This window comes from Myxocyprinus asiaticus, chromosome 37, assembly GCF_019703515.2.
Source record: "Myxocyprinus asiaticus isolate MX2 ecotype Aquarium Trade chromosome 37, UBuf_Myxa_2, whole genome shotgun sequence".
Classification (NCBI taxonomy): Eukaryota; Metazoa; Chordata; class Actinopteri; order Cypriniformes; family Catostomidae; genus Myxocyprinus; species Myxocyprinus asiaticus.
The window spans coordinates 39,008,540-39,080,628 of NC_059380.1; the positions used below are offsets into that span (position 1 = coordinate 39,008,540).

The 72,089-nt window shown below is 40.4% G+C and overlaps 1 protein-coding gene across 1 annotated transcript; it reads right to left on the bottom strand.

Annotated features, from left to right (window-relative positions):
* Window positions 1–1,259: 1,259 nt before the first annotated feature.
* On the bottom strand, window positions 1,260–7,696 carry LOC127427911 (sulfotransferase 6B1-like). Its single transcript, XM_051675845.1, has 7 exons — window positions 7,348–7,696; window positions 5,947–6,062; window positions 5,767–5,856; window positions 4,770–4,896; window positions 4,586–4,680; window positions 3,234–3,390; window positions 1,260–2,309 (listed from the first exon to the last, which is right to left on the bottom strand). Exons 1-7 carry the CDS (start codon window positions 7,541–7,543, stop codon window positions 2,182–2,184), a joined length of 909 nt encoding a protein of 302 aa, XP_051531805.1. The 5' UTR covers window positions 7,544–7,696; the 3' UTR covers window positions 1,260–2,181.
* Window positions 7,697–72,089: the final 64,393 nt, after the last annotated feature.

Genomic DNA, 72,089 nt, shown 5'->3' on the forward strand with positions numbered 1-72,089 from the left:
ATTACAGTCATTACATTGCTTAATTGAATTTGAGAAAGATTTTACAAGCAATTTAATTTCATTCATTCAGATTGTCAGTTTCATTGAGTCAACATAATTTAGTTAAATTAGTTCAAATTAATGTACTAATAGTAGTTTTAACTTAATTAGGTTTGTCAAACTCAATTTAATAATGTTTAATTTAATTAATTTTGGTTCAACTTAATAGCATTAGTATATATGCCAGGTGAGCAAGTGCAAGGACAGTGAAAATGTTGCACTGTTAATTGGATCTTATGGAGCTAAACAACCCTCAAATCAAACATCACTTGAACGTAAAAGTCCATCCTCAGCCTAAGCACAAGCACCAATTTTCAGCACAATAGCTATGTTTCCATCCAAGTTGCGAATTTAATTTATGCGAAAAACCACATTATTGCAAAAAATATGTGCAAATAAAGCCGCGTTTCCATCCAAGGGTGTTCAAAAGGATGAAATCGTCACTTCTGGGGAATTGTAGCCACTGTGAGTGTTTTTAAATAAAATATTTGCGGTTTAGAGCACGCAGACAAAACACTCTGAAGAACTCTTCTGGGAGCGCTATATACTGTATATGCATTCATCCATCCTTATGACTACACTGTGCAGATCTATAAGATATTTTTCATAAGTGTCAATAAACCTTCTCTTCCATACAGTTCAAGTATGTTTTCGACTTATTTGCTCTGCAAACTCTTTGTAGGCTTTGGATTTTCTAGATACCGTTATTTCAGGATGACCAGAGCAACATTTCAGATGCTGTGATTGGTCCGCTGGTTAGTCCAGTAATGAACGAGTTTTTCAGTAACGTTAACTTTTTGATGAGCAACTTTTATTCCTAACAAATTCAATGAGTTTATTCGGTAAATGTGTTTCCATCATAGTTTATGCGCATTTCTTCTTATCAAATAAAAAATGTATCCACCTCAAATGAGCATATACATTTTTTGCGTATTTTGGAGATTTATTCGCATCTTGGTGTTTCCATCCAGCAGTTTTTATGCGATATCCCAAAATGCACATTAAAAAACATTGATGGAAACATAAAATAACACTTAATTTCAACATTTGTTCACCCCATCCAGTCCCATGCAAAGCATGCTGGGAAATGGAAATGCTCTGCCCAGTTTCATCAATGCTACAAAAGGTTTTCACGTAGTCCCAACTCAAATGGATTAAGTAAACTTATATTTTACAAATTTAATTGGATAGAATGGAATGAAATCAAGAATTGTGCAAAATTTTGTTTTTGTAATTTTTATTTTTGACTGGTAATATTGTTTAAACAACAACATAAGCAAATAATATACAGTATGAGGTATTTTTGATATGAGCCTAGAGTCAGTTTAGTTGTTTACACTACATTTAAAACATTCAATAAGATTGCATAGCCCTATATGAGTCTTGTATCAGACTCTGCCTCTTTTGGTCTTGGTCTTGACTTGGATGAGCTTGTCACAACTACAGCTAAAGTCTCTTAAAGTAATGTTCACCACAGACCTTATTTTACTCATAAATCGAAAACCGCCATTCTAAAAACTCAATGGCAAATTAGCCTTTCGTGTTGACCTACTAATTGATGTTTTGAAGGAACACGGGGTTCCCTTGGTCATGGAAAACCTGGAATTATCAGGGAATTTTAAAATTGTGTTTTCCAGACCTGGAAAATGTATATGAATGAACAAAATCTTAAAAGTTATTGGAATTTCTATAGTGAATATACATTTTTCTGGTCATGCTTTCTAAAATATTTCATTGGCAAAATATTGCTCTTGTGTAGTGAACTTTTTTTAGTCACATTTTTTCCAATTAATTAATAAAAATTATTTACAAATCAGTCTGAATGATTCATTACCGTATCGGTCTGAATCAAAATGGTTTGTTTGTATGAAAAACTCACAAAATCACAAACATAAATGAACTTTTTTATATATAAATATTAGCAAACACACATAACAGTAGCTTTAATGATAAAGTGAGTTTTTTTCTTTTTGTTTTTTTTTTTTAAACATGCTGATTATTATAAAATTGTAATGTAGTAATGGAATGTACTGTTCAACAATAAATCAAAACTATATAAAAAAAAAAAATGGACATCAATCTGTGTGATATAAAAAACATTCATCAGTTAGTTCTTCTGCAACTTCTGTTGTATCTTCACATTTATTGACAGTAAAGGTCATACTTCAGCCTGGCTCCTAGTTTTGTTCCAGCTAGTTTATTTTTGAACAGCTCATCCATTTGTTTACTCTGATCCTTGGTAAAATGATTCTTCCAGTCGCCCACCTCACCTGTTTAGAAGAAGAAAAATACATACAAAAGAAAAATCACAGATCAAATCTCTTTAATATCTGAATTGTTGCTCCTAGATTGCAATGGAGATTAAGTTGTTCTGTTGTTCCTGTGAAAAAGACCTCAGGTAATCTCATATGTGTCTCCTTTACATTTTTAGAAGAGATCTCAACAATGTCTATATATATATATATATATATATATATATATATATATATATATTATTTTTTTTTTTTTTTTTTTTTTTTTTTCACATTTTAGAATAATGCTGAAGTCATTAAAACTATGGAATAACAAATGGAACTATGGGAATTATGTTGTGACTAAACAAAATCCAAAATAAATCAAAACTGTGTTATATTTTAGCATCTTCAAAGTAGTCACCCTTTACCTAGAATTTGCAGACATGTACTCTTGACATTTTCTCAACCAACTTCTTGAGGTATCACCCTGGGATGCTTTTTAAACAGTATTGAAGGAGTTCCCATCTATGTTGGGCACTTATTGGCTGCTTTTCTTTATTATTTGGTCCAAGTCATCAATTTCAAAAACTTTTTTTTTAATTAAATGTTAGATTTATAATGAAATAAATTAATGTGGTGGCACAATTATATTTTTGTCTACAAAACATTTAAGCATACGCCTTCAGATCAAAAGATTTTTAAGATCATGAGAAACATTTCAGGCAAGTGTTTCAAAACTTTTGACCGGTAGTGTATGTCAACAATTTTTGACTATTTCCGTTGCTTAAAGGAATATGAAATGGCAACCTTCGAACAATGACATTTTAGTCTGGAAATTCCTAGAAGTTTCCAAAAGGCACCTGTCCTTCAACAGAACAATATTCTAGTGAAATATGGCAGCATGGTTGTTTGATTTTTAAATCTGTCAGTCTTTTTTCTGGAACATGAGTGGTTCTGTACCTTTACGGAAGAAGACTTGTCCAAAACCTCCATGAGACTTCTGCGAGTTCTCCAGCATGACACTGAATGTGCTCTCTCCAGCGATGCTTCTGATCTGTTCCTCTGACAATGGGAAGTTGAAGAACTCAGCAACTTTCTTCACACCTTCTGATAGGTTCTGCACAAATTGTCACCGCACCAGAAAATCCAAAGTCAAATGTTGCAACACTTTCAAAGTCGACCCATACCTTACGTCCACCCAGAATGTCCCGATTGCATGCACACCAGTATGCTGACAACTCCCAAAATCAACTAACATAAAAGACCCAACAAAGCAAGAAAACCGTGTTTACATGTGTTTTGAAGTAATTGAGTTATTCTGTGCTTTTAACATCAAACCTTGAAGAGACATGCGCACAACACTAGCGAACGACGGTAAAGGTATTTACGCGCAATGCGAAATCGGGGTAATGACAAAAATCTATCCGTGTGGATCGGCTCATTTTTAAGCCATTTATGACTTCACACCGATAAAGGAAAACCATTTAATGTGTTTACATGACCACACATGTTGCTGGCTTATTAAGCTTTATGAGTGTAAGAACATGCATGTAAACACGCTCACTAAGTGTGTTTACCTATACACCAATTTGCTGATAACTACCAAAAATCATCTTATTAAAAGAACCGACAAAGAAAGATAACCGCAGTTACAAGATTTTTGTAATAATCCTTTTATTCTCGGCTTTTGATGTCAAAACATTTACACGCATGCACACAACATCAGTGAATGTGTTTACATGCATCATAAAAATTGGGAAAATGGGCAAAATCTATTTCAACCATCAGTTTATTCTAAAACTGTTTATGACCTTACCCCGATAAAAGAAAACCATTTAAGGGGTTCACAGGACCTCATGTGTTAGGCGTAATCAGTGTTAGATTGTGCATGTACTTTTAATGCACTCAATATTGGGGAACTGCCGTGATTTGATGTGTTTGATCAATGACCAAAGGGGGGAATATTCGGGAAAAACAATGTTTATTCAATTTTATGGCGCTAGTGGCACTAATTATACACTTCAGCTGTAAGTTATTAACATACATTTTCCTTTGAGCAAATGTATAGGTGTCCTAGTAGCATCTTATTTTCTCAAGCGCCTCTAGAGCCCTTTTAAAACTTTTTCATTGTATGAACCAATATTATACAGTTGTACATTCTGTCAGAAGCAAAAATCGAAAAAGGTAACAGTAGCAGTATCAATTTTGGGAAGTTCTTTGTACCACAAGTGGTGTTTAGAGGGCAAATGTCAAAGTGAGAATGAGACATTGAAATTCCGAATCGCAAGCATTGTACAAATGGACAGTCTCACCTGTTTCAGGTCCTCGTATGTCACAATCATCACGTTAGGGTCATCTAGTCGTTTCTCCCAAGCAAGAGCGTGATCAAAATAAGACCCCCAGGGAACTGAAGAGAAGACACAAATAACTCTGCTCAGCTATCTGGTGTTCTTTCTTTATCGTTAAAGGTCCTTTACTGTTCAATCTCTTACTTACCTTCACCAGCCATGAACTCAGAGAAGAACTTGTCCCATGGCTCAGCACTGGGCAGAACTGGGTTTTTGTTCATGAAATGGAAGTATGAGACAAGGGTGTCTTTTGGGTTTCTAAATACCACTAGAATCTGTAAACAGAAGATGCAAAACTAAATACTCCATCTTGACATGGTTACCAAGAGCCTGAATTATTCTTTATCTTTAGCCCCAATAAGTTGTGTCTGTGTTTTTAGATACTCTTAGATTAATTACTTCTGTGAAAATTATCATATTTGGCCCTGTGAGGTATCATTAGCCAAGCTTTGTGTAGGCACCTATTGAATCTTGGGTTTCTTCTTATTCTGGCTGGGAGTCTATGGCAGCCTATAGAACCATATGGTAAAAAGTTGTGAAATTTGGCAAACTGATTGGGGAGGGTCTGAACATTCATACAGGCAATTTTGGGGTTGGTCTTTCAAAATCTCTAGCACCACCTACAGCTCAAATTTGAATTTACATGCCTGCTTTTAACTATTTTGAAAGAGTTTGCATACTTTTTTCTCGCTACTCCTCCTACAAAGTTTGTCGAATTCCAATCAAAATTTGGCTCATATCATTTTCAATCAAATACTTTTAAAAGCAAACAATTACATTTTTGGTGAATTTAAAAAATAAATTCCAAAAAAACTTTTTAGCAAAGTTGCTGCTGAAGACACCAAAGACGCCCTCTTGGCTTTCTTGGCTTTTGCATATTGACATGAAATTCTTTTCCCCCACAGTACCCTTAGAATCTCTTAAATATGGTTGCATACAATGCCATCAACTGGTTAAGTTTTTTTCACTTTCTGCACTTTTCCAATCAAAACTATAGTACTGGGTAAATGTTACATCACCTAATGAATATGTAGGCCAAAAGGTGTAATGCATTGCACTGGTATACATTGGTATTATAATTGCTCTGGTATTGAGTGTTAGGTGACCTCTGTTGTGCATTACAATGTGCATGCAATGTTACTGACCTTTGGTTTCTTTGTAAAAAAAGAGGCAGGCATGTTGTCAGGATGCAAATGAGTTCCCAGAAGTCTTTGTGAAGGCGCTTCGGCCAGTTTCTGCAAGACAAACAGTGTAAAACACTGAACACTGCAACCACAGTATTACACATGCTGTTTTTTAAAGTGATTGTTTGTGCTGTGACTGACCTGTTGAGCATCCGGAGGTAAAAACTCAACCAGAGGGGACCTCTCGGGTGGTGCCTCGTTTTTGCCAGTAGAAGCATTCATGATTTTGCGTAAGACTGCCACCATCCAATTGAAGCCTGTTCCAGGGATAAAACAGAATGGTCAAACAGGACAGATTTAGGATGGTGCCAAAAACAAAAAAACATCCAGTGAGCGGCAGTTCTGTGGATGAAAACACTTTGTTGATGAGAGAGATCAACAGAGAATGGCCAGACTGGTTCGAACTGTCAAAGTCTACGATAACTCAGATTACCGCTCTGTACAATTGTGGTGAGAAGAATTGCATCTCAGAATGTTATAAGGCACAAGGGGGAGCTACACAATATTAGGCAGGTGGTTAGGCAGTTTATATACTGTATATTTCACCATATGAGAATTTTTTTTAATATTTTTGTTATTCACAATATATTTGAAGTTGGAGACACAATGTATGTGCTGACAGGGCACATTTCAATTTAGTCACATTTTTCTCTTCATGCACTCACTTCAATTTAGAACACTTGATTCATCAAATTAAAAAATAACCTAATTTGCATTGAAGTGAGGATAAAAATATTGATGAATGTTGTCACAAATAATAGTTTTTATTTCAGTAAAACTGTAGAATCCTCCAGAGTCAGCCACAGAGGAACACGGAGGAATAAAAAATAAAAATAAAACTAGCAGCACCGATTAATTGATAAAACAGATATATCAGTTTATCTCTAGTCTTATGAACAATTTACACAAACATTTAATCTGATGGTGTACGCAAGAAACCATTCTTACTTAAATTATTACATTCAATTCAATGGCATTTTACATAAGAGTGGTTTTTTGTTCTGCTCATGTATGTAGTTTAACTCAATGTGACAATTAATGTAAGAATGCTTTACAAACAATGTACACAAAAATTAGTTCAGCTTGTTTTTTTATGAATGAGGCCCAATGTGTGTATGGTCTTGTGTGATTTACACAGTTGCTTCATTTTGTCTCAACCACTATTGCTTAAACAACTCACAGATTATTATGTAAGGATTACAAAACACATCTGTACAATGCATTACAAACCATCAGGTTATGAATCTGTTTGTTAATGTAGTGAAATATCAGGGTTTGTATTAGACACAATTGTATTGCTTCAAAATTAGGTTACAGCTGTCAAGAAAGAGAATTTAAGAATGCAGTGCCCTCGAGCAATCGGCGTAAAACTTGACAGGAGTCAGTGCTGTTATGCAACTAGGAAGTAACCTGACTTCTCCAGCTCCAGTTTCCCCAGAACTGCACTAGTTTTAGGGGGTAAAAAACAAACTTTGCACGTACAGTACACATCACACTCTTGCAAATCAAGAAAAAACACTAAATTCCTCTTTTATCACTCACCACATTTAGGGTATGCCACCAGAAGAAGGTCGTCCTCTCTGACTTGCAGGTCTTTTAACTTATCCAGGGTCTCTGGGGGACTCAGGATAGTGGAGTAGAGAACCCCATCTCGCTTGTAAAGTTTGTCTTCATCTTTCATTTTTGACGCTTCCTCCATTCTGGATTTCATTGCACTCATAGGTGCTGTTTGAGTCATTTTGGCAGCAAACCTCTCCTGGTGCTCACTGTAAAGTTGTGACTCTCAGATGGACAGACACAGAGAGTATATATGCTGTATTGCAGGAAGGAGAATCTTAGTGCCATGAAAACCCACCCACATATGCGGAAATTGCGTGCGAAAGATCCATTTCCACCTCACAAGTGGCTGTGATACAACACAAGGGTCAGTGTGAATGATTAATTCCTGTGTGTGTGTGTGTGTGTGTGTGTGTGTGTGTGTGTGTGAGTGTGTGAGTGTGTGACTGACTATGACTATGCCGGATAGTTTTCTTGAAAAGCTGGTTTTGGCAGGGGTGAAAGGTAATGTTAATTCTGTAGTCAGTTTATGTAGCAGAGCTGCTGAAAGGCATGTTGCAATCCCTGAACCATCAAGACGTGTGAATAATAAATAATAAGGTGCACATGTATGTATGTATGTATATATATATATATATATATATATATCGTAAATAGATATATATATATATCGTAAATAGATTTGGATTAGTGCATTTCTTCTAAAATGACGAAAATAGCTTTTATAATCACTAACATATTGTTAGAGACATGTCCCAGTCATATATGCCTTAAAGGAATATTCTGGGTTCAATGCAAGTTAAGCTTAATCGACAGCATTTGTGGCATAATGTTGATTACCACAAAAATAAATTTTGACTCGTCCCTCCTTTCTTTAAAAAAAAAGCAAAAATCTGGGTTACAGTGAGGCACTTACAATGGAAGTGAATGGGGGCTGATTTTTCAACATTAAAATACTGTTTAAAAAATATAGCCACGAGACATAAACAATATGCATGTTAACATGATTTTAGTCTGATAAAATTGCTAACCTTTTCTGTGTAAATTTATAGCCAGTTTTACAACTTCATTGCCATGATGATGTAATGTCAACAAACCCTAAAATGACTGTAAAAATGATGATTTAAAAACTTTACAGCTCAAATAATACATGAGATTTAACACAACAATTAATGTAAGTGCTTTTATAAAATTGTAAGCTTAAAATGTGTGCCTTTAAACACTCCAAAAACTGGCCACATTCACTTTCATTGTAAGTGCCTCACTGTCACAGATTGTTTTTTTTTTTGTTTGTTTGTTTTTGTTTTTTGAGAAAAGGAGAGACGAGTTTAAATGTATTTGTGTGGTAATCAACATTATGCCACAAATGCTGTCGATTGAGCTTAACTTCTATTGAACCTGGAATAGTCCTTTAATGGATCAAATGTTAAACTCACAGTTTTTAAATATAGAATGCAATAGTTACATTTATTTTACAATAGTATACCAATTAAAGGGATAGTTCACCCAAAAATGATAATTCTCTCCTGGTTTACTCACCCTCCTGGTATCCCAGATGTGTATGACTTTCATTCTTCTGCAGAACACAAATTAAGATTTAAAAAAAAAAAAAAATTCAGCTCTGTTGATCCATACAATGAAAGTGAATGGGAGCCAAAATGTTAAAGCTCAAAAATCCTCATAAAGGCAGCATAAAAGTAATCCATATGACTCCAGTAGTTAAATCCATGTGTTCAGACATGATATGATAGGTGTGGGTGAGAAACAAATCAATATTTAAGTCATTTTTATAATAAATTCTTCTCTCTGCCCAGTAGGGGGTGATATGCATTAAGACCATGAATCACCAAAAACAGAAGAACTATAGGAAAGTGAAACTGAAGTGGAGACTGACTGAGCAGGGAGGAGAATATATATATTTTAAAAAAAAAAGGAATTTATTATAAAAATGACTTAAATATTGACCTGTTTCTCACCCACACCTATCATATCGCTTCTCAAGACATGGATTAAACCACCAGAGTCGTCTGGAGTACTTTTATGTTGCCCTGAGATATTCTTCGTTTGTGTTCAGCAGTAGACAGAATGTCATACACATCTGGGACGGCATGAGGGTGAGTAAATTGTGAGAGACTTTTCATTTTTGGCTGAACTATCCCTTTAATTGATTTTTTTTTATAATTATTGCTATGTCCTCAGGTAGCCAATTCCCTGATGATATCATCCTCCAGGAAGTGACACCATTCTGGTGGGGAAATGACAGCATGAACATCAGTCAGTGCTAGCAGTGGATTTGGTGAATTCAATGATGTTTTGTGGCGTTATTTGGTTTGGCTCAATCTAAAACATTCCATCCTGATAGATAAAATTACAAAAATCAATATGACAATATCAAAGATGGTTACTCAATAACAAATGAACTTGAAGTTGACACCCACAAGTAAGCTAACTCTCAGTTCCTCACAGAATTGACACACTTGGAGAAATACTAAACTAGCAAATTCATTATTCGAGTTAAAAAGTTGCTGCATAACAGGACTGACCCATGTATATTTTTCATTGTCAGTGCTGTGTTGTTATGTACTGTAGTTTATGTCTGCTACATCACTACAGAATTGTGCTATTAATTATCTTCCTTGTCTGGTGTTCACAGTGTAAGCGTAACCTCAGCAGTTTTAGTATGTACTTAGGTCATGTCTGCATTTGTGTGGGATGTAGTGATCCTCAGATAGTGTACTTGCTATGAGCCAAAGATAAACTAGATAATACACCTTTTCTTTGATGGTCGTTATACAACAGAAATGGGCCGAGTAACAGTATACAGCTGAATGAATCAATGATGGCATTCCAAACACCAGCAGTGAGGCTGAGTTCAGAGTTATGGCAAACTAAATACGACTCTTACTATTTCTACTGTATAAGGGTGTTTCTGGCACTTTTAGCACTGTGGATTTCTAGAAAGCAGGTTTAAGTAGTTTATGAGGACTTTTCTAGTGTCCCCATAATTCAAATTGCTTAGAAAACATACTAAACAATGTTTTATTGAAAATGTAAAAATGCAGAAAGTTTTTTGTGAGGGTTAGGTTTAGGGGTAGGGTTAGGGTTAGGGGAGAGAATCTATAGTTTGTACAGTATAATAATCATTATGTCTGTGGAGAGTCCTCATAATGATAGCTGCACCAACGTGTGCGTGCGTGTGTGTGTGTGTGTGTGTGTGTGTGTGTGTGTGTGTGTTCTGCATTGTGGATGTGTTATGGTCTCACCCATTCATTTCTCTGTGTGTGCTCTGCATTGTGGCTGCTGTTTTTTTATTACTAAAATTATCATTTTTATGTGTGGGTGTGTATCATTTGCAGTCTTGATGTTTTATAGTCTCATCCTTTCATTTCTATGTTTTTTCTGCATTGTGGGAGATTTATAGATTGTATTTGACCAATAAAAAAATGCCCTGTATTTTAGTGTTTCCCATTCATTTCCTATGGGGGTGTCAATTTTGTCCTGAAAAGTTTTATTTGTATTTTTATTCTATATTTTATTTTTATTTTATATATATATATATATATATATATATATATATATATATATATATATATATATATATACACATACATATATATATATACATACATATATATATATATACATACATTATATAAATATATATATATATATAAATATATATATATATATATATATATATATATATATATATATATATATATATATATATATATATATATATGTAGAAAAAACTTTTCTTAAGTTTTTCAATACATATATATGTATGTATATGCACACACACAGACACAATAGCAATCTATGGCCTGTCCTCATATAGACAAACTTGTGAACGTTTGTGTGCATAGAGGCAGTGGCCACTAGATGGCAGTATTGTGAAGGGCAGATGTTGCAATATTTTGGTCTCTGTTGGGATGTTGGGAATTCCGTCCGGGATCACCATCCCCAAAAACATGGTCCAGACTAATGAATTAAAAAGAAAGACAGACACAAAAGCAATGCGTCTTTGTCCAGTTCACAGTGCGTTTGGACACACACAAAAAATGCATGTATATGCTGTATTAATTCACACAGTCAATTGCATAATGCAAAGTTTGCAATTTACACACTGAGGTAAACTTTAGAAAGATTGAAATGAAATAATGTTTTTGTCTCCAAAACGACTTGATTAGCTAAACTTTCGCTCTGCTACAATTGCAGGCAAGGTAAAGTGAAGCAAAGTGTCCTGTATGATCCTAACTCTGTTGAGGTTTACTTCCGAGTCACCCTGACATTAACACATCACATGAGCATCCGCTAGCATTTATCCAGGCATGCGGAAGGATGCGTTGAGCTTAATCCCCTCTTTGGGAATTATCAGGGCATTTTCCATTTGCTGAAGCTGGGAGGAGCTGCTCGTGTGTGGAGCCCGTCAACAGTGGACCACCACTCCAGATAAGCAGCTTTCAGAAGAAGGAGGGGACCAAATCGAACCATCCATCTGCTGGACCAATGCGTGACCCGCTTCTAGTTTTTATCATAGCATATACACAGATTATTCAGAGAGTATGAATGAATGCAGTTTACTGATGTAATCGAGTTAACTGCAGTGATAACATCAAGGTACATGATGGTAGCAGTCGATTTTAATCTTATTTAAGTTTTACTGATATACTGATCTTGTGCATAGGGCCTAAAACTGGAATACTCCAATTATACAGGTTGACCAGGTGCAGTGATTAAAATTATCTGGCAATAGTAATGACACTTGATTTTCACTTTGTTTTAAAATATGCAGTAACCAATAATGACAGCTGTGCCATTTTAATCCCCTTATTTATCAAAAAGACCCTCTACATTTTCCAGAACAATGTAGTCAAAGTGAAATTAAACGAATGAATTCATAAAAGAGTAAGTTAAGTAGTATGTCAGTAGTGTTTGTGCTAGAGCCATGAATGATACCACAGCAACCTGGTAGAATCAAGTTACTGTACAGTACCTACATTTTTGCAAATTATTTTTCCCACTATTTCAAGACACAAATTTTCAGGACATTTTATGTGCCACAGGGTTGTAATATTTAAGCAAAATCACATAGGAGGTCAATCAAATTGTGGTTATTGAAGGGTTATTATATGTAGGAGGTTGAAATTTATTAAACTGTCGAATACAGTATATATATATATATATTCTGTATTGGACAGTTTAATTACATTTCAACCTCCTACATATTCATGTACACACAGAAAGAGCTTTAAAGTCCCATTAAGCGTTTGTGCCTTATGAACCTGTGTGGCCTTTGTTCTTATTGGCTTTAGCGTAGTGACAGACCACATTAGATCCATTTCCCCATCTGACCTGCCCCCCCCCCATGCCCCATGCCCCATCCCCCATCCCTTGTAAATTCTCCTCACATACATGCGTAATGCTCACCGAGCATTATAATGTGTTCCCGAGGCGACACACAAGTGTGTATGTGTGTGTGTGTGTTATTTTTAGTCAAAAGTGATTACAGTACTCTCATGCATTACATGTTTTCAAACAGTAAATGGAACACCGCTCAGATTAAATAGCGCACAGTGGAAGGGGCTGTCACGATTATTACATAATATTTCAAAGACTTGTGAGAAACTACTGTAACATTGGGTTCTTGAATATTATTTTAGGGCAAATCTAAAGTTGGTTCTATGTTTGTGATCTACAATCTAGTGGTTCTCAAATGGTGGATGGCGACCCAAAAATGGGTCAACAAACGAAATGCTAAATGCAAATAAATGCAAAGGAAGGAGAAAATGTTTCCCCGAACTTTATGGTATTTTATGCACAATTCAACTGTCACTTGTTAGAAGCCAGTCAAATTAGACAGATGCCAACATGGGCAGGTTGTTTGACATCATGCTCTTATCCTCAAAAATAATTCACAAAACTATCCAAGGTAAAAGAAAATACGACAGAGGATCCATTAAATTTAGTTTACTTGCACAGACCACAACGTCTTTTGTGCTGTAAATTATTGGCTGCAGAGAGCACAAACCATTGAAATTCATGAGATATTTAAGAACCAAACACTCAAAATGATGAGAATCCTGTTGAGTTTTTCTTAAGTTTTTCAAGGTAAAATTTACGGGGTCAGGTCATAAACTGTTTAACCATAAACCTATCAGCACACATAGAAAAATTCGCCCATTACCCGGATTTCGCATTGCATGTAAATACCTTTACCAGCATTCTTACCGGCTTATACAATGTTGCACATGTGTTGAGCGCATGCCTGTTTATGTTTTGATGCAAATGTTTTCCTAAAAATTGGTGTCCACATACGTGGACAGCGGGACTAAGTTATGAACTTTTAAATAATACCAAGCTATAGAAAGTCAGATTTTTTTTCATCAAATTGTTTATTATGTTTCCAGTACTTTTGGTTATTCATGTTTTTGAGACGTTAAAGACATTACAGCAGATTTTCTGTAAATCTGAATAAATAATTCTGATTAAAAGTAATGTCCAGCATCATCCAATCACTGCCAACCATGTTAAAATAAAATGTAGCATTATAAATTCTGAATCTATGTACTGATTATCATTGTCCCATGTCTGTCAAACATGTTGAGTGATTCAAACATCATCTATAGGATGTCGCCTTGCTTCCTATTTAGTGAATGACTTAACCTCCAGTGTGCTGTCTGTCTGCACTGGTCTCAGAACAGTTAAAAATGCACCATATTTTCATCCTAACTACATATAAAGCCTCTGAAAGCAAAATTTGTCATCTTTTATGAACCTATTGATTCTCAGTGTAAAATGTACAGTAAATATATAAGAATGCATTTACTGATGTTAATGAATAGAACTGTATTGTACAGTGATAACAAAATAAAAGATAACAAAATGTTATATTAAAATGTAAAAATTAAAATGACCCACAGATATGTGGAAAGTTCTTCAAAATAATTAACATGTTTTTTCAAATTTTGAGGGAATAATATCACAAAATCCACATATGTGGACATCATGTTTATCAGTGCGCTGATGTACAGAAAACTAATACGTTTTTTTAAAGCGGAAATATCAAACAGATCTAGAGACACTACTCTTTACAACCAATCAGGTTTCAATGAAAAAACGTAGAGGTTTTTACCAGAGGCACTTTTGTTGGCTCTGCGCCCATAGAAGAACTTCATGGAAATGGATGCAATCTGTTGTTTCATGTTACTTGGTGCACCAGAAGTTGTGAGTGAGTGAGTGTTGCGAACAATATTCAGTCAGTTTAAATTTATTTCAATTATGCATGCATATAGTGAAGCCAAAATACAACGTCCACGCATTTGGATGCGGGTTCGCACAATGATAAAGCTTCTAAATCCCATCTGATTTTCCTCAACTCATGGTGTCTGGAGTTTTCTGTCTACTGAATGATCTTGGAAAGATATTTTTTCAATGTTTTGTCTGCAGGAAAATGCAAAAACACTTTAAACTGTAGTACAGCCCATTGTAGAGACTGGACGTCAATCTCTCTCAGCCTCGTTGTCATTCCCATCAAAAATCAAGGATGGCTTTGCTGTGAATACGGTCTATTAAAAACCAAAAGCACTATTTAGTTATTCTGTATGGGCAATAAATGTCTGCAGCCCGACCCGAACTTCATGGGACCTGACAAACAGTCAGGATTCAGGCCGTGTTTGGGTCAGTTTTTCAAGTATTAGGCGAATTAGGGACTGTTCACACTTTGCATGCATCTGCGCTGTTTTTCAAATGTTTTTCTAGACAAACACTCTGGACGAACGTTTTTGACTTGCACCGCATATAAATTGTTTTTGCTTCTTAATTTTTTTGCATCTCAATTGTTTTTCAGGGTCTCGCACAGGACCACTGCATTTTTTATGCCCACCTCTTCAGACACTACTACACCACTGCGTCGAGTGCTCACGTAATATCTTCCTCTGAAGATATAGGATCTTCAGCCAAAATCAAAAACTTCAGGATCAGGATCAAAAGTTCCTCTGATACACAAATCATGACAGTCAGTCTGTGACAATCCAAGCAGGCAATCCAGGCCATTTAAATTGTCAGGAGATTGCTGCTTGCGCTGGATCCGCACGAGCACGTGAGTGCAACTTCAAAGTAAAGCGCTTCACGTGGGCTATAAGTAGCAATTTTATGTTTATTTACTATATTAAATTGTGTGATATATATCGGCATTGTATCGGCCTATCAGCCACCCTGCTCTCTGGATATCGGTATCGGCCATTAAAAAAACCCATATCAGTCGATCTCTAATCTTTGCTGGGTTTTTTTTCTTTCAACATTTCTTTCCACATTGCTTCTTTCTGCATTTCAGCATTTCTTTTTTATTTCTGTATTTCTTTCTTTCTACATTACTATCTGTATTTCTTTGCATATTTTTTTCTTTCTACATTAATTTCCGCAGTAAATGGAAAGCCGATTCAGGTTTAAACGTAATTATGAAGAAGAATTCTTTTTTTCTGCATTTTTTCTTTCTGCATTTCTTTCTACATTTTCTTTCTGCATTGCCTTTTGCATTGCTTCTATCTGCATTTATTTCTTTCCAAATTTCAGCATTACTTTCCACATTTCATTCCTGCATTTCTCAGTTGTTTTCTGCATTTCTGCATATCTTTCTTTCTTTCTGCATTTTTCTGCATTTCTTATTCTTTCATTTGATATTTTTCTTTCTGCATTTATTTTTGAATTTCATTCTTTCTGTTTTTTTCTTTCTGCATTTCTTTTTGCATTTTTCTTTCTGCATTTCCTAATTTTTTTATGCATATCATCTTTTTGCATTTCTTCTTTCTGCATTTCTTTCTTTGCTTATTTCTTTGTTTTGCATTTCATTCCATGTTTTCGTCATGCATTTCTTTCCACATTGCTTCTATCGGCATTTCTTTCCACATTTCTGCACTGCTTTCTTTCTGCATTTCTTTCTTTTTGCATTTTATCTTTATGCATTTCTTTCCCCATTTCATTCTGCATTTTTTCTTTCTTTCTTTCTGCACATCTTTCCACTTTCCTTTCTCTCTGCATTTTCACACATTTCTTTCTTTCCACATTTCTACTTTTCTTTCAGCATTACTGCATTTCTTATCTATTTCTGCATTCCTTTCTTTCTGCATTTCTGCATCCGTCCAGTTACTCAGTAATGTCGAACTGTCTCCATCATTGTAACCACGCAGCTCGACTCATCTCTGGCTTATCACTTTATTTTGGTGCTGATGCTGGTAACAACATGAGTGATGTTTGACTCTATCGCCCAGTGTTCACCAGTGTCCACCATCACTGGAGAAGTCTTTTGTCAGCCTATGGATCTCAATTCAAGTCCATCATCTTTTCTCATCTCTTTCTCTCCCTCGTTTAGTTTGAGTGTTAAATGTACATAGTAGGGTTAAAGCGCAAGCACCACAGGATGCTGTTAGACTGTGACGTAAGCAGCTGGCGGTACACAGTGTTCCGAGAGTGTGGCCTATATACGCCAGCGAGAGTGAGAACATGATGTCTGCTGCCGCCAGACATGGTGCTGCTCCGTTTCACGCGCTTACAATCCACGCCGCCCAGTGTTTCGAAAACACACAGAACTTAAAATAAAAGGGGTCTCCTTTGCATGCAAACTCTCCATGCCAATTCTGGAACGCCCACTAATTATTGAGGTTCAGGAGGGTGTCCACCTCAGGGGAGAGAGTCCTTCTGTGAACTCTGGCCCAGACAGGTGTTACATAATGTCTGGTTGGCCTGTCTTAAGAGCCGCCAATGGATTGGGGGGGGTTTGGGTTGAGTGATATGTTTGGGCAGGGCAGCTTTTAGCCCTTCGTGACAAGAGCGTGTGAAAATATAAAAACACAGCACAGCTTAATGTGTGATATTACCCATAATTTAACAAATTTGGGCTTCTCAAACTCTCACTGTAAAAGCAAAGTCCACAGAATTTGTACACCATGAAGACGGAGATATTTGAGTGAAACAGAAGACATCACAAATGAGATCGCAGCAATGAGAGTAAATTAGATTTTTCTCTGGGAGTAAAGACTCCAGTAACCTAACATGTGTGTTAGAGTTTCAGAAGAGATCTCAACATTACATTTTGATGAAGAATTACAAAGACAATCTTTTTTTTCTATGCAGTAACATGCACTGATGAATCATACACAATAAGACCAGGAATGTGTATAAGGTAAGAAAAGAAATAATTATAAAAATGAAATAAATATGGTTTCATGTCATTCCAAACCCACATTACTTCCTATCTTCTGCGGGATGCAAAAGATGTTTTAAAATGTCTTTTCAATACAATAACATTGGATAGTGATTAATGTTAAGCTTAAATAAAGACCAAAACATTTTATAAATCTATTTCATGTGGTGCGTGCATCATATTCTAAAACTTCTAAAGGCATACCCAAGGTTTTGTAAAAAAAATTTAAAAAAAATTTAAAAGGGATAGTTCACCCAAAAATGAAAATTCTCTCATCATTTACTCACCCTCATGCCCAGCTGTATGACTTCCATTCTTTTGCAGAACACAAAGGAAGATTTTTAGAAAAATACTTCACCTCTGTTGGTCCATACAATGCAAGTGAATGGTGAACAAAACTTTGAAGCTCCAAAAAGTACATAAAGGCAGGATTAAAGTGATCCATACGACTCCAGTGTTTTAATCCATATCTTCTGAAGCGATATGATTGGTGTGAGTGAGAAACAGATCAATATTTAAGTCCTTTTGTACTATAAATCTCCATTTTCACTTTCACATTCTTTTTCTTTAGTTTTTTGTTGATCGCCCCCTACTGGGTGGGGCTGGTCGAAGGTGAAGATTTATAGTAAAAAAGGACTTAAATATTTGTCTGTTTCTCACCCACACCTATCATTCCTCTTCTGAAGATATGGATCAAAACACTAGAGTCTTATGGATTACTTTTATGTTTCTTTTATGTGATTTTTGGTGCTTCAAAGCTCTGGCCACCATTCACTTGCATTGTATGGACCTACAGAGCTGAAATGTTCTACTAAAAATCTTCATTTGTGTTCTGCAGAAGAAAGAAAATCATACACATCTGGGATGGCATGAGGGTGCGTAAGCGATGAGAGAATTTTCACTTTGGTGGAACTATCCCTTTAAATAATTGGAACTCTCTGTCTTGACAAGAGAAGCTCATTCATAGTGGCTTGCATGTGCACGCAAAATATTGGGTTATTTTTAGCACTAAATAACACTAAACGAATGCGCTAAATGAACTCATGAAATGCAATCGATATCAAGATTTTTGAGGAAATATGACTTCAACTGACTTCTTACGATAATCTTTAAAGTGAGGCACGATCTACTGTAATATTCATTAAAACATCTCATTTTGTTTTCCACATAAGAATGAATGTGATACAGGTTCGGAATGACATGAAGGTAAGTAAATGATGACAGAATTAAAATTTTTGGGTGAACTGTTCCTTTAAGGTGTCAGTTGGATTTATTTCAAAAAGAGTTTTTAATTTGAATAAATGTATCTCTCACACTTTAATAATAATAATAAGAAGAAGAAGAAGAAGGAGAAATTGTCACAGGGATTGTGATTCCAGGCAGTTTTGTTGGAGAGACACACTGATGCATCGGTCCTCCCCCCTGATCCCATCTTCACATGCTGTTTGTTTACTTAGGACCCTCTTGATAAACACGCTCTATTTAGAAACAAACACAGTCGCCGTTTCCGTGCTGTCTACTCTGCTCTGATGTCTGCGTGTGTGTATGAATAAAACATGCCATTTGTGTGTGTGTGGGGTGCCTAGAGACATTGGTCTCAGTTCTTGTTGTCTGTAGAGTTTGTACAGCTGTGATCAGCCATGTGAAAGGAGGTCAAATGTTTGGACTGCACACACACACACAAACCTCCACCCTCTCGCATACGTGACCGCATGTGTGTGTGTGTTTAAATGAGCTTATCGGTCATTATTGCGCTTTGAAATAGAATTATATATGTGAAGGTCAGTGAATTTGCACGGGACATCGTCTTTTGAATCGGCACATTTGTGTGTAATTGCATTAGTTTTTTAATAAAACACGAACATAGCACGCCTTCTGCCATTTTACCTTCATTATTTGCCATTTTTAGTGGTGCTTGCTAATGCAAGTATTAGTTTTATTATTATTGCTCATACTTATAGGCAATGAATAGTGTGTCTTGTTAAAAAGAGATGTGCTATTACTTTTATAAGCAATCAGACTTTTCACACGATGGGTGATAAAATGGGTGAAAAAAATTCCATAGACTTAAATTGAGCCTCATTGCCTTGAGATTGCTTTGCAGTGAAAAGCACTATAAAAATTGAAATCATTATTATTAGCAACCACCAGTGTTGGTAATTAATTGCAGTAATGCCATTTTACATTTTTGGAAACATGTTACAGTTAATTGCTTTCAATTATGTTGATTAATACTTGTACATAACTTGAGTTACACATATTTCTAAAAAAAACTATTTAGGTGAAATATTTTTAAAAGATAAAATATGTTCATATGTTTGTCTGTTTTTGCGTTTCTGTGACTGTTAAAGTTTGTGTGCCCCCTAACGAGTCATTGTAAGGGAGAAAAGTGTGGTAGTGTGTAGATTGTATGACGTGCATGCAGCAATGAACAATGAGGAAATATAGATATAATTTTAAATTTGCTGAGCAGAAAAACACCACCTTTTCAGTGAAAAGTGTTTTAGAAAGTAACTTACAAGTTAAATAATAAGTAATGTGACATTTTCAATGATGTAATAAGTAATCTGAATACAATTTCAGAGAAGTAATTATCAATTTGTAATGGATTACTTACCAAACACTGGCAACAACATACATCACACTTGCATCGCCGTGGAGAGTTTTGCACAGGTAAGCATTACTTTAAAATCTAGTTATTAAATAGCACTTACTGTATAAAAGGATAGCTACATCTCTAAATTCTGACTGGTTGATCACTGGATGTGTTCGAAGCCTTAAAAAAGAACATAAGTGCAGACATTCTATGTTATTGCGACACAAGCAGCCTATAGTTAAAGGGGCTTTCACATGATTCGCGCCGATTTGCGCTGTGGCGTCAACGCACCGCCCCAATTTTCACTTTAATCTCCACTTGACAAGTGTGAAAGAAAGTCTTGCTTTCTTGTTTTGATATTAGTGCTGACATCGGCCCACATAATGGGGTCAAAGTTGAAAGTGTTTGAGTGCCACGTTAAAATGCTTGACAGATGGACAATGTGGCAATGCGGAAGCTAACGCTTCACTCCATAAAGATCAACTTATCTGGTGGTCTGGGGGGTTTCTGCTGGTGACACAGTGAACACTGATCATAACATACAGTACAAAAATACTAATTCAGCACTAGATCGCCACTTATAAGACACAGGGTCCCGCCCATTTCAGCGGGTAGTACAGCGTTGTGGCAGGAGGGACATAAAGTCTTGTTCCCTCCATCAGGGAACGGCGGTTACGACAGTAACCGAGACGTTCCCCTTCTGTCACTCACTCGACATTGTGTCGATGTAGTGACACTAGGGGTCCCTATAGGAAACACCACAACTAGCTGAACCTTGTTACGTGGACTGCCGGTGCAGGTGCAAGCAAGCTGCTGCGTGTGTAGTAGCAGGTGCACATAGCCTCCCCCAACGACCCAAAAAACGTCATGTAGTTCCCCACATCCCTGGGTGGGAAGAGACGTATCTAGTATGGAAGCAGGCCACACCAGCTGCGCCAGCCTTTCCTCTCTATGTTTTCTCTCCACAGAGTATTCAGTTATTCGGCCGGGGCCATTTTAACGCTCAATATATGTGCCAGGGAAGGTGTTCTTTTCCTATCCTATTCTTTCAGGGGGAAAAGACCCCGTGGAGACCACATCCTGCCCGGAGGGGTCCTTCATCAGGGGAATTCGCCAGGGAGGGTCTGTCACGAGGAGCGCGAGGTCTGAGAACCAAGTCTGGGTGGACCAATACGGGGCCACGAGGGTGACCTGCTCCTCGTCCTCCCTGACCTTGCACAGGGTCTGTGCAAGTAGGCTCACTGGGGGGAACGCATACTTGCGCAGCCCCCGGGGCCAGCTGTGTGTCAGCGCGTCTGGGCGGAGGGGGGCCCCCGTCGGAGAATACCTGAGCGGGCAGTGGAAGGTTTCTCGGGAGGCAAATAGGTCTACTTGTGCTTTGCCGAACCAACTCCAAATCAGCTGGACCACCTGGGGGTGGAGTATCCACTCTCCCCTGAGCATCACCTGCCGCGACAGCACGTCCGCTGTGGCGTTGAGGTTGCCCAGGATGTGAGTGGCCTGCAGTGACCTCAGTCACCGCTGACTCAATAGGAGGAGACGGCGGGTGAGTTGCGACATGTGACGTGAGTGTAAGCCACCTTGGCAATTTATATACACTACTGTCTCTGTGTTGTCCGTCCAGACCAACACATGCTTGCCCTGGATCAACGGAAAAAGCCTCCGCAGGGCCAGCAATACTGCCAGCAATACTGCCAGCAACTCAAGGCAGTTGATGTGCCAACACAGTCGCGGTCCTATCCAGGAGCCAGCAGCTGCGTACCCATTGCACACGGCGCCCCAGCCAAGCTTGGAGGCATCTGTCGTAATGGCGATACACCTGGACACTTGCTGTAGGGGAACACCTGCCCATAGAAATGCAAGGTCTGTCCAAGGGCTGAACAAGTGGCGGCAGATCGGCATGATGGCCATGCGATGTGTGCCGCGGCGCCATGCCCATCTCGGGACTCGAGTCTGAAGCCAGTGCTGAAGCGGTCTCATATGCGTCAACACTAGTGGCGTGACCGGCGCCAAGGATGCCATATGCCTTGAACGACTTCAGGCAGTTCAGCACCGACTGCGCACGCTCACTCGTAAGGCGCACTATCTTTGAGACTGAGTCTAACCCCATGCCGAGAAAAGAGATGCTCTGAACCAGGGAGAGCTTGCTCTTTTCCCAGTTGACCCGAACCCATAGCTGGCTGAGGTGTCTGAGCATGATGTCCCTGTGTACGTATAGCAACTCTCGAGAGTGAGCTAGAAATCAGCCAGTCATCGAGGTAGTTGAGTATGCAGACACCCACTTCCCTTAACGGGGCAAGAGCTGCCTCTGCAACTTTCATGAAGACGCGAGGGAACAGTACAAGTTCCGAAGGGGAGGAACTTGTACTGATACGCCCGGCCGTCGAAAGCAAACTGTAGGAAGGGTCTGTGTCGAGGTAGAACCGAGACGTGAAAGTACACGTCCTTCACTTCTAACGCTGCGAACCAATCTTGAGGCCGGACACATGCCAAAATGTGCTTTGGCATCAGCATCTTGAACGGGAGTCTGTGCAAGGCATGGTTCAGAACTCGCAGGTCCAAGATTGGCCGCAACCCACCGCCTTTCTTTGGTACGATGAAGTAAGGGCTGTAAAACCCTTTCTTCATCTTGGCTGGAGGAAGGAAAGCACTGACCCAACTGCGCATCTCTGAGGGTCTTCAGCTCGGGAAGAACACCAATTCACAAACCGACGCCACTTCAGGGTATAGAGGGACAGGCTCTATCGCACCCTTGCGCAGAAGGGTCGCGATCTCCACACGCAAGGTGACGGCGTTCTCGCCAGGTTTAACGTACCTGTGGGTGGGGCCTCGCGGCGGGAGGGAGCAGGGGATGCCACGTCGAGAAGCCTCGCTTCGTCTCGGACTCGTGGCTGCGCTGAGGGGACCCTCGAAGCACTTACCTTGCTCCATGTACCAGGCGTCGGGGGGGTCGGCGACGGGGGAGGAGGGACTTTTTGACCGTCCTCGTAGTCCGTCACAACCACCTGGCCATGGGTGTGAGTGTGGTGCGACCGGATGCGCGATGATCAGTGCCTGGTTGCCATGATAGCGGTGGTCGTAAACACTGGCTATGTGACCCAGGGAGTGAGGAAACTGCTCTTTTGAGAATGTGGGTACCACAGCCTGTTCGGGGTGCAGCAAACATAAAAGAAAAGGAAACCAAGGATTTACCTCCCGGCCCTCCACCGGGGGATGGAGTGGTCTGGATACCAGCTCCGGGTTTGCAGCAGACATCTCGCTCCCTGGGTCGTCCGTTTCAGGGGCGCTTAGGAGACTTCCGGGTCCTTGTGCCGGCCCGTGAGGCGAGGGGTGTCAGCTTCCTGTGGGGGGCTCTACGCTGGGGCTGAGACTGGGCTCGGGCTGAGGCGGAGCCGCCTGGGCTTTCGCCGGCGCAGGGGGATGCCCTTGGCGAGCAGACGGGATACGGGATCTTGAGCCGCACTGGGGCAAGATGTGTTGTATAGCCTCCGTCTGCTTCCTCACCAGCAAGAACTGCTGGGTGAAGTCCTTGATGGTGTTGCCGAATAGGCCAATCTGGGAGATGGGGGCGTTGAGAAAGCGAACATTGTCCGCGTCCCTCATCTCAACCAGATTCAGCCACAGGTGGCATTTCTGGACCACGTGGATGGACATCGCCTGCCTGAGTGCTCGCGCAGTGACCTTCATCGCCCGGTCGCCGAGCGCAGCTCCTGCATCACATCGGGAGCTGGTCTCCTCTCGGAACTCGCCGGGGGCAAATGAGCGTGCTGGGGCATGGGAGGTCCGCAGGGATTTACCCAGAGGAGCCGCGCCAATTGAAGCCCCCAAATCACCTCCAGCACCAGCCGGGCCGGCCTCATACCCGGAGGTAAAAGGCGAGGCGCGGGGGTGGCTAGAGTAGCTTTCCCCTGGAAGAAGGAAAGCCACGACCGCAACGTTGCCATGGTCATATTCTCGCAATGAGAACATGAACCATCCACGAATGCTGCCTCAGTGTGATCACTGCCCAGACACGTGAGGCAGCGCCCGTGGCCGTCGAATGCAGAGAGATAGTGACTGCATCCAGGAATCACACATAGACGGAAAGGCATTTTTATAAAGATGCATCTTTAAAAAGACGTTCAATGTCAATGTGTGTGCTCTAATAGAGAAAATATACTCTTTAGCAAGAATATACACCCTTTTAGCGCTGTCGAAATCTGCACTCGTTGTGCAGAAGGAGAAAAGCTGCTGGAAATGTGCCGTATATCCAACAGCATACGCTTCTTAAGAGGTGAATGGAACAGCAGTATTCAGCTCGCTGATAGTACAACCGCTCGGCTCCGAAGAAAAAAATCTGAATGAGTGGTTGTGAGCCAGCTCCTTTTATACCCGTATGTCCAGGGAAGTGGCATGCAAATTCCACTCGCCAATTCTCATTGGCCTTTTCTCAAAGATTTGAGGTGTTCGGGGCTCTCAAGAGCAACCCCTAGTGTCACTACATCGACACAACTTCGAGTAAGTGACAGAAGGGAAACTATTCTTTCGACCACTAAAGATAGCTTCACTAATATATACTTAGTAAGCCAAAAAGCCTAGAAGAGCTTGATGTAATAACAAAAAATATAAATACAGTCTTCTCTACCACTCTTGATAGTGTCTCCACACTTCGATTAAAGAAAATTAAAGAAAAAAAGCCTTGCACACTTACAGTGATGGTACAGTGATCACACTCATGCTCTCAAGAGAGCAGCTTGGAATTATGCAATTGTCTGTCACAGTACCTCAGAAAACAGTGTCTCATAATTTTCCTCACGAGCAACTTCAATCCTTCGCTGTCATAGGTCATGAAGTGCTAACCAAACTTATCGAAACATCAAAAGCCACAACATGTATGTTAGATCAAATTCCAACTAAGCTCTTAAAAGAGGTATTCCCTGTAATCTCAGAACCTCTTCTTAATATTATTAACTCCTCGCAATCCTTAGGACATGTCCAAAGAAACTTTAAATGGCAGTTATCAAACCGCTTAAGAAGCCACAGCTTGATCCTGGAGAATTGGCTAATTATAGACCGATTTCAAATCTCCCATTTATGTAGAAAATACTAGAAAAGGTAGTGTCCTCCCAACTATGTTAATTTCTACAGAGAAATGGTATATATGAACAATTTCAGTCAGGATTTAGGCCCCATCACAGTACAGCGACTGCACTTATCAGAGTTACAAATGACTTGCTCTTATCATCTGATTGCGGCTGCATTTCTCTTCTAGTGCTTTTAGATCTTAGTGCTGACTTCAACACGACAGATCACGACATTCTCTTGAATAAGCTTGAGAATTATTTTGGCATTTGTGGACCTGCATTAGCATGGTTCAGGTCCTATTTATCAGACCGTTACCACTTTGTATGTGTAAACGAGGAATTGTCTAATCAAACAAAAGAGTATGGAGTGCCACATTTCAGGGCCTCTGCTTTTCTCCTTATACATGCTTCACCTGGGAGATATTATCAGGAATCATGGAATAAGTTTCCACTGTTATGCCAATGATACCCAACTTTATATTTCTTCTAAACCCAATGAAATTTCACATTTCTCCAAATTAGCAGAGTGTATCAATGAAATCAAAGATTGGATGACCAGATATTTCCTTCTACTCAGTTCAGACAAAACAGAGGCACTAATTATTGGAACAAAACCATCTAAAAATATGCCACTAAAATAGAATTCGACTCTCGATGAATGTACTGTTACATCGTCTTCAACAGCGAAGAACTTAGGTGTTATATTTGATACCAATCTGTCCTTTCAAAATCTAATTTCCAATGTTTGTAGAACAGCAATCTTCCACCTCAGAAATATTGCTAAGTTACGACACATGCTCTCTGTCGCTGATGCCGAAAAGCTAATTCATGCGTTCATGACCTCAAGACTAGATTATTGTAATGCATTATTGGGAGGATGTCCTGCAAGTTCAATAAATAAACTTCAATTGGTTCAAAATGCAGCTGCCAGAGTGCTGACTAGAACCAAGAAACATGATCATATTAGCACCATTTTATCCTCGTTACATTGGCTACCTGTTAAGTTTCTTATTAAACTTAAAATTCTGTTAACTACATACAAAGCTTTGAATGGTGTAGCTCCGCAGTACTTAAGTGACTTTCTATCACGCTATATTCCATCATGTTCATTACGATCACAAAATTCTGGCCAGTTAATAGTTTCTAGAATATCAAAATTCACAAAAGGAGGTAAATCCTTTTCCTATTTGGCTCCTAAACTGTGGATTAGTCTCCCTAACAATGTTCGGGATGCAGACACACTCACTCAATTTATGTCTATATTAAAGACTCATCTATTTAGCCAGGCATTCACCTAATTTATCCATCAACTCAATTAAGTTTTTGGGGGGTTTGTGGTATTTTATTGTTATTATTGTTTTTAACCTTATTTACCTCTAAATTATTAAACAACACCATTCATTTGTATATAAAATAAGAACACTTTATGTTAAATTCACTTTTACACTTTAACTACATCACAGTTTTATTCAGGGACATACTGTCATGCATTGGGGGCAGATTACTGCAGTCTGTTGGAGAAAAGTAAAAAGTTTTTAGACATGAAATTACAGCATATAACCAGCAAATGGCTGCAGAGGTCAACTCATTTGCCTGTAGCAAATGGATTTTTGTTTTCAGATCTTATGACTAGTTATGCATTTAGATATGTTTAGACATTATCAAAGACATTAAAAAAAAACATTATTTTCGTCAAAGTTTAGCATTTTTTTGGTTTGAGGTGTTGTGAAGTGTTAGTTTTTGCAATGATGCCACATTAGATTTTAGTTACCTATTATTTATTTCAAACATCCCAATTCAATAACTCAATAGAAGAAATTGATAAAAAATGTCAATAAAACCAACAGCCATAAACGTGTGTGTGTGTGTGTATATGTTGGGGGGGCGGGTTTGGGTGGTTTACGAGAAAAAAAAATTAGGATACAAACTGGTAATTACAAGGGTATTATGCTATAAATGTGGTTTATAAGGACATTTCTAGTGTCCCCCATAATTCAAATCACTTAAAAAACATATTAAATTATGTTTTTTTGAAAATGTAAAAATGCAGGCAGTTTTTTGTGAGGGTTAGGTTTAGGGGTAGGGTTAGGGTTAGGGGATAGAATCTATAGTTCATACAGTATAAAAATCATTATGTCAATGGAGAGTCCTCATAAGAATAGCCGCACCAACGTGTGTGTGTGTGTGTGTGTGTGTGTGTGTGTGTGTGTGTGTGTGCACATCATTGTGGATGTGTTATGGTCCTAACCCTGTGTTTTGCATTTGTGGCTGATTTTATTTGACAAATTCTATAAAAAATGCTATCTGTTATAGTCTCACCTTTTCGTTCCTGTGTGTGTGTGTGTATGAGAGACAGAGAGAGAGAGAGAGAGAGAGAGAGAGAGCATGTGAGTTCTGCAAATAAATGTGAGTTTGACAAATAAAATTAAAAAAATACGGTTTTATCATCTCACCCATTCATTTCCAATAGGGGGTCAAATTTGACCCTGAACACCATTAGTGTTACTTTTTTTCACACCACTACATCAACAGAATCCAGCCCAGTTTTTGTGTATGTATAGACAGTAAATGTAGGAAGTCACCAAACCTCATCCCACTGAGATGAAGGGAACCATGTTTTTTAAAGAAACAAATTTCAAAAGGGGTAAAAAAAAAAGACCCCAACAGAAGATTAGGGTTAAAATACAACGAATATACTCGAAGCAAAATTACACAAGTTAACACAGTGAGTCAAAATTTAGTGAGGATGATGCTTTTAAAACAAGAAAAAAAAAAAAAAAAAAAGAAGAAAAAAGATTTGACGGGTGTAAAAAATAAATAAATTGTTGAGTTTCGGAAGTAAAAATCATATTCATTTTCTTTCTTAGCAAATTGATTTTTAAAGATTGTAAACCTATAAAAACAGATCTATCATGAGCTAATATGAGGTTGTTGATGGATGGTATATGCTACTGTTGAAGCCATCGGTCTGTTATTTCAATGTAAAAAAAAAAAAAAAAAAATCATGTTTAGTAGTGAAATTATGTGTAAGAAATACACTACCCATGATCCTGAAGAGAAAGATCCACCAATCAGAGAAGTGTGGCAAAAGAGCATTGAGAAAACTACACTCTCAAATTACATCTATATATTTGTAATGTATATATCTGAATATTTTGCAAATAAATTACATTATATTGTTTCTTTACTTACAATTAACAACTTTAAATAAATAGTTTTGTATTTTTCCATTATTTTTAATTTGATTACATCATTCGCAGTGCTTCATGGATTGTACATGTGGTCTTGTACCTTTGTCTTTTAGGATATTTTTACTGATAAACAGGACAAAAAAACGAATTAAGATAATTTCTATATCTTACGTGCTTATAGTGTTTGTATTGCTTTCTTTTTATTACTTATATATTTTTATCACCTTCTCTTTCTTTATGTTTTTATGCATGAATGGTCTAAATCAAATTTGACTTGGTGAAAGTGGACAGCATATAGCTTTTTTAAGCTTATGGAACATGATTCTATGAGTGTGATTTTATAAATTTAGATGCGCAATATATATTTCATTGTAACTTTCTCTCTTTGTAGGTCATGCTGCCTGAAATGTCTCATTTCCAACCCCCTTGGACTCCACTGTATGTCTTTAACGCTGTTTCTCATCTAAACCACAGATGATAACAAGCTATAGAATATGTAGGTTTAACCTGTGTGCTTCCCCCATGGCAGAATTAGTGTGTAATCTCTTTATGTGTGTGTGTGTGTGTGTGTGTGTGTGTGTGTGTGTGTGTGTTAGACTGGTGCAAGCATGCAGTGACATACATTCAGTGTAGTTAGTTTACATCGCCCCAGCTGTATGAGCTCAGTAATGGATATGAATACATTCTCTAATACCTACTACGAATGCAAAGCTTCATTCACTACGCCCGTGGCTCAAACGACCACTTGCTATTGGCTAAAACACCGCTTGTTCAAGTGTGATCAAATTGCGTGGTAGCTCAACTGATAAAGCATTGCACTTGTAATGCAAAGGACTGAAGGGCACGTGAGTCGACACATGAACCAAAAGTGTCATAGAAGTGCCACAAAACAATTGTGTTTTTAATATCATATTTCTCACGTGTCTCAAATGCATCTTGGAGGGCATGTACATGTGTTTTTTTCATGATTGCATAAAGCAAAAGAGAGTAAATAGTACCAAACATGCCAATCAACTGACTGCAAACTTGCATTCCAGTTTAGCTCCAGTTTGTCACAGTCTTGTCTCCCTCATGTTTTTCAAGGACTCTTATTTTGAAGTTTTCCCCCTGACTACATTTCCCAGAATTCACAGCCCTCATCACTTCCATCTGTTCCCTATCATCCTCACCTGTCCTCCATTCCATCATCTGCCCTTGTTTGTATAAATACCCTCCTGTTTTGTTCATCCATTGTCAGTCCTTGAAGTGTCACATTAGCATGTTTAGCTTTATTGTTTGTTCCACTCCAGTGATGGTTATTAAAGGATTTGAAGTATTTGCTCCTGCGTCTCCTCTCTTCCACGCCACATACCCAACATTACACATTCTGGAATGGAATGCCCACGCTCGATTCTCAATTGATAAAATCAAGTTCCACACTTCATTTCTCATTAAATATTATGTTTTTACTTGGAAATACACTACCGGTCAACTTTTGAAACACTTGACTGAAATGTTTCTCATGATCTTAAAAATCTTTTGACCTGAAGGTGTATGCTTAAATGTTTTAAATTAGTTTTGTAGACACAAATATAATTGTGCCACCATATTAATTTATTTCATTATAAAACTAAAATTTAATTAAAATAAAATAAAATAAAAAAAGAAAATGTTTTTGAAATTGATGACTTGGACCAAATATTAAAGAAAAGCAGCCAATAAGTGCCCAATATAGATGGGAACTCCTTCAATACTGTTTAAAAAGCATCCCAGGGTGATACCTCAAGAAGTTGGTTGAGAAAATGTCCAGGCTTTCATTTTTTCTGAGGTTGTGTAAGATCTCCCATAGTAAATGTCTTGTGGGCATCTATGGTTCGCATGTACAAGAACATGCAGTACATGTTTTAGAAACATGTTGTACACACAGTGTGTAGAACAGCAAGTCACATGCCTCATGCAGAACATTCATGGGTTTGTGCACAATTAATCATCCTTGTGCGTTTGTGCATCTGTAAGTGTGTGTGCATTATGAATGTATGTACTGTGTAACTTACATGAGTAAGCAATCAATCTGGATCATACGTGTTTAAAATAATGGTACACTGTTGAGAATTTAATTGAGAATGCCTTTTAAATTCCGATTAAATTCCTGAATTTGATTTGAGGTAGCAAATGGATGTAGAATTGTGATTCAAATTTGAAGTTACAGAAGTAGAATGGAGTTGAATTCAAATAAATGAAGTGCAGTATTTTTAATAATAATAGTTTATAGTAATAATTCCAGAAACATTAGATGATATTAATAACCAATGTCTGAATCAATGCAATCTAGAAATTTGTATATCCAAATCCAAATATATACATGTATTTGGAATTACATGTATATTCTGTATATATATATACATATATATATATATATATATATATATATATATATATATATATATATATATATATATAAAGCTGCCACAAAATTTTATAGCTGGTCTAATATGATCATTATAGTGAAATATGGAAAATTAGTGTGCATGTTTTAACAAGTTATTTATAATATTTTATTCAGAGTTACATTTGTATATTAAGGATTTACAGTTAAAGTCAGAAGTTTACATACACCTTAGCCAAATATATTTAAACTCAGTTTTTCACAATTCCTGACATTTAATCATAGAAAACATTCCCTGTCTTAGATCAGTTAGGATCACTACTTTATTTTGAGAATGTGAAATGTCAGAATAATAGTAGAAAGAATGATCAGCTTTTATTTCTTTCATCACATTCCCAGTGGGTCAGAAGTTTACATACACTTTTTTAGTATTTGGTAGCATTGCCTTTAAATTGTTTAACTTGAGTCAAATGTTTTGGGTAGCCTTCCACAAGCTTCTCACAATAAGTTGCTGGAATTTTGGCAAATTCCTCCAGACAGAACTGGTGTAACTGAGTCAGGATTGTTGGCCTCCTTGCTCGCACATGCTTTTTCAGTTCTGCCCACAAATTTTCTATCGGATTGAGGTCAGGGCTTTGTGATGGCCACTCCAATACCTTGACGTTATTGTCCTTAAGCCATTTTGCCACAACTTTGGAGGTATGCTAGGGCTCATTGTCCATTTGGAAGACCCATTTGCGACCGAGCTTTAACTTCCTGGCTGATGTCATGAGATTTTGCTTCAATATATCCACATAATTTTCCTTCCTCATGATGCCATCTATTTTGTGAAGTGCCCCAGTCCCTCCTGCAGCAAAGCACCCCCACAACATGATGCTGCCACCCCCATGCTTCAAGGTTGGGATGGTGTTCTTCAGCTTGCAAACCTCACCCTTTTTCCTCCAAAAATAATGATGGTCATTATGGCCAAACAGTTAAATTTCCATTTCATCAGACCAGATAGATCAAAAAGTAAGATCTTTGTCCCCATGTGCACTTGCAAACTGTAGTCTGGCTTTTTTATGGCGGTTTTGGAGCAGTGGCTTCTTCCTTGCTGAGCAGCCTTTCAGGTTATGTCAATATAGGGCTCGTTTTACTGTGGATATAGATACTTGTCTACCTGTTTCCTCCAGCATCTTCACAAGGTCCTTTGCTATTGTTCTGGGATTGATTTGCACTTTTCGCTCCAAAATATGTTAATCTCTAGGAGACAGAATGTGTCTCCTTCCTGAGCGGTATGATGGCTGTGTGGGCCCATGGTGTTTATACTTGTGTACTGTTTTTAGTTCAGATGAACATGGTACCTTCAGGCATTTGGAAATTGCTCCCAAGGATGAACCAGACTTGTGGAGGTCCACAGTTTTTTTTCTGAGGTCTTGGCTGATTTCTTTTTATTTTCCCATGATGTCAAGCAAAGAGGCACTGAGTTTGAAGGTAGGCCTTAAATTTCATCCACAGGTACACCCCCAATTCAGTACACCTCCAATCAGAAGCTGATTGGTTAATTGTCTAAAGGCTAATTATAATGTGGAGATAATATTCTTCTCACCACAATTTTACAGAGCGGTTATCTGAGTTACCATAGACTTTGTCAGTTCGAACCAATCTGGCCATTCTCTGTTGACCTCTCTTATCAACAAGGCGTTTCTGTTGATAAGAGTTTTTTTGTTTTTGGCACCATTCTGAGTAAATTCTAGAGACTGTTGTGTGTGAAAATCCCAGGAGATCAGCAGTTACAGAAATACTCAAACCAGCCCATCTGGCACCAACAATCATCCATGTGATTATCTAATCAGCCAATCGTGTGGCAGCAGTGCAGTGCATAAAATCATGCAGATACGGGTCAGGAGCTTCAGTTAATGTTCACATCAACCATCAGAATGGGGAAAAAAAAATGTATCTCAGTTATTTGGACCATGGCATGATTGTTGGTGGTTTTAATGTTGTGGCTGATCGGTGTATATTAGGATTTACAACTATATGTTCAGAGTTACATTTGTATATTCAGGAATTTGTATTCAGATTTATAACAGTATATATTCTGATTTACAACTATATATTTGGATTTTAAAAAATACAGTATATATACAGTTTATACTACACTGTATATTTGGATTTACAACTATATATTCAGATTCATAACTATACATTTTTAATTACATTTATATCTTCAAGATTTATATTTGCGTATTTATAGCTATTCAACTTTTATAGCTATATGTTCGGATTAACAACTGTATATTCAGTTACATTTATATTCAGGATTTACATGTATGTATTCAATTTATAACTATATATATTCGGATTAACAACTATTCATACAGGTATATTCAGATATAACTATACATTCAGAATTAAATTTATGTATTCAGTGTTTACATGTTTATATTCTAATTTATAACAATAGATTTAAAACTATATATTCAGATGTATAAATACATATTCAAGATTTAGAAGGTTTAAAACTATATATTTAGATTTATACTTATCTATTTAGATTTATAACTATCTATTACATTTATGTATATTTACATACTCGGCGCCATCTTGAGGACTCAAGATGGCGCCGAGTATGGTTGCTGCGTTGCGAGCTCCGACACAACATAGCAATGGTTTGTTTGTTTTGTTTACAATTCTTATGTTTTTTGTCTTGGATGTTGTCTGCCTTATTGTCTACGACAGACAAACACTTTTGGACATTGGCTCAGCGATCTCACACCGTAAACCGGACTTCACATTCCTCAATGCCGACCCGCTGTTTACAAACACGCAAGTGGAGCCCTTTGTCTGGGCAGCACGGCCGCGGAAACGCAGGAGGAAAAGGGGAAACAGAGCCGGCGTTCTCATCAGAGTAAGACGCCGCGCAAATCGACCCCCGCTACCCACTATTCTACTGGCAAATGTTCAGTCTCTGGATAACAAGCTCTGCGAGCTGAAAGCGCGGATCTCTTTCCAACGAGAGACGAGGGACTGCTGCGTTATCTGCCTTACGGAAACTTGGATGTCTGCGGAGATTCCAGACTCAGCCATTGAACCCGCGGGGTTCTCCATGCTCCGAGCGGACAGAGCGAAAGACCTCTCAGGTAAAACTAGAGGAGGTGGTGTATGTTTTATGATCAACAAATCCTGGTGTGATCAGAGGAACGTACATTCCATCAAGTCTTTCTGTTCTCCTGATCTGGAATTTCTTATGCTTCTGTGTCGACCATTCTGGCTACCGAGGGAATTCACAGCGGTCATTATCACTGCTGTGTACATTCCCCCACAAGCCGACACAGACCGGGCACTCAAGGAACTGTATGGGAGTATAAGTGAGCAGGAAACCGCGCACCCTGAGGCCGCGTTCATTGTGACCGGGGACTTTAATAAAGCCAGTTTAAAATCAGTCGCACCAAAATATCACCAGCACATTAGCTTCAACACACGAGGGGACCGGGTTTTGGACCATTGCTACTCTCCGTTCCGGGATGGCTACAAATCCCTCCCCCGCCCACCATTTGGCAAATCGGACCACTCTTCCATTCTGCTTCTGCCCGCTTACAGGCAGAAACTGAAACAGGAAGCACCCACCCTCAGAACGATCCAGTGCTGGTCGGACCAATCAGACTCTACACTACAAGACTGTTTTGATCGCACGGACTGGGAGATGTTCCGGTCCGCCTCTGATGACGACATCGAGCTTTACGCTGATAGCGTAATGTGTTTCATCAGAACGTGTGTAGAGGAAGTGATTCCGACCAGAACTGTGCGAATCTATCCGAATCAGAAGCCGTGGATCAACAGCGATGTTCGCGCGGCACTTAATGTGCGGACCTCCGCTTTTAATTCCGGGAACGCGGAGGAGCATAAACAAGCCAGTTATGCCCTCCGAAAACAGCAAATCAAAACAGCAAAACGCCAGTACAGGAGTAAGATTGAAGGACAGTTTAACACCACCAACTCTAGAAGCATGTGGCAGGGAATTAACATCATCACGGACTTTAAAGGGAATAAAAACTCCGCCATGAACACCGCTGCCTCTCTACCGGATGAGCTAAATACTTTTTATGCTCGTTTCGAGGGAAATAACACCGCCCTCGCGGAGAGAGCTCTCACGGCCGAAGCTACAGAGGTTAGTTCACTCTCCGTCTCTGTAGCGGATGTAACCCGATCCTTCCGACGGGTGAATATCCGCAAAGCCGCGGGTCCAGACGGCATTCCGGGCCGCGTCATCAGAGCGTGCGCGAACCAGCTGGCTGGTGTTTTTACGGACATTTTCAACCTTTCCCTCTCTTTGTCTGTAGTCCCCACATGCTTTAAAACATCCACCATTGTGCCTGTTCCAAAACAATCGAAAATAACTTGTTTAAATGACTGGCGTCCTGTTGCTCTGACCCCCATCATCAGCAAATGTTTTGAGAGACTAATCAGAGATTACATCTGCTCTGTATTACCACTCTATCTTGACCCGCTGCAGTTTGCTTACCGCAACAACCGCTCCACTGATGATGCCATTGCATCTACAATACACACTGCTCTCTCCCACCTGGAAAAAAAGAACACTTATGTGAGAATGCTGTTTGTAGACTACAGCTCAGCATTCAACACCATAGTGCCCTCCAAGCTAGATGAGAAACTCCGGGCTCTGGGCTTAAACAGCTCGCTGTGCAGCTGGATCCTGGACTTCCTGTCAAGCAGACGCCAGGTGGTTAGAATAGGCAGCAACATCTCCTCATCACTGACCCTCAACACTGGAGCCCCGCAGGGCTGTGTTCTCAGCCCACTACTGTATTCCCTGTACACACATGACTGTGTGGCAACACATAACTCCAATGCCATCATTAAGTTTGCTGATGACACGACGGTGGTAGGTCTGATCACTGACAATGATGAAACAGCCTACAGAGAGGAGGTGCACACTCTGACACACTGGTGTCAGGAGCACAACCTCTCCCTCAACGTCAGTAAGACAAAGGAGCTTGTGGTGGACTTCAGGAGAAAAGACAGAGAACACAGTCCAATCACCATCAATGGAGCACCAGTGGAGAGAGTCAGCAGCTTCAAGTTCCTGGGTGTCCACATCACTGAGGAACTCACATGGTCCGTCCACACTGAAGTCGTTGTGAAGAAGGCTCATCAGCGCCTTTTCTTCCTGAGACGGCTGAGGAAGTTTGGAATGAACCGCCACATCCTCACACGGTTCTACACCTGCACTGTGGAGAGCATCCTGACTGGCTGTATCTCCGCCTGGTACGGCAATAGCACCGCCCACAACCGCAAAGCACTGCAAAGGGTGGTGCGAACTGCCAAACACATCATCGGAGGTGAGCTTCCCTCCCTCCAGGAAATATATACAAGGCGGTGTGTGAAAAAAGCTCGGAGGATCATCAGAGACTCCAGCCACCCGAGCCATGGGCTGTTCTCACTGCTACCATCAGGTAGGCGGTATCGCAGCATCAGGACCCGCACCAGCCGACTCCATGATAGCTTCTTCCCCCAAGCAATCAGACTTCTGAACTCTTGATCTCCCACGATCAAAATACATCAGCCCTGCACTTTATTACTCTTTTATCTCACACCGGACTGTCATAAATTATATTACTGTCATTATATTATGTCTCTCTTAACAACTGACTATCAACCGACAGCCTGAATGTCAATACAGTACAATACTGTACATTCTATATATATACTTTTTTCATATATATTTTAATTTTTATTGAATAATGTGTATCTATATAGTATCTATATAGTAAAAAAAAAAAAAAACAAAAACAAAAACAGCATATTGTATACTGTACAGTGTATGTTATTATTTGTATATTGTTGAGTGTAATTGTGTATAACAGATGTTTAAATTGTGTTGTGTTAATTTGATGTTTTAAGTTGTGTAATTATGTATAACAGATGTTTAAATTGTGTTGTGTTAATTTGATGTTTTAAGTTGAGTGTAATTATGTATAACAGATGTTTAAATTGTGTTGTGTTAATTTGATGTTTTAAGTCGAGTTTAATTATGTATAACAGATGTTTAAACTGCGTTGTGTTAATTTGATGTTATTGTAAATTGGTATATGTCTCATCACTGTCACGACTGCTATGTTGATCGGAACTGCACCCAAGAATTTCACACACCATTGCACTTGTGTATATGGCTGTGTGACAATAAAGTGATTTGATTTGATTTGATTTGATTTAGAATTTAAATTAATATTTTTGGATTTCAAAATATACAGGTACATCTCAATAAATTAGAATGTTGTGGAAAAGTTCATTTATTTCAGTAATTCAACTCAAATTGTGAAACTCGTGTATTAAATAAATTCAATGCACACAGACTGAAGTAGTTTAAGTCTTTGGTTCTTCTAATTGTGATGATTTTAGCTCACATTTAACAAAAACCCACCAATTCACTATCTCAAAAAATTAGAATATGGTGACATGCCAATCAGCTAATCAACTCAAAACACCTGCAAAGGTTTCCTGAGCCTTCAAAATGGTCTCTCAGTTTGGTTCACTAGGCTACACAATCATGGGGAAGACTGCTGATCTGACAGTTGTCCAGAAGACAATCATTGACACCCTTCACAAGGAGGGTAAGCCACAAACATTCATTGCCAAAGAAGCTGGCTGTTCACAGAGTGCTGTATCCAAGCATGTTAACAGAAAGTTGAGTGGAAGGAAAAAGTGTGGAAGAAAAAGATGCACAACCAACCGAGAGAACCACAGCCTTATGATTGTCAAGCAAAATCGATTCAAGAATTTGGGTGAACTTCACAAGGAATGGACTGAGGCTGGGGTCAAAGCATCAAGAGCCACCACACACAGACATGTCAAGGAATTTGGCTACAGTTGTCGTATTCCTCTTGTTAAGCCACTCCTGAACCACAGACAACGTCAAAGGCGTCTTACCTGGGCTAAGGAGAAGAAGAACTGGACTGTTGCCCAGTGTTCCAAAGTCCTCTTTTCAGATGAGATCAAGTTTTGTATTTCATTTGGAAACCAAGGTCCTAGAGTCTGGAGGAAGGGTGGAGAAGCTCATAGCCCAAGTTGCTTGAAGTCCAGTGTTAAGTTTCCACAGTCTGTGATGATTTGGGGTGCAATGTCATCTGCTGGTGTAGGTCCATTGTGTTTTTTGAAAACCAAAGTCACTGCACCCGTTTATCAAGAAATTTTGGAGCACTTCATGCTTCCTTCTGTTGACCAGCATTTTAAAGATGCTGATTTCATTTTCCAGCAGGATTTGGCACCTGCCCACACTGCCAAAAGCACCAAAAGTTGGTTAAATGACCATGGTGTTGGTGTGCTTGACTGGCCAGCAAACTCACCAGACCTGAACCCCATAGAGAATCTATGGGGTATTGTCAAGAGGAAAATGAGAAACAAGAGACCAAAAAATGCAGATGAGCTGAAGGCCACTGTCAAAGAAACCTGGGCTTCCATACCACCTCAGCAGTGCCACAAACTGATCACTTCCATGCCATGCCAAATTGAGGCAGTAATTAAAGCAAAAGGAGCCCCTACCAAGTATTGAGTACATATACAGTAAATGAACATACTTTCCAGAAGGCCAACAATTCACTAAAAATGTTTTTTTTTATTGGTCTTATGATGTATTCTAATTTTTTGAGATAGTGAATTGGTGGGTTTTTGTTAAATGTGAGCCAAAATCATCACAATTAAAAGAACCAAAGACTTAAACTACTTCAGTCTGTGTGCATTGAATTTATTTAATACACGAGTTTCACAATTTGAGTTGAATTACTGAAATAAATGAACTTTTCCACGACATTCTAATTTATTGAGATGCACCTGTATATTCTATACTATATATTATAGAGCTCTATAATAAAGTTACTTAAACAACAGCACTGCATTTGTTTTGTTTGATTGTTCTGAGAAAAACTAATATAAACTCACAATTTCCATGTTTCACTCTTGTAATTTACATTTGTATAGCACTTTTCACAATAGACATCGTTTCAAAGCAGCTTTATAGAAAATCATGCCTTGTCTGAAAGCCCCTTATGAGCAAGCTACAGTGACTGTATCCATGAAAAAACTCTTTTCAATGTTATTTAGTGGTGAAAAAAAAAAAAAAACTCGAGAGGAACCTGACCTCTGGCTTTAGTATATACTGTATGTACAAAATCCAATATTATTAGCTGTTCGAGCAAAAACTGATCAGCACACGTCATTTTTCTCACTGCATGTAAACTTTACCGGCTTGTACCGGCTTATCCAATGCATGCATGTGCTGTTCTCATTCTCAAAGCTGTTTACATTTCGAAGTCAAAAGCAGAGGGTTTCTTACGTTGTCGTTTTTTTTTTTTATATGCTGGGTTTTTAAAAAAAAAAAATTTTATACCCATTTCTCCCAATTTGGAATGCCCAATTCCCACTACATAGTAGGTCCTCGTGGTGGCCTCGTGGCATGGTTACTCACCTCAATCCGGGTGGCGGAGGACAAGTCTCAGTTGCCTCCGCTTCTGAGACCGTCAATCCGCGCATCTTATCACGTGGCTCGTTGTGCATGACACATGTGGAGGCTCATGCTTCTTTCCGCGGTCCACGCACCCCATTGAGAGCGAGAACCACTAATTGCGACTACAGGAGGTTACCCCATGTGACTCTACCCTCCCAAGCAACCGGGACAATTTGGTTGCTTAGGAGACCTGGCTGGAGTCACTCAGCACACCCTGTATTCAGACTTGTGACTCCAGAGGTGGTAGTCAGTGTCAATATTCGCTGAGCTACCCAGGCCCCCGAATACACTGTTTTTTTTGATAGTTCTGACTCATAACTTATGAGCGTCTTGCTGTGCATGTCACGCTCAGTATCAGCTGGGAGAGGCGGCTGTTAAACTTGCTGCTGCTGTTTGTGCCTCGCAAATCCACCAATTTGTGCGATGTCGGCGTGAATAAAACGACATGTTTGATGTACTGTAACGCCGGGACATGACAACGTTGTTTGGCAAATTCAACAAGCTGTAATGCTACAATCTACTTGACGTTTGCCATCGATCTTTTCACCTATGTATTGTCGATCTGTGAGAGGACAGCGCCGCCTCTCTGCGGAGGAGACTGTTTCACAGCTTTCAGTGTTGTGCTGCTTGGTTTTAATTACACTATAATGTTTTGTTTATGTATCGTATGATACATTCAGTATTGAATCGTGAGTGTCACAATACACTCTACACATTGTACAATACAATACTATATTTTTTACACCCCTAATAGAAACTTATTTGGTGAACAAATAAAATCTTCTTGTCATTTGAATTCCAGTTCAGTATCCTGTAGGGTGCAGCCAATTCAATTCAGATTCCAACTCATGAACCAAATGGATGCCAGTTCTTAAATTCTTTGTGTTTGTGAATATGGATTATGGCTTGAGTTGGTTAAACATGTCAGCGTTACGTTTGAAAACAGCAATGTCCTCTCGCCATGCAAATCTAGGCTTATTGGTGCTGTAGAGCAGACAGATTACCAAAAGCCGCCCTGGCAGGATCTCATCGCACCCCATGACCTCTTTTATTAGGACGCTGGGTGCAAGCAGCAGTGCCAGGCTGATTGGACTAAATATTTGGGTCTTAATTACTAAACACTGAAAACACTCAGAGAAAGTCAATCTGGTCTCATGCTCACTGTCAGGTTGTGTAAATCCCTCCTAGATGAGCCATGACTGAGATGGACTGAGATGGTTTATATTTAAACCTTACTTTAATCTTACATTTTCACTGGAGATGCACTAAATATTAGTGACTATATAGACAACGACCAGTATTAGCATTTTATTTTAATTGTCGGAATCTGATTTGGCAAACCAGAAAGTGGTAACCTGCAACTGTTACCTTAAGAAGCTTTTTCGACTTGATCTAACTCTTAAAATTATTATTATTTTCATTTTTTATTTTATTTTTATTTTTTTGTGCAACCTAATGTATTCATGTTGATTCAGTGATAATAATGTAAATGATAACAAATCATTTTTGTCTTGAATCAAACCAGTTCATTTAGATGTTACCATATGAAGCAATTTTTGTTGGTTAACATTTTTTTCAAACAGAAACTGTTTTAATGCCAGGTTTCAGAGGCACTAAACAGACAACAACAACAACAACAACAACAACAACAACAATAATAATAATAAAGTTTTGAAAGAAAAGTTATATAAACAATATCATTTAACAAATAAATATATGCAAAATATTATTATTCATAAAAAAATAAATAGATTGCACACCTAAGAAAATAAATAATGTACAGAACAAAGTTTGTATAGTCACTGAATCAATAAATTACAAAAATGTTATAGGATTTAGAAAACCTATTCCTATATATGGAAAATAATAATACATTCATAATAGATTAATTCTAATAATAATAATAAAATAATTAGCAATATACATAATATTGGCCATAATAATGGGCATCAGCTAAAACAGAAATAACTGTAGCTAATTGGTATCGATCCAGATTGCTATAATGATGCATCTCTAATTTTGACAATTTATTTCACATGATTGTTAGCAACAGTTCATCATATATCCATGCAGTGTTTGCTCTCTCTCTCTCTCTCACTTTCTCTCTCTCTCTCTCTCTCTCTCTCTCTCTCTCACATGGATGGATTAGGCAGTCAGAAGGGATTCTGGGATTCTCTGCTGATTGTGTCCTGACTAAAGCAGATCAGTGGCTACTCACACATTTAGCTCGAGTGGAACACAATGTTCTGAGTGAGTTTCACCTCGCTTTCCCTTTCTATATAAGCGCTCAACAGATCGCCTGTGTCCATCTGATGAGATTTGCAAGAGTTTAAGTAATGTTCTGTGCTTAAAGGAAGTTCACCCAAAATGAAAATTCTCTCATCATTTACTCACCCTCATGCCATCCCAGATGTGTATGACTTTCTTTCTTCTGCAGAACACAAATAAACATTTTTAGAAGAATATCTCAGCTCGTTAGGTCCATACAATGCAAGTGAATGGTGACCAGAACTAAAGAAAGTCATACACATCTGGGATGGCGTGAGGTGAGTAAATGATGAGAGAATTTTCATTTTTGTATGAACTATTCCTTTAATACTTAAAGGAATAGTTAATCCAAAAATAAAAGTTCTGTCATCATTTACTCATCCTCATGTTGTACGGAAGAGAAATCACTGTCAATATGGAAACGAACAACATGGCAGACTCCAGCAGCAACCAGCCACTTCCATTAAGCATTGCGAATGACTAAATCTACTTATTTGTACATATCTGAATATTGTGTAATAAACTTAAAATTTTCAAATACTTTTTGGCTTCAAATAAAAGTTTGTAATGTTGTGATGCACCTTGGAGCTGGTTGGTTTAGTTAATGGCTTAAAACTCTTGCAGGAAGGATTTAATGAAATCACTATGGAAAAACATTAACAGTAAAAATTAGTCCAGAACCAAGACCGCTAAAAAGTGGGCGGGCACTGTTGAGCTCTATAGACATTGTCATTATAGAAGTTCAAAGATTGGATAAAACTTTGCACATACGTTGCAAACTAGTATGACTTTCTTTCTCCTGTTCTGTGGAATACAAAATAAGATGATTTGAATATTCCCTTTGTTCTTTTTCATACAATGTATGCTTGAGGCCCCGGCATACTGACGAAGAAGTTCCTTTGTTCGTTCAAAGCCAAAGAGAAGTTTGAAATCGAAACTGCTGAGCAAATGTATACTGTTTGTGAATGGTATCAAGTCATTTTTATTTGTATAGCGCTTTTCACTATACACATTGTTTCAAAGTAGCTTTACAGAAAATCATGCGTTAACAGAAAATTAAACTGAAATATCTATAAAGTCTTAGAGTGATCATTGTGTAGTTTGATTAAATATGATTGTAAATTGTGTATAAGAATAAATAATTAAATATATTTTTATTTAGAACCCCAGTGAGCAAGCCGAAGGCAACTGTGGCAAGGAACACAAAACTCCATAAGATGCTGGTTAATGGAGAAAAATAACCTTGGGAGAAACCAGACACACTGTGGGGGCCAGTTCCCCTGTGGCTAAACAGCATGAATATAATGCCAATATTAGTTATTTATGTACAGTGCAAGTCATGATTTATAATTAGTAAACTAAGTAAGTGTTAAGGGCTAGGTTTTTTTTCTCTCCCCTTTTCTCCCCAATTTGGAATGCCCAATTCCCGATGCACTCTAAGTCCTCGTGGTGGCGTAGTGACTTGCATCAATCCAGGCGGCGGAGGACGAATCTCAGTTGCCTCCACTTCTGAGCTGTCAGTCCGTGCATCTTATCACGTGGCTTGTTGAGCTCATTACCACGGAGATGTAGCACGTGTGGAGGCTTCACACTATTCTCTGCGGCATCCATACACAACTCACCACACGCCCCACTGAGAGAGACAACCACACATTATATCGACCACGAGGAGGTTACCCCATGTTACTCTACCCTCCCTCGCAACTGGGCCAGTTTGGTTGCTTAGGAGACCTGGCTAAATACTATCACTATTAAAACTATGAGCTAATTTACTAGAGAGGAGAATGGCACCTTCCTGGATGGATGGAGTACATCTCTCTTTAGCAGGTCAAGTCTACCCTAAAAACTCTTCCAATTGTCTATAAATCCTATGCTCTTCTCCGGACACCACTCAGATATTCAGCCATTCAGTGACACTAATCTATTATAAACCTCGTCGCCACGACGAGAGGGAGGGGGCCATATTATATTACAGTGTCTGACATAGTTTTTGTGCAAGTTCACACACCTCTTTAACATTATCTCTAGTGATCTCTGACTGGCGTAGCCAGACATTGTTAGTGCCGACATGAATAACAATTTTAGAAAATCTATGTTAAGCATTATCCAGCACTTGTCAATTTGATCTGATGTCAGATGCCCGAGCTCCTGAAATGCATTTAATAGTGGCTGGAGTCTCTATTTCCACATTCCTTAAAATAGAATCTCCTGTAACAAGAGCGCTTTCAACATGATTCTCAGAGGGTGCATCACTGAGTGGGGAGAATCGATTGGAAACCCTAACAGGAACAGAAGAGTAGTGCCGCTTTGCTGAGCAAGTATGCCGCAGAGACGTCATCCAACTCTACAGCTGGAACCAAAGTGTGTGTGTTGCTCGCTGTTCTACCCACATCTGAGATAATATCTACAGGCTTATCTTTCTCACTGACCTACATTTTACATTTACATTTTATGCATTTGGCAGACACTTTTAACCAAAGTGACTTACAGTGCCCTTATTACAGGGACAATCCCCCTGGAGCAACCTGGAGTTAAGTACCTTGCTCAAGGAAACAATGGTGGTGGTTGTGGTGCGATTGAACCAACAACCTTTTGCTTACCAGTTCAGTGCTTTAGTCCACTACGCTACCTCCACTAGCGTTCAGATGCATGTCTCTAACTCATTAATCTTCTCCATAAGCCTGACTAATTCCTTACATTTATCACATGTAAATCCCTCACTGCTGATAGGAGACGCTATAGTGAATATGTGGCATGCAATGCAGGAAGAAATAATATGAGCGGATGCCATGACTTACCGCAATTGTTTGTTGCTGTTGTTGTTATGGTTGTTCTTGAGTGGCGAGGGTTTGAGATCGATGTGAATCCCTCATGCAATTGTTTGCTGCTGTTGTGGTGGTTATTTGAATACCACTCCCCCGGACATACAGGTATAAAAGGAGCTGGTATGCAACCACTCATTCAGGTTTTATGCTGAGGAGCCGAGACAGGGTCCCGGCCATTTCAGCGGGTAGTTCAGCGTTGTGGCAGGAGGGACACAACGTCTCGTTCCCTCCATCAGGGAACGGAGGTTACGCAAGTAACCAGGACGTTCCCTATCTGTCACTCACTCGACGTTGTGTCAATGTAGTGACACTAGGGGTCCCTATACAAAACGCCGCAACTGGCTGAACTGTGTTACATGAACTGGCGGTGTGTGACGGACAGACCACTGTGTGCCTCGTAGCCAGCGCACCAGGCCGACATGTAACCTCCCCAACACTGTTATGAGTGTCGAATGGCCTTTTGGGACAAGTCGACTACCCAAAAGATAGAGACAGGCTAGCCCAGTCGTGGCCTCTTTTCCCCTTCTTTTTTTCCACTCTCTAAAAAAAAAGGGGGATTATCCAACTGGGCCGACCAGGTCTAGTCGGGGGGTGTCCCTCCTAAGGGGAGGACACCGCGGAGACCACACCTCGCCATGGTGTGGTCTCCGCGGTGTCCTCCCCTTGGGAGGGGACACACCATGGTTTTGCCGAGCTATGTTGGAAGTATGCCATGTGGAGAAGTCCCATGGTAGGTCCTACCCTACGGGGGAGGAGTTACTACAAGCATGGAGACTGGGGCAGAGGGGCCTCTGCCCAAGGAAGACGTCACATGGAGTTACCTACGGGGAACTGCCACATGCAGAGCGCCTACCCCAGTACAGGGCTTTAGTTAGCACGTGTACTGGGCCGGCAGTGAGTCTCTCTAAAAGCTCGACTGCCACACTACTGGGAGTCAACAGCGCACTTCTTCAGCTCAGGGGAGGTAAAAGGCGCTATGTGCAAACGATACACCCGTCCGGCCGTCCTGGACTTACCTGCTTGTGCGTGCCACTACACAGGATGAAACCGGTTCCACCCGGAGGTTGTAGAAGGTGTTGGGTGTTGCCCAGCCCACTGCTCTGCAAATGTTTGTTAGAGAGGCGCCCCTGGCCAAGGCCCAGGAGGCCGCTACACCCCTGGTAGAATGGGCTCGTAGCCCTACCGGGGCGGCATGTCCTGGGCGTGATATGCCATAATTATGGCTTCAATGAGCCAGTGGGTGATCCTCTGCTTGGAGACAGCACTTCCTTTCCACTGTGCACCAAAGCAGACAAAGAGCTGCTCAGAGAATCTAAAGCTCTGTGTGCAATCCAAATAGATGCATAAAGCGCACACCGGACACAGCAACATCAGGGCTGGGTCTGCCTCCTCCTGGGGTAGCGCTTGCAGGTTCACCACCTGGTCCCTAAAAGGGATCGTGGTAACCTTGGGCACATAGCCCGGTCGGGGTCTCAGGATCACGTGAGAGTAGCCTGGACCGAACTCCAGGCACGTTTCGCTGACAGAGAACGCTTGCAGGTCTCCTACCCTCTTGATGGAATTGAGCGCAGTCAGGAGGGCAGTCTTCAAGGAGAATGCCTTATGCTCGGCTGACTGCAAAGGCTCAAAGGGGGCTCTCTGTAGACCCTGAAGAACTACAGAGAGGTCCCATGAGGGAACGAGATGCGGTCTGGAGGGATTCAACCTCCTGGTGCCTCTCAGGAACCTGATGATCAGGTCGTGCTTCCCTAAGGACTTACCATCCACTGTGTCGTGGTGTGCCGCTATAGCGGTTACATACACCTTCAAGGTGGAAGGGGACAGCTGCCCTTCCCACCTCTCCAGCAGGAAGGAAAGCACCAATCTGACTGCGCATCTCTGGGGGTCTTCCCGTCGGGAAGAACAACACTTAGAGAACAGACGCCACTTAAAGGCATACAGGCGCCTCGTAGAGGTGGCCCTAGCCTGAGTGATCGTGTCTACCACCATGGGTGGTAGACCGCTTAGGTCTCCCTTGTCCCGTCCAGGGGCCAGACATGGAGATTCCAGAAGTCTGGTCACGGGTGCCAGATGGTGCCCTGTCCCTGAAAAAGAAGGTCCTTCCTCAGGGGAATTCGCCGCGGGGGCTGTTGCGAGGAGCATGAGGTCCGAGAACCACATCTGGGTGGGCCAGTAGGGTGCTCCTCGTCCTCCCTGACCTTGCACAGGGTCTGTGCAAGTAGGCTCACTGGGGGAAATGCATATTTGTGCAGTCCAGGGGGCCAGCTGTGTGCCAGCGCATCTATACTGAGAGGTGCCTCGATCAGGGCGTACCAGAGCAGGCAGTGGGAGGATTCCTGGGAGGCGAACAGGTCTACCTGTGCCTGTCTAAATTGACTCCAGATCAGCTGGACCACCTTAGGGTGGAGTCTCTACTCTCCCCTGAGGGTAACAAGCCGTGACAGCGCGTCCGCTGCAGTGTTGAGGTCGCCGGGATGTGAGTGGCTCGCAGCGACTTGAGGTGCTGCTGACTCCAGAGGAGGAGACGGCGGGCGAGTTGTGACATACAACGGGAGCGCAGACCGCCTTGATGGTTGACATATGCTACCGTTGCCGTGTTGTCTGTCCGAACTAACACGTGCTTGCCCTGGATGACACATCATGCACTTCCGGGAAGAAAGGAACGTGGGCAGGGCATGGCTTTGAGAGGTGCTACGAGCCCAGGAACTAATCATCGAGCCGTGAGGGTTCAGGGGAGAGCGGAAGGTTCCACCCTAGCCCGACGCTCGCGGCTGCCTGGGCTGCCTGGGAAAGCATGTCATCATCTCCGCGTCAGCCTGTGACTGGGCGACCACACCCAAAGGGAGTAGCCCAGCTGAGGCTTCCACGTCCAACTGGATGAGCATGCTCTCTGATGCTGCGCTCGAGAGCTCATCACCTTCACGGGTTCCGCATAAGAGGTTGAACTCACCGTGAGACAAGCCGGCGGAAGCCCAAAGGTCGGTGGGGGGATACCCAGTGGAGATGGTCCCATTAGGGTCCCCAAATTGCCCCCAGTGCTAGCCGCGCTGGCCTCATACCTGTGGGTAGAAGGACCGAGGCGGGGAGCCTCTGGGGTGGCTTGCTTTCTTACGAAGGTAAGCCGCGACCGCATCATTGCCATGGACATGTTCTCGCAATGAGTACATGACCCATCCACGAACGCTGTCTCCGCGTGAGCAGTGCCCAGACACGAAAGACAGTGATCGTGACGGTCAGAAGGTGAGAGATAATGAGCGCAACCAGGAATAACACACAAACGGAAAGGCATCTTTAAAAAGACGCATCTTTAAAAAGACATTCTGTGTGTGCCGCTCTTTTAGAGAAATATGCTCTTTTAGAGAAATATACTCTTTTAGAGAAATATACCCTTTTATTTCTGCCAAAGCGCCCAGGGGCATTCTCTGCAGTGCACCAGTGCAGAGGGGGGAGAAGCCGCTGAAATGCGCCGTCAGATCCAGCAGAGGTGAATGAAAAGTCGTGGGAATTCAGCTCATTGAGCATGACCGTTCGGCTCCAAAGAGAAAATCTGAATGAGTGGTTGCATACCAGCTCCTTTTATACCCGTATGTCCGGGGGAGTGGTATGCAAAATTTTAATTGGTCTTTTATCAAAGACCAGAGGTGTCTTGGGCTCCCAAAAGTGACCCCTAGTGTCACTACATCGACACAACTTCGAGTGAGTGACAGACAGGGAACCAGAGGCTTTCTCAAATTGGGCAGATATGATGGACTCTTGGGAACCCTTGGCTGTGTTTATGGCTGAATTGTGGCACTTAGCCCACTGCAGCTATGCTGCATTCAGTGAGGAGGTGAGAAATGCACTTGTGATGGATGCTTTTGTGAGGGGTTTGGTGCCTGACTGTCTTCAACAGCAAGTAAGGATGGCCCAGCTGACCACTATCGACGAAGCACTGGGTCAGGCGCAGATCATTGAGGGAATATTTGATGAACAGCCCACCGAACAAGTAAATAGCAGTTATGGTAGTCTTCCCAGGATTTACGCTACTTATTCAGGAAAGCAATCTCAGCCACGGTCTACTACAGCAATCCCGCAGCAGCAGGAATCTGCCGTGTGCTGGCGCTGTGGAAAACTGGGCCACCTGCGGCAGGAATGCACTACACTGGATTCTGCTGTTCCCCTTAAGCCGTCGGGAAATGGGAAAGAGCTGGAGTGAGGGGAGGTGCTGATGTTGCCTCCGAACCTTCCTGTGAACCTGAAGTAACGTCGATTAGCCCAGTTGAGTGCTGTCGTGTAGAGGCCAGAGTGGATGGACAAACCATGCAAGCCTTGCTCAACACTGGCTCAACAGTCACTGTTTTTCATCCAAAACCTTTGACCAGTAGAACTATTCAAACCAGCCATGTTCCCTTAGTGACAATAACTGGCAAACCAGCCTCCATGAAGGGCCATTGCAAAGTGGAGATTGAGGTGGCTGGCCACCGGGCTATGCTGTGGGTTTGGGCTGCAGATATTCCAATCCTACCTATTGGGAACTGATTTTCCGCACAGCAAGGCTCCTATGTTAAACTCTGGGGCTTCCACCCTATCATTCCCAGGGAAGTGTTCAGTGCCGATTCAGTTCCATCCCACCTTACGAGGGGCACAATTGCATTACATGGGCCTATTGGACACAGGGCCATGCACACTATTTCCCCAAGAACCAGCTGCTGCTACCTCAGCACAACTGGTGCTGCTGGAACCGTTAATGCCGTGCTCAAGTATGAACGTTCGCTCCTCACACAGCCAGTCTCCGTCTCCCTATGGCTGTTGCCCCATCACCCAGGTGCTGGAAGCCCCCACATTGCTGCAAACAGCATGGACTCTTTGGGAGAAAAGCGGACATGCCCTGAAGGAACATGAAAAACAAGTGTTGTGGAGTCTACTGGAGCATCATCATACTGTTTTTGCCACCTCACCCAGCGACATTGGACAAACACAGCTAGTACAGCACAGCATTAATACTGGGAATATTCCCCACATTCATCAGTGTGCATGAAGGTTACCTCCAACTCAGCAAACAGCTGCAGAACACTGTTTGGAAGAGATGAAGGGGGCGGGGGTGATAGAGCCATCAGAAAGTCTGTGGGCCTTACCAGTCATATTGGTCCCCAAGAAGGATGGCAGCTGGTGCTTCTGTGTTGACTTCAGATGACTGAATGAGGTGACTGTCAAGGACTCTTATCCACTCCCAGGAGTTGATGAGACACTAGATCAGATAGCGGGGTCCAAGTGGTTCTCCTCATTAAATTTGCGGAGCGGGAACTGGCAAGTTCCCCTTAGTGTTGATGCAAAAACGAAGATGGTTTTTACTACAGGGACAGGCCTCTGGCAGTTCAGTACCATGCCTTTACGGCCATTGCAATGCTCCTGTGACCACTGAATAGCTGATGGAGCGGATACTCCAGGGTGTCCCCAGAGAGTCATGCCTGGTTTACCTAGATGACATCCTGGTACATGGAAAAGACTTGAATCTGCTCTGAGAGCCCTTGACCAGGTTATAACTAGAATAGCCTAGGCTGGTGTGGAATGATGCAGAAGGCTGTTATCTTTTTGGGCCACCATGTGAGTGCAGCGGGGGTGATTACGGAGGACAAAAAGATTGCAGCTGTTTGCAATTGACTGGTTCCATGCTGTTTAAGACAGCTGAGAGCCTTTCTTGGATTCGCATCCTACTATAGAAGATTCGTCCCTGGTTTTGCTACACTCCCTGCTCCCCTCCATCAGTTGACAAAGAAGTTACAATGATTTAAGTGGGGTCCAGAGCAACAGCAGGCTTTTACCAGTCTGAAGGAAGCACTGTGCCATGCAATACAGGACAAGACCGTGGAAAGAGGGACAGAAGCACACTGTTGCACAGTGTTACCTGACTCAAGTGAATCATGGGCGAAAGAACAGCACAAGGACCCCGATCTTCAAATAGCCATCGGATAGCTGGAATCTAGCCAGAAGCCCATTTAGGAAGAGGTAGCAGCTCACGGACCAGTAGTCAGGGGACTGTGATCAATGAAAGATGGATTGGCGCTAAGTTCAGGTGTGCTGAACAAATGTTGGGTTAAGCCAACCACTGGTGTGTCCAAATGGCAGATCATGGTGCCCAAGTCTTGTCACCATCTGGTGTTGGAGGATTTGCATGGTCAATATGGGGTGGGACACTTCGGAGTGAACAAGACACTGAAGGGAGTTCATCAGGGGTTCTACTGGGGCCCCTGTTTTAGAGATGTTATGTCCCACTGTCGTAGATGTGATGTGTGTCCCACAAAAAGGGGCTGCTGGGTCAATCTCACACTCCTTTACAGCAACAGCGGGTTGGCTGTTCCATGGAGCAAGTGGCGGTGGATGCGCTGGGGCCTTTCCCACAAACTCTGAGGGGGAACCACTTTGTAATAGTCACCAGGGACTATTTTAGTAAATGGCCAGGGGCTAAAGCTGTACCAAATCAGGAAGCAAGTACAATGGCATATGCCTTACTGGAGGGCATGTTCGTCCGATTTGAGGTCCCTGCTGAAGTCCACACGGATCAGGGCAGGAACTTTGAGTCGCACCTGTTCACTGATTTCTGCTGGCAGATGGGCATCCTAAGACAAGAATGACAGCCCTGCATTCACAGAGTGATGGGTTAGTAGAAAGTTACAAATGGACACTTGCCACCCAATTGGCCCTTTGTGTGGGACAGGATCAGAAGGACTGGAACCTTCATTTGCCGCTAGTTTTCCTTGCCAGTCAGAGTGCAGTACAGGAGACTACCAGGTGTACACCAGCACATCTCATGTAGGGTAGAGAACTGCGTACCCCCTCCTCATTGCTTATGGGTCAACCACCCAATACACCAGAGGCACCGCCAGGCTTGGAGTATGCCCATCGGCCCCAGGACCGGCTACAGTCAGCCCGTGAGTTTGCCCACAGCCAGGCCTTACAAGCTGGCATCTGCATACAAACACCATTGTACAGGATGTGATTTCACTGCTGGGAAGCTGGTGTGGGTCTACGGGCCCAAGCGACAGAAGGGGCACTCCCCAAAGCTGGATTGTGCTTGGATTGGACCCTGCTACAGTATGTTGTGGAGAGACTTGGGGAAACTACTTACAATGTCAGGAAGAAGCCTGGAGGACAGACTGTAGTCTTACATTGGGATCGGCTGGCTGCATACCAAGGAGAATGTTGGCCCTTCAGCAGGACAAGTCCACGATGGGCCCTTGGGGCAAACAAACTTGAGCCCCGTGGAGCTGAACATACAGCGTCATGGGATGGGTGGGGAACCCCAATGACCTGCGAGGAGGGTGACCATATGGCCTTGGCACTTGGCGTTCGCGGTGTTTGTGAGTTAATTGAGCTGTTGATAGTGAGAACGTTTTGTGTTTGGTATTTTTCTGGGGGAGTTAGGACACCTCCTGATGCCCGTTCTAGCCTGTACAATTATAGGCAAGAAAAACAGCCCATTTGGGTGCTGGTGTTTTGGAACTTTTGCATCCCGCCTCTTTCCTGGAAGAGTCACAACGTTACAATATTCTACTATGAAACACCAGGGGACAACCCCTCCATCCCCCACCCCCTAGTCCCCCCCTCAATTCGAACACTGCCTTTATGCCTCAATCTATGAGTAGAATTCATAAGAGATCAGTAAAAGAAGCTGTTTTAGCCTCTCAGTGATGATTTAAAGTAATATATATGCAGTAGATAATGTGTAATTTGTCATGTTTACATTCTGCATTCATGGCGCTGATGCGCTAACACACTATACACAGCTATAATGTGTGCTTATTACACTCTGTTATTGTTATCTATGATGACACTGATACTACTGCAAAGATGGGTTGATTAAATACTGTAGTGTTAATGTGTAGAATACAGACAAAAGAATGATGATAAAGAAGCATATCTTACTTATTGTACATTCAGATATGTGAATGGCTTTCGGCTGCAAATGGCACAATAATGGAGTGAATGGGCACTTAGATTCCTTTTGTAAACTAATTAAGCAAAAACATCACATGACATGGTCTTGGAAAATGTGTCTATGCGAACAATCCTACAGATGTAGGTTAATTTGCACCAGTTCGCTAATAACTCTGCATGCCATTGTGTTCACTTAACTGACTGAATGGGAATTAGTTGTCAGCCTCAAAGTAGGTGGAGCTCCAGGTCACACCTATCGATGATGTGGAAGAATGACAATAAGGAGGAGTACAATGTTTACCTGAAAATTTGCCCTTACGAACCACCAAAACAAACTCAAAAACACCTTCGTTTTGGCCAAATTTTGTTCAAAATGACGCTACACCCGTTCGTTCTTTGATTTCATATGAAGGTTACCAGGGCCTTTACAGTGAATAGGGACTGTCAAGCTTCGAACAGGACAAAGATGCACCATAAATGTAGTCCATACAATTTGTATGCTATATTTGTGCACAAATCTTCTGAAGCCATTCAACACCTTTGTGTGAGGAACAGACTCAAATTTAAAGGGATAGTTCACCCAAAAATTAAAATTATCTCATCAATTACTCACCCTTATGCCATCCCAGATGTGTATGACTTTCTTTTTCTGCAGAACACAAATAAGCATTTTTAGAAGAATATTACAGCTCTGTAGGTCCTCATAATGCAAGTGAATGGGTACTAACATTTTGCACATAAAGGCAGTATAAAAGTAATCCATATGACTCCAGTGGTTGAATCCATGTCTTCAGAAGCAATATAATAGGTGTGTGTGAGATAGAGATCAATATTAAAGTCCTTTATTACTATCAATGGAGTAATGCCGTTTAACATTAATGTATGTGATGTGAATCATAAGCGACTCTCACTTAGCCTAAAGTTTTTTGGCTGGAAACTGAACAAATGCACACAGAACAGGATTAAAATGACGGGCATCAGTATTGAACTTCTCATAGACCTATCTCGGTATTAATAGATCATCTAGTTAGTCCAAGGCATCATGCAATTTGTTACTTCCTTGTAAAAAAGACTTTAGGCAAGCTGATTTGAAACATCCATTGGAGGAAGGAGGAGGAGGAGGAGGAAGAGAGAGAGGGAATCTCTCATTGCACACTCTTACTGTAATCTCCTTTGTTAACCAAATTTTTGTTATTTATTAGGCATATTTATTTAAGTTTTAAACCACATGGTCACATTACATTACTCAAGTCTTCTTAAATAATCTGTTTAATAAGAACATATCGTCTTTCTATTGCCATTACAATTATGCTTATCAAAGAAGGCTAATATAATGTTCCTGTATTACGTGTCTTGTAATTTAGACCTATCACGTCGCATGTGCAGACTGCGGAGACTGCCTATTGATTTCATAACGATTTTTTCAACACTTTTTTATCATCTGAAATAGTTTACAATGGCTTTCCAATTATCAAAATATATTCATTCAAATTATTCAATGTCCCATTGTCTTCGATAAACTGTAAAAGATGCCAGAAAGATACGTTTAAGTTGCACTTAATGGACTTAAGTGTGGTTCAAAGCTCTCGTTAATTTCCAAATGTTTTTATGAACTACTTAGATAACGATGCTATTGGGAAACGTGCCTTAGAGATTAAGTACAACTTAAGTGGTACTAACGTTCTACTTAGTGCTTAGGAAAACCCAGCCCTGTTTCTCACCCATACCTATCATATCACTTCTGAAGATATGGATTTAACCACTGGCGTTGTATGGATTACTTTTATGCTGCCATTATGTGCTTTTTAGAGCTTCAAAGTTCTGGCCACCATTCACTTTTATTGTATAAACCTACAGAGCTGAAATATTCTTCTAAAAATCTTTATTTATGTTTTGCAAAAGAAAGAAAGTCATACACATCTGGGATGGCATGAGGATGAGTAAATGATGAGAGAATTTTTATTTTTGTGTGAACTATCCCTTTAAGTCGTTATTTGGGTCAATGACGTGACTGGATCTGTAAATGTATTCAAAAAATACTTGCAATACAAAAATGCACCTCAAACAAAACAATTACTTGAAAACATCTCTACTATGATGAACATGTTTTTTTCTGGGGCTTAAGGTCAAAAATGTCTGTGGTGTAATACATATTCTGGAGACAGTAAAAAAAAACTTAATTAAAAGCTGAAATTCTTAAAAAAAATTAATTTTGGCATAAGTAGTTTGGAATAATCTTGTATTATTATTTCTTAAAAAACATAAGCAATGAAACAATATTATTTTTAAATATTAATATTTGAAAAACGTTTGTCACCAAATCCAAGTCATGTGGTGTAACCAACATGCAGTTCACCATTCTGTTGTCATGTGACAGAGAGGACCCCTTTAGACTCTGTGTGTGACATTTGTAAAAACCAGACATTTTTGGACATTTTTATGAAAAGGCACATTTTGTTCAGGTCAAATGGAGTAATCCTAAGAAAAATTTTAATATTTATTACTTTAAAAATTCACAATTTTGGGGAGAAAAAACGTGTTTGAAAACTTGAAATAATAATTAGGTTGTGTGCACTCATGTGTATTCAAGGTGCAAGGAAAATATTATAATACCTTTTACTTGATGGTTACACCACTTGACTTTTTTTAAGCCATTATTATAATTGTTTTTGTATTGTATGCTATAAATGCTTTTCAAAAATTAAACCAACCTACAATTATTGCATGTCTATGATTTTTATATGTGCATTTCCTTTTCCATGTAATTCTTCGAAACATGATTGCAGCTACATTGCCTCAACTGCATTTAAATGCTTCAATGCATGGAAACATAGAAAGTATCAGCAATGTGCTCTTCCTAAAGTGTGATGTTTATTTGAACTCAGCCTACTTTTTCAAATGAAATGATTCAATCATGCAGTATTTTACCACATTGCAATCCTCCATTCAGAATATTCCATAATTCCATGATAGTTTGACCCAGAACACGTCCCCACACACATGTGCATCTCTAATTTAAATGCTGCACTTCTCTCTATAAATAAAGTGTAATATGGGTGACACAGAGTTTATGTTGCCATTCGCTGAACTCTTGCTGAACTCTAGCTTAACTCTAGCTGAACTCTAGCTGAACTCTAGCTGACCTGCACATTCCTGTTTGTGTGTGTAAGCACCTAGGGCAGCAGCAGGGGGGTGTACATAACAGATAAAGAGTTACACACAAATACACACACGTTTGTTGTGTGGGATAGTGTTTATTAGTTGCAGCTTGTGTTTGGACAGCAAACCTGCCTGAATGTGTGTTTGGCGGTGAGATGCATTGATTTTAAAGTCAATGTCTCACTTCAGTGATAACTGTGCATGTGTGTGTTTGTGTGTAGTCACATGTATTTGTGTGGAGTAGTCTCTAATTTGAGTGCATAGCTTTCCTGTTACCTCTGACCTCTGAGGTATAATGGAGATCCAAGCTTCTTTGTGTGTGTGTGTGTGTGTGTGTGTGTGTGTGTGTGTGTGTGTGTGTGTGTGTGTGTGTGTGTGCAAATATGCATATATAGCTGGATTAGTTCCTCAGCTCATGAACGTATTGGAACAAACACCTTCATAATCGCACGTATTTCACATACCAATAACAACGCAAAGAGGCTTGCATGAACAAAAATATACGAGGGTACTTTCTGAGTGGAGCCTGTGGTGTAAATCCGAGTCACCCGTTCATTTGGTTGGTGTGAATTGCTGTTTTCAAAATAGTGATCTTGGGTTTATGTGAACTCCAGTATGGTTCATTGTTGATAGAAACCCAATCGCAAAAGTGACCTGCTATTAATTACGTATAATTTACATCTTTGCATGCTCCCAGTTACAATTATTAGGCCTATACTAAAATGAATGTCTTAAAGTAGCTCATGTTCTTCACAACTCATGCAGAATCACTCTGGACCCCACACACCCTGCCCACTCCTTTTTTGAACTGTTGCCCTCTGGCCGGCGCTACAGAGCACTCAGTGCCAGGACAACCAGGCACAAGAACAGTTTTTACCCTCAGGCCATTTACCACATGAACAAACTGCCTTCAGGACTCCCCCATAGTGCAATAATGTATAAATATGTCATGTACATATGTAAATTCACTCATATTTAATTCAATAAATGTACATACCAATGCCTTGCACATATATTATTCTGTGTCTCACTGTAATGTTCTGTGTGCACTGGCTTATTTCTCCTATCTCCAAAAAAAAAATTCCTTGTGTACATGAGCACACTTGGCAATAAAGTTCATTCTGATTCTTATACTAGCAATCCTCGGCAGACAGTCACAAGTGCCATTTTGTGTGTGTAAAGTTTTGGTGGTAAATTCAAAGTGACATATACATCAGTAAGGGGCCCCTCACACCAAATGTGTTTTTTGTTCATCTGTGCTCTTTTTTCAATGTTTCTTTTTTTATGTAAACATGCACTAGACGGACCTCTTTGATTGTTGCGTTGTGTCTCACAAAGAAGGGCCACTACATTTTTGTAGACAGTGTCAGGAAAAAAAAGAACATCAAATTTTAAAAGCAGGTCTCAACAACATGCATTCGGTCTGTACAGCCCCTAACAGTGCAACTGGCATTTTCTCGTTGTGAGTCGTTACTAAAAATCTTTAGATGTTATGTAAGGTAAAAAAAGAACCTCAACTTTTAAAAGCGCATCTCAAGACATCAGTGTTATAGACATTGTGCTATGTAGTTTTTTTTTTTTTTTTAGTGTAAGAATGCATTTGGTCTGAACAGCCCCTAAAAGCGAAACTGGAATTTTCTTGTCTTGACTCATCACCACACATTTTTTAGACGTTTTAGTTAAAAAAAACAACGTCAGCTTTTAGAAGCACACCTCAAGACACCTGCAATATAGTGCTTTGTGTTGTGTCTAGCTTTTTTTAACGCAATAGCGCATTCGAACAGCCCCTAACAGTGAAACTGGCATCTTCTCATCATTATTTGTTACCAGACATTTTTTTAGATGTTATGTCAGTTACAAAATTGGTGTTATATGCATTGCGCTGTGTCTAGTGTTTTTCGCACAAGAACGCTTTCGGTCTGAACAGCCCCTTACAGTGAATATGGCGTCTTCTTGTTATGAGTCGTTACCACACATTTTTTAGATGTTATGTCAGGTAAAAAAAATAACATCAACTTTTAAAAGCACATCTCAAAACATCTGTGTAATATGCGTTGAGCTACCAAGTTGTTGTTTTTTTAAGCACAATAACGCATTCGGTCTGAACAGCCCCTAACAGTGAAACTGGAATCTTCTCATTGAGTCATTACCTCACATTTTTTAGAAGTTATGTCAGGTACAAAAAAGAATGTCAACTTTCAAGATGTCTGTGTTTTATGTGTTGCGCTGCGCCTAGCTTATTTAGCGCAAGAAAGCATCAGATCTGAACAGCCCCTTATAGTGAAACTGGAATCTTCTTGTCTTGAGTCATTACCACTGCATTCTGTTATATGCGTTGCAATGCATCTAGCCTTTTTTTAGCATAAAAACGCGTTCTCGTTGTGAGTCATTACCATATATTTTTTAGACTTTATGTCAGGTAAAAAAAGGATGTCAACTTTTAAAAGCACATCTCAAGACATCTGTGTTACGGTTGCCAGAAAAAGTATGTGAATCCTTTGGAATTACCTGCATTTATGTATAAATTTATCTTGAAATCTGGTTTGATCTTCATCTAAGTTAAAATAATGAACAAACACAATCTGTTTTAACTAATGGCACACAAATCATTGTATTGTTCTTGTGCATATTGAATACATCATTCAAATATTCATAGTGTTGGTTGGAAAAATTATGTGAACCCCTAGGCTAATGACATCAACAAAAGTTAGTTAGAATCAGGAGTTGGCAAACCTGGCATCCAATTAATGAAATGAGATTGGAGGTGTGGGTTAGAACTACTTTGACTTATAAAAAGCACTCAAACATTTTGAGTTTGCTATTCACAAGAAGCATCTTCTGACATGGACCATGCCTTGCAAAAAAAGAGATCTCAGAAGACCTACAATCAAGAACTGTTGCTTCGCATAAAGCTAGAATGGGTTACAGAGTTATCTCGAAGAGCTTAGATATTCATCTGTCCACAGTTAGACAAACTGTCTGTAAATGGAGACGATTTAGTACTGTGGCTACTCTCCCTAGAAGTAGCTGTCCAGCCAAGATGACTCAAAGGGGACACAGTAGAATGCTCAGTGATGTAAAAAAGAACCCTAGAGTGACAGCTGAAGACTTGAAGGAATCATTGGAACTGGTTAACATCTCTGTTCATGAGTCTACTATACAGAAAACATTAAGCAGGCACAGTGTCCATGGCAGGACACGCCACTGCATTCTAACAAAAACATTGCTGCGTGCCTGAAGTTTGCCAAAAACCACCTTGACACTCAACAATGCTACAGGGAAAATGTTTTGTCGACTGATGAAACTGAGGTTGAATTGTTTGGGAAGAACACGCAGCACTATGTTTGGCGTAAAAAGGGCACTGCATACCAACATGAAAACATCATCCCAGTGGTGATGTACGGTGGAGGGAGCATCATGATTTGGGGCTGCTTTGCTGCTTCGGGGCCTGGACCGCTTTCCATCACTGAGGGTAAAATGAATTCCCAAGTTTATCAAGATATCCTACAGGATAATGTCAGGGTGGCTGTGTGCCAGCTGAAGCTTAGTAGAAGTTGGGTAATGCAGCAGGACAGTGACCCTAAACATTGACGTAAATCCACTACAGAATGGCTTCAAAAAAAAGAAAATCCACCTTTTGGAGTGGCCCATAGCAACAGCACAGCAACTCCAGCCATCTACAGCATCCTACCATCATGGCAACACGTTTCACAAGCATTAATCACGTTTTCTTCATAAAATGTACAAATGTTGTTTTTAAAAAATGACATTGTGATATACCAGAATTTGACAGTGTATTGTCAATATGTTGTACTCTTAAATACACGATTTCTGATGGAGTGCAAGTGGTTTAATAAATTAATATTTGATCACAAGGAATATTCCGTCCTGTGTGAACGCTAGTTGAACTTGGAGCGAACAAGGGGGCGCATGACGGATTGTCATGTTTAAACCCCTCTAAGACTTTGTTACTTTGGCATGTTTGGGAATAAGCTGAAGAGGTCTTTTATGTCGAGAGTAAACACTATATGACCCGTCAACCTTAGGTGTGAGGCAGAGCGGCAGAGAACGAATGTTTGGCTGCGGGGAGGTTTGCATCACTCGGGGGCATGAGGGATTGGCGGGCGGGCGTTTAAGGGTTTCCTGCTCTCACATCTGTGGTTTTGAACCAGAGGTCCTTGGGATTTGAGTGGATTAAATGGGCATTTGGGCAGAGTGGCCACTTACAAGGTGTGGATTATGAGTGATACATTAGACAAAACCTTATAACGGCTGAACTTTCACCTATGGCTTTTTGTTTAGCTTGTGTACCCTGACTTAAGCCAAAAAATCTATTGAATCTACACAAGGGAGAAGTGGCTCTTGCTGAAATGCAGTGACATTGGCTGAATATAAGAGCAGGCTGAGTGGTGCAATGGGGGACAGATGTCCTCCTCAGATAGCTCTGGGGCCCCTCTGTGTGTGTGTGTGTGTGTGTGTGTGTGTGTGTGTGTGTGTGGGTGTGTGTGTGCTGAAATGGAAAGTGTTGGGGAAGCTACTTTGAAACTCTAGCTTCCCAAGCTACTAACAAAAAGTAGCTAACTACATTGAAGTATACTATAATATACTATAATAAAACTATTGTTAATTTGTATAGGTGTTAAACAAATAGTTTAAATATTCATTCAATTGAACATAAATTTATACTTAATATACATTAAAAAGAACTAGAAAACACCATATGTTACAGTATATACACTGAAAACCCTAATAAATTGACCTCAATTGAATTGAGTAATGGCATCTCTAAAACATGTGTAATGAAGTTCACATAACTTAGTGATCATATAGAAAGAACTGAACTATAGTAACTAGATGCAAGTAGACTTTACTCAGATTTGCAGGGTCCAACTTAACCAAAGGGGATCACCCTGATGGTGACATCACACAAAACAACTATTTGAAACAAAACAACATAAATAATACTGAAAAAGAGCTAAAAACTTTATGAATATTTAATAAAATATTTATATACATTAATATATATGACATAAATAAAATATAGATTAATGTATATATATATTTGATATATATTTAAAATATATTTGTCACGGTTCTGGAAAGCCCGCAGGTTTGTTTTGTTTATTTTGTCATTTTCTCATGACAAAATGTGCTTGACTGGCATGATTGGCGTTTCCATAGGAACGTTCATCATTCTCAGGGCAGCACCGATCACTTGTCGAGCAACACCTGTTCCAGCCTGATTGCACTCCCTACATATGCCCTCATGTTTCTCTGTTTCTTTGCCAGATTGTTATACTAAGTTGAGTACTAACCTCACTCTCCTTGGCTGGCTGGTTCTGTCTTGTCACTCTGTTTGTTTGCCTGCATTGTTTGGGTTGTGGTTTGCCTTCCAGTCTTCGCTGAGTTCAGCCTGGCAAACCACAAAGGAATTCCGCTCTATGCCCGTGTGCAGGGGATCTACACTTCTGCTGTTGCTCGCATTGTCCGCTGGACATCTCTCTCATCGCCAAGCTTCTACGGAGGATTCTGCCAAGCTCCTCCTGACTTCCAAGAAACACACACACTCCACTGATGAACACACTACTCTCTACTCTGCGCGGTGGCGCATTACTGACTTTATTATTAAATATTTTTGGAACTGTTACCTCTGCTGCTTGGTCATTCAGTCCAGCACCTACACGTTACAATACTTAGATGCCCACATATGTACCAAGGAAACATGAATAAAGTGCAAGGCATTGTGGGTATTCCCCATAGCCTCAATTTTGCACTCAATATTTTATACTTTTATAAGTTAATAACACTCAAGTCTATGGATTTTTAAGAAAAATAAGTTCAAGGAACTTACATGTTTGAGTTATGAGCCCAAAAATTGACATTTCAGGTAATGTTTAATTAAGACAACTTGATTTTTCCAGTCATGACAACATAATGGTTTACAGGTTACCTTAATCGAAGAATGGTGATAAACAGCAGCAGTTTACTGCATGTTTTGCTTAAAAAAGAAAATAGTGACTTCTGGCACTGTCCCTTTAAGGATGCGCGGGGCTCAAGTGAATCAGTGAATCATTTATGTGAACTAGTTAATTTACATGAACCGTCTGAAAAAAATGACTCACTAAAATGAATCGGAGTTCCGAACGCTAAAAATAAGCTAAACGGTTCATTTACATGCACTGTGCCATTCACTTAAATGATTTGGATTTCCCAGCGCAACACATGAGAGCGAGAGTACAGTTAAGGTGAGTGCATTCGATTACTCCTTTGGCTCCATTGCTGCGTTCATAATTCAGTGTGACAAATGCAGCGTTTTGTGACGCTAAAGCGCTACTAGTTAGAAAACTGTGTGACTCCACTTTCGTTAATGTGCGCTCAACCAAAACACTAGACGCTGAACTGCCACTATTCTTAAAGAGACAGTACCATTTTACAATGTCCACAGACATGTTCTACAAATAAATGTAAACACTTGTAAGTAGTTCAAATATCAATATGCAATATAATATATGCAATTTCAAGACATATTTATTGATGGACTACATTGTACATTTTTTAAAAGTTCAAATGTGACCAAAATGATAAAAAAAAAAAAAATAATAATAATGATAAAATTTGTAAAAGATTACTTTCAGAATGTACCTATAGTTAAAAGGCCCCCTGTATAATTAACATCATTAGCTTAGAGAGATTGTCTCTCATATTTAAGCAAAATGGACATTGTACCTGAAAAATACCCATGTGAATCGAATTCGGGAAAGAAGTAATCGTGCAACATTTGTACTAGAGACATGAATGATACCTAAAATCACGCTTGTTGAGGAGATGTGGGTCATGTCTAGAAGTGAACCCTCAGGCTGGCTGAAGTCTTGTGAGAGTCGCATGCGATATTCATACACTGTGTTTAGTGAGTTTCTTTGGAGTCCCACAGAAATCCCACCCCTAAACCTAACCCTGACCAAAAGTATTAAGCTGAATACATTTGTTTTACAGACACGAATGAAACCTCAAAAAAAAAAATAATAATATATATATATATATATATATATATATATATATATATATATATATTGAGGAGAGGTGTGCTTACTTGATCAAAACTGATCAAACTGATACATTTGACTTGGCATACATTAAACACAATGCAGTAAAATCATTCAAAATGCCAGCACTTTTTGTTGCAGTGCAACTGGTGACCACTAGAGGTCCTGAGAGCTACAGTTTACGGCCCATTAGAGATAAACACACACAAACGCGCACACACACTGCGCAAAGCAGTCATGCATAAGGATGTGCATTCATAAATAATCAATCAATTATTAATTAATTAATGTTTTTGGAATTTAAATATCGATGCTTTTTGTAACTGTGATATAACTTAAAATATGTTAAAATATGTTAAAATTGTTTTTACTCCTAATAAGGGCAGCATAGGTTGGCGACAACACACACACACATACACGCACACACACACACACCAAAACGCTACTGTGACGTAAAATCCTGGCAGACAGGATTATGCTCTAGATTAGCAGCTGCTGGCAACAGTCTGCGTACACACACACACACACACACACACACACACAACATTTGACAAATTTTAAGGATGAGAGAGTTTGGACTCAGTGTGATGTTATCACAACCATTTTCAACATATTGATTCCCCGTAATCCGCTCTCTCTCTCTCTCTCTCTCTCTCTCTCTCTCTCTCTCTCTAAATTTTCAATTTTAAAGTACTTGATTGTGTTTACATACAATATTGCCAAAGCATTAATACACAAAACAGATAATGACAAGACAAATAACAATTAAAATAGAATTAAAATAAGGTGACAGGTAATGAATAAAATAAAAACTATAATAACAATATACATTATACAATATAAAATAAAATAAGCATTTAACAAGACATTATGAACATAGTTACTCCCCCAGTACTCCCCCAGTAACACCTGCATTTGGTCTGTTTCTGCTGAACAGGAAAACTGTGGCATGAGGTTTGAGAGTTTGTCAAAGTATTTCTCTCTCAGAAAGTGTGTCTCTGTCTCGACCTCACCAGTGTAACAGTGAGCACAGACTCGTTCTTGCTTTGGAAGCCATGTTTGTCTGTGTCTCCCTTCTTCTATGGCCAGACTGTGATCACTCTTTCTCTCTCTCTCTGTCTCGCTGCAGGGCTAAAGCTGTTGTTGCCACACACTGCGTTGTGTTGCTGATTAAATATTTGTCATCAGTGGCTCAGGTCAAGCATGCACACAAACAGCCACTAACAAGCTCAGATTAGCATGTGTGCTAACACACAAACACATACACTCAGATGCTTAAAACACTGACTTTTAGACAAATTAGCTAACTTTCTGTCCTGAACAATTTAGGTTAACAATGTTGTGAGAATCGAAATGAAACTTCTTGTCACGTTTTCTATAAACATTCAGTAAAGGTTAGCAATTAAGGCTTTGCAGTTAATTGGAAATATAATCAAGATCGTTAGTACGGCTGCCGCAGTAAACTAATTGGGAAAACTGACGATTAAAATATTGTGTTTATGTATACACATGTTATGTTTTCGCAGCTCAAATGGTGCTGAAAGTAGCTTGAAACTGTGAAAGTCTTTAAAACACTGACTTTTGGACATATTAGCTAATTTTCTGTAAATACAAATTAAGGCTAACAACAATGTGAGAATTAATATGTGAATCTTTTCATCTTTTCAACTGTCTTGTCTAATGATAAAAAGGCAAATATCAGTAAAACTAATATCATATACCGTCTGCAAATATGCACATATCTCATTTAAACAGATGTAATAAACCAACCTCACACAACTTGAGCAGATCCAGCATCCTGTGGAGCGCTCATAAATCTTCCTCTAAAGCACATATTCTAACAGTCTCTCCTCAACAGTTCCCTGTAACTTTTCTAATGATGAAAGGCAAATATCAATAAAACTTCTATTATAAATCGTCTGCAAATTTGCAGATATCTCATTTAAAAAGATGTAATTCACGAACCTCATGAAAATCCAGCGTTTTCTTCCCGTCGAGCACTCATCTAATATCTTCCTCTGAAGCATATATGCTATCAGCCAGAATCAAAACTTCAGGATCAGGATCAAAAGTTCCTTTGATACATACATCATGATGGTCAGTCCGTGACAATCCAAGCAGGCAATTCAGGCCGTTTAAACTGTCAGGAGATTACTGCTTGCGCTGGATCCACATGAGCGTGTGAGTGCAACTTCAAAGTAAAAGAGCTTCACGTGTGCTATAAGTAAATATCTTATTCACTATGCACTGTATGTACAATTGGTTTGATTCAGTATTTTTTTAGAAAATGCGATTGCTAACGTGGACATGCCATCCATGGTTGCTGGACAACTATGTGTACTGTTATTTCCTTCTTCCTAATATATTAACAATTTCTTCATGTGCAAATAAATTACTACAATTTGATGACAAAACAGAAATCTGAAGAAACTGCTATTTACCATTTAAAATACAATAAAAAAATGTTAGATAATTTTTTACAAAGTTAAAATTTAGTGTGAAATTTAGTAAATATAGTGCTAAATAAGAGTTTAATTTTTTTTTAATTAATTTTATGTTTATTTTTTATTAATTTTATGTTCATGTTATTTACTATATTAAATTGTGTGATATATCGGCATTGTATTGGCCTATCGGCCACCCTGCTCTCTGGATATCGGCATCGGCCATTAAAAAACCCATATCGGTCGATCTCTAATTCAAATAACTGTTTGTTTTTAATACTGCTAAGAGGGCTAATGTAAAGTTGACCATTTAGATCTTGATTTACTGATGTGTAAAACTGCAATAATGTATGTAGTTCAGGAACAGTTCTCATCTTGTGTAGCCTACATAAATAATATGGCATGCAGTTGTTGCACAAAAGAAGTATTTTAATGTTTTTGTCATGATGGTGCAGCCCTAGTTAGTAACCTAATTGCATCATTTTGTGGTGCATGAATGTATATGCAAACAACAATGCTTCATTAGCAAACACTGTCATTAAATCTATCAATGAGTGATTAGGAATAAGAAAAGACCTTCATCCCATTTAATCCCGGAGTGTTCCCGTTTGTGCCATGCTTTGCTACTCTGTGAGCTTGTGCTTTAACCTAAAGACTAACATCCACCGAGTGCCATCATTAGGTAGCTGTCACATTGCCCAACTGGCTTTGGATCTATAGGCAGTTTACTGCACTGGATTAGCGGGATTATTGGAGCTGCAGTTGTTGTCTGTCAGCAGGGGCAAAAACTGTCACATTAGTGTGGGGTGATTATTTTACAATTAGCCTTGGCATTCTCATAGTTACATTTATTACCTTAGTATTTCAAATATTTCATATACATTTCCATTATATATGTGTTTCAAAGCTGGATGCTAGTCGGCAAAAAAATGTGCATTTAGCTAAGCGCATAAATAGATTTATCTGCCTCCGTGCTTGCAAAAAATTATATTTGTACTTAATTCCTTTACCCTAGATGGTTTGTTACAGTAGTTTAGAATAGTGTACACACATGCACTGTAGAGTGTATAGCAAGCAGCTTATACTTTGACAAAAATATTATACGTTTATTTTGTGATTTTTTTTTTTAGTAGGTGTAGTTGACTGAACAAAGCGAGTAACACAATGATCATCTTAAAAAATGTGTCACATTTCGACCATGTTTTAATATATAAACACTAGCTAGCTAAAAAACAAATTAGCTAGCTTGCTAGCTGAGCATGTAAACAGACTTGTCCAACTCTTCTATCACAAACTGCAATATTACTTCATATACTTAACATAAATGTTCTGTTATATGAATATTTTAGCATACTGTAGGTACATCTATTGATTGTAGAGTGTTAAGCTAGTAGTTTATACTTTGTTTTATTATTTAGTTTATGATTTTGTAGGTTTGTGCAGAAAACCCAAAATTCAGTAACCAAAAGATTCTTCAACATTTCATAATAGTTTATTTGCTTACCCTAAATGGTCTGTTATAGAAGTAGTTTGTATACTGTACAAACGTCTACTGTATAGTGTATAGTTGTTTGTTTACTTCAATTGAACAAATTAATAGTTTAGTTGACGATTTCGTATGTAGGTGTAGTTGAGACATCCAACGAGGAACCCAATGCATCTAAAACATTTGTTAGCTTGTTACACCTCTTCAAATACTAGAAATGTAGCCATTTCAGCCATGTTTAAATGTGTGTATGTCTTCTACACTAGTTTCATCTGCTGAGAGCTGCAATGAAAGAGTGTTATGTTCTCAGAAACAGAGTAGTAGGCTAGAGACTAGTTGATGTTTTGCAGCTCTTGCCTGTAGTTGGGCTCGGATGTGTCCTTGCCTCTAGCTGTAGAACACTCAACATTAGTATCCCAGACTTGTATGTGTGTGTTATATACTCTGTCCACTTGGGCAAAGCTAAATATAGCAATAAAGCAGGACTATAGGCAAACTCCCATAACTTCAATCAACTGGGTTCAGTCCGTATACATTCTAGTCTCCCAACAGTGATCTTACTGAGATTTGCACTGAGTGGAACTAGGCCCAAGTTGACCCAGTAGATTAACCTGGGTAAAGACATTCATATTACTCCCTATAGCACTCCTATATGGGTCACGTGACTCATTATCTTTACCAAGACTGGGCAGCCAACCATCATTTAGCTACATATACATTCTTATTCTCATTTACATTGTTCCCATAATCGATTGCCCCTTAATCCTGATGTCAATGAGGTCACCCCCTGACCTTTGACCTCTCTGCTCTGAGCAGACACTGGCTCCTTTTTAAAATGACACATTTTCTTCATCTTGTTGGTTTAGACTAATGCATTTGAGACAGTTGCCCAGAGTTTGGCAAGGACGCTTTGCCAAATGCTTTGCCTTATATCTTTGCCTTGCAATATATTGTTGGGTAGAAGTTTGGGTCACCTAAGAGGATTGAAGGTTAGATATTCTCCATAATACCGTGACACCTGGAAATGGAAGGAGGCATTGAGAGAAGGAGGGAGGGAATAAGATGGGAAGACTTGCTCATATTTCAACACGTTTTGACCATTCTTTTACTTTAAGCTCTTCCAACAGCATCTCCGGCTTGCTTTCAATAGTCTCACACAGCCAGACCTTTAATTCTCAGCATAAAACCTGGTCCACTTTGCCACTTATTCTTGCCAAGAACCGCCAGTTGATTTGGGATGCCTCATTTAAGTAGCCTACAGAATGATCCCATATTTTACGGGACAGGTGGCAACCCTACTACAGTTTGCTCCATGTAAACAGAGCTTTACAGATAGTTACATCATGTCGCTTCTATGTCCATTCATGATGTCTTTTCGTGAATACCAAGTGAAAGAAACCAGGTTTACTTTTTTTAGCTGGTCATGACATGAGTTGAAAGATTGGATTTCCCTTTGCACCATCAATGGCACAACAAGAAAGCACACGGTCTCAACCTGAAAAAAATAAGACAGGCACTGGTAAAACAACTCCTATGTGTGATACTTGCATGTTAAACGTTTATTCACAGTGCTGCACATCTGAATGCTAGGCTAGGATTGTGAAACCATGACAGTAAAGGCTAAGGTATGCTTTGTTTGTGTCAAGCACTCAGTCTTTAATGTATTCTCCTTTGACTATGAACCCATACGGATGCCGATGATACACAAAGACGCGGACTGTCAATGTCTAAAAAAAAAAAACATCTTTAGGCTGATGTCTTTTTGATCTTTAGGGTGGGCAAGTGGTTGTCTCTTTATCGCACTGGGAGGGGAATGCCAGATATTTCTGTGGTGGCACAAGGAAAATGTTGGGGGCAATGCCCCCCAGCCCCCCATTAGACCCAGCCAGGCATACTCTGTGTGTGAGATGTATCAGCAAAAACAAAGTGTACTTTAAGTTTAAATGCATTTCCCATTCTTTTTTTGATGGAGCTTAAAATGGATTTAACTGGGAATATTCTTTTAATTGTTTCAATGGACCTCAAACATACACTGGTGTGGAGATAGCTTCTGGTGTTTACATCAAGTGGCTTTTGTTTCTCCAACACGAATTTGAGGCATGCCAGCTCCATCATTCGTCCCTCAGTGCGCAGGTTTTCTTATCTTGGCATTGTATTGCCAACAAAGCTCATACATGATAAATTGTTAAAGCTCAAGTGTCCCTCTTGCCACGGGGAGGCTCTGTCAGAGGGCAAGCTGTCAAACATGGTTGAGAGCGGCAGTCGTGAAAAGCGCGGGTTGTCTGGTGCTGCTACTATCTGAAGGGTATCACAAATGTCGGTCAAACGGGGACAAACACACACACACACACACACACACACACACACACATACTAGCTATAAATAGACGATGAGGTTACTCTGTACCGCAGAGGTGACACGGGTACTTTTGTTTACACTTTGCTAAAACAAGGGATGGATGGATTGACCAAAATATATACTGTTAATATACTGTATAATGATACAACAGTATGTTTTTTTTTTAATGGAAATTCAACCCAAAAGGTTTACGTATGTATTCATAATCATATAATGACTTGTTTTGATAATCCAGTCAATTAAATGCTTGGCTTAAGTCAATTAAGTACTTCATCTAATTCGATTTTTTTGGTCATTGACCATTAAGGTTCTCCAAGATGATAAAATTTAGAAATCTTTTAAAAATCTAGTTTCAAACACAAAATGTAATCATTGTGTTCATGTTGGTTTCATACACAGTGTAATCATTATTTAAAAAAAAAAAAATTTAAACATATTTTTCAAAGTAATATACACTGATGAGCCAAAACATTATGACCACATGCCTAATATACTGTTGGTCCTTCGCATGCCGCCAAAACAGCACCAACCCCCGAGGCATGGAGTCTACAAGACCCCTAAAGGTGTCCTGTGGGATCTGGCACCAAGACATTAGCAGCAGATCCTTCAAGTCCTGTAAGTTGCGGTCCAGCACATCCCATAGATGCTCAATCGGATTGAGATCTGGGGAATTTGGAAGCCAGGGCAACACCTTGAACCCTTCATCATGTTCCTCAAACTATTCCTGAACAATGTGTGCAGTGTGGCAGGGTGCATTATCCTGCTGAAAGAGGCCAGTGCTATCAAGGAATACTATTGCCATTAAGGGGTGTACCTGGTCTGCAACGATGTTTAGGTAGGTGGCACATGTCAATTTGACATCCACATGAATGGCCGGACCCAGGGTTTCCCAGCAGAACATTTCCCAGAGCATCACACTCCCTCCACCGGCTTGTCATCTTCCCACAGTGCATCCTGGTGCCATTTCTTCCCCAGGTAAACGTTGCATTGCAAAAGGATGTATGTTGGATGTAAAAGAAAACGAGACTCATCAGACCAGGCGATCTTCTTCCACTGCTCCAAGGTCCAGTTCTGACACTCACGTGCCCATTGTAGGCGCTTTCGACGGTGGACAGGGGTCATCATGGGAACTCTGACCGGTCTGCAGCTACACAGCCCAAAATGCAGCAGGGTGTGATGTACTGTGTGTTGTGACACATTCCTCCTTTAAACATCATAATAATTTTCTGTGAATTGTACCACAGTAGACCTTCTGTCGGTTCAGACCAGATAGGATAGCCTTCGTCGCCCTTGCACATCGATGAGCCTTGGGCACCCAACACCCTGTCACCGGTTTGTGGTTTGTCCCTCCTCGGACCACTGTTGGTAGGTACTCACCACTGCATATCACCCTGTAGCTCAAGATCGGTTGTGCACTGAAGCTATGCAGGGTTGTACCTGGTCAGTACCTGGATGGGAGACCTCCTGGGGAAAACGTCCTGGTTACTTTCATAACCTCTGTTCCCTGATGGAGGGAACAAGATGTTGTGTTGATGTAGTGACACTAGGAGTCACTCTTGGGAGCCCCAAACTCCTCTGCTTTTTGAAAAAATGCAATGGGAATTGGCGAGTGGAATTTGCGTGCCACTCCCCTGGACATACAGGTATAAAAGGAGCTGGTATGCAACCACTCATTCAGGTTTTGTGCTGAGGAGCCGAGACAAGGTCCCGGCCATTTCAGCAGGTACTTCAGTGTTGTGGCAAGAGGGACACAACGTCTCTTTCCCTCCATCAGGGAACGGAGGTTACGAAAGTAACCAGGACATTCTCTATCTGTCACTCACTCGATGTTGTGTCGATGTAGTGACACTAGGGGTCCCTATACAAAATGCCACAACTAGCTGAACTGTGTTACGTGGACTGGTGGTGCAAGATGGGCAGACCGCTGTTTGCCTCGTAGTCAGTGCACCAGGCCATCACGTAACCTCTCCCAGTGCTCTTATGAGTGTCGAACGGTCCTTCGGCTGCCCAACAAATAGGGACAGGCTAGCCCAGCCATGGCCTCTTTTCCTCTTTTTTTCTCCCCAAAAAGAGTGGAATTTGTTAACCGACTAAATGTCTACGTTGGGCGGGCGGGGGGGGGGGGTGGGTGTCACTCCCAAGAGGAAGAGACCGCGGAGACCACACCCCACCCAGAGAAGGGGGGGGGTATTTTGAGTGGAAATACGTCACATGGTCTTACAGAGTCTTGTCGGAAGTATGTCATGTGGAGAAGTCCTACCCGAGGGGAGAGGAGTTTCTACAAACATGGGGACCGGGGGCAGAGGGGCCTCTGCCCAAGGAAGATGCAGTTTACCGACAGGGAAACGATTTAGTGGAAGATATCACATGGGGTCACCTACGGGGAACCAGCACATGTGGAGCACCTACTCCAGTACAGGGCCTAAGTAGCACACGTACTGGGCCGGCAGCGAGTTTCTCCGCAAACTCGTTTGACACAGGGCTAAGGAGGAAAGTCATCAAGGGATCACAGCTTGTGAACATGACTGGGAGTCAAAAGCACACGTCTTCACCTCAAGGGAGGGGAAAGGCGCTATGCTCAAGCGGTTCACCCGGCCAGCTCTCCCGGAACTTACCTGCTCATACCTGACTTTTCCCAGTTGACCTGAAGCCCCAGTCGGCTGAGGTGCGTGAACACCAGGTCCCTGTGCACACACAACGCATCCCGAGAGTGAGCTAGGATTAGCCAGTCATCGAGATAATTGAGGATGCGGATGCCCACTTCCCTTAGCGGGGCAAGGGCTGCCTCTGCGACCTTCGTGAAGATGCGAGGGGACAAAGACAGGCCGAAGGGGAGGACCTTGTACTGGTACGCCTGGCCCTCGAAAGCAAACCGCAGGAAGGGTCTATGTTGAGTAAGACCGAGACATGGAAGTACGCGTCGTTCAGGTCTACGTCCGCGAACCAATTTGATGCCAGACACTCGCTAAAATGCATTTTTGCATCAGCATCTTGAACGGGAGTCTGTGCATGGCCCGGTTCAGTACTCGCAGGTCCAAGATTGGCCGCAGCCCACCGCCTTTCATCGGTATGATGAAGTAGGGGCTGTAAAACCCCTTCTTCATCTCGGCCGGAAGGACAGGCTCTATCACACCCTTCCGTAGAAGGGTAGCGATCTCTGCACACAAGGTAGCGGTGTTCTCGTCTTTCACCGAGGTGAGGCAGACGCCACTGAACCTGGGCGGGCGCCTGGTGAACTGAATCGCATAGCTGAGTCGGACGGTCTGGGTCAGCCATTGCGACGGGCGAGGGGGACCAAGGGGACAATCACG

What these genes read in the sequence shown, in the direction of transcription:
- LOC127427911 (XM_051675845.1), bottom strand. Translation starts at nt 7,543, where the DNA reads ATGACTCAAACAGCACCTATGAGTGCAATGAAATCCAGAATGGAGGAA. An exon ending in CATACGAGGACCTGAAACAG is followed by an intron (nt 3,391 to 4,585) that starts GTGAGACTGTCC and finishes CAATTTGTGCAG; the next exon opens with AACCTATCAGAAGGTGTGAA. An exon ending in ACAAGTCTTCTTCCGTAAAG is followed by an intron (nt 2,310 to 3,233) that starts GTACAGAACCAC and finishes TCTTCTAAACAG; the next exon opens with GTGAGGTGGGCGACTGGAAG.